At 45.4% G+C, this 71863-nt stretch overlaps 4 protein-coding genes across 4 annotated transcripts; 2 read left to right on the top strand and 2 right to left on the bottom strand.

Annotated features, from left to right (window-relative positions):
• Positions 1-24700: 24700 nt before the first annotated feature.
• PtA15_2A901 (uncharacterized protein) lies at positions 24701-26083 on the top strand (the record flags this gene model as incomplete). The annotated part of the gene is made up of 2 exons (XM_053166970.1): positions 24701-24809; positions 24912-26083. 2 exons carry the CDS (start codon positions 24701-24703, stop codon positions 26081-26083), a joined length of 1281 nt encoding a protein of 426 aa, XP_053018139.1.
• Positions 26084-28783: 2700 nt separating this feature from the next.
• Positions 28784-30876, top strand: PtA15_2A900 (uncharacterized protein; the record flags this gene model as incomplete). Its single annotated transcript, XM_053166969.1, has 10 exons — positions 28784-29122; positions 29208-29276; positions 29339-29453; positions 29535-29788; positions 29873-30106; positions 30178-30198; positions 30273-30349; positions 30423-30587; positions 30671-30738; positions 30806-30876. 10 exons carry the CDS (start codon positions 28784-28786, stop codon positions 30874-30876), a joined length of 1413 nt encoding a protein of 470 aa, XP_053018138.1.
• Positions 30877-45258: 14382 nt separating this feature from the next.
• PtA15_2A899 (uncharacterized protein) lies at positions 45259-48490 on the bottom strand (the record flags this gene model as incomplete). The annotated part of the gene is made up of 9 exons (XM_053166966.1): positions 45259-45307; positions 45371-45840; positions 45933-46010; positions 46099-46490; positions 46570-47005; positions 47096-47661; positions 47760-48087; positions 48209-48338; positions 48483-48490. The coding sequence occupies 9 exons, from the start codon at positions 48488-48490 to the stop codon at positions 45259-45261; spliced, it is 2457 nt and encodes an 818-aa protein (XP_053018137.1).
• Positions 48491-48581: 91 nt separating this feature from the next.
• On the bottom strand, positions 48582-49145 carry PtA15_2A898 (uncharacterized protein; the record flags this gene model as incomplete). The annotated part of the gene is made up of 3 exons (XM_053166965.1): positions 48582-48619; positions 48819-49008; positions 49083-49145. 3 exons carry the CDS (start codon positions 49143-49145, stop codon positions 48582-48584), a joined length of 291 nt encoding a protein of 96 aa, XP_053018136.1.
• Positions 49146-71863: the final 22718 nt, after the last annotated feature.

The raw sequence follows: 71863 nt of genomic DNA, 5'->3' as shown, positions 1-71863 counted from the left end.
TTATGCGGCATCTCATATCAAACAATTTTACCCTTGTGGGCGGCCTTTGGATCAAGTTATTAATGATGAACAAGATCCTGAGCTCAGCAGTCAAGATGAAGAAAACTTACATTCTTCTGATGGAGAGGATTTGGATGCTTCTGATTGAGCATGATCTCCTGGGCATGAGACTAAACTGTTCAACCTCAAATACTAACCTCAAGAAACTGCTAATAAAACCTTTCTTTCACTTTCTTTTCTATCAACTTTCTTCTCTTAGAAATCTTTACCAAGTCAAAATATTGCTAAATCTGGAAAAATCATGAAAATCAGAAATCATTATAAACTCATCAAAAAAAAAAAAAAAAAAAGAAAAAAAAAACATCAAAGACTCACTTCAAAAATCAACATAAAACACCCTACTTAGAATCTTAAAGCTTAGTAGTTTCAATCTTATAAGTTGGGGGAGGTGCTCTCACTTCTCTCATCCTTGAATCTTTTTCCCTTATTTTCTCTCATCTATGTTATTCTCCTAGTTCACTCTTTGGCTCTCTCTGCTTCTCTCTCTCAAAGGATCTCAACTCGCACTATGCATATAGGTTGGGGACAACCATTTTTAAGTTGAGGGAGGGTTTGGAGTAGATTACTAGGACTAACAATGTTCACTAGAGCAGGATGGCCAACAAAAAAAGCTACATAAATAATTTTTTAGGTTTTAGACTCGTATCTCCAAATTTTTTGATTTTTTTTGTTGTTATCTATCAATTTTTTTTTCTGTTTTATAATTTTCTTACCCCTATGAGATGACCATCACCAAAGGAGGCGGCATCTGAAGACAGAACGAAGTCATTAGCTTAAGGACCACGGAAGCCAAAGAACAAAGAAAAAGAAACACAAACTTAGAAAGGAACACGACGCATGGCAGCGCAGTAACAACAAGAGGCGAATTGGAAGAGTTGGACACGGCTGTCTCTCTCCAAAGCGTTGGCCGCCGGGTATTGAGTGAAGTGACCGACCATGGCGGAGGCGAGTTCTTGATAGAAGACAGTGTAAGCTTGCGGGGCGAATCGGTACTGATCGTATTGGCCGAAGTCGGGGCGGCGGTCGAGTAAAGCCTCAACTTGATGAGGGGCAAGGCGATGGTAGTCGTCCACGTCATAGAACCCAAAGGGAATCGGGGAGGGTACTTGAGTTCCGGTACAAACTTGAGGCTCCACCCAACTGTTGTCATCAGAAGTCCCCGATCCATTGGGCTCATTGGGAACCCGATTCACATATGGGTGACCAGGATCAACCTGGGGAGTGCTGGCTCTAGCGGCTGGAGGAGGAGTGAGAGTTGGGTTGATCATGGCTCGATTGGAGATTAAAAACTATGTAACATGATTAGTTTCAAACTTTAACGAAAGGGTTCACACTACCAAGATGGATGAATTTGTGATGTTGTATATTGATCAATATAGCGTATATTGATCAATTTATATTGATCAATTTTTATTTATTTATTTTTATTCCTGTTGATACCTTTGTCTGTGTTCCATGTCTCCTTAATACTCTTCTATAATCTCTCTCCTCCCCCCTGTGTTAGCTTCAAGCCACAGGAATCTTTTTTTTTTTGCCTGATAAAATTCATGAATTTTTACATACACCATTCAATTCTTCCTGAAAATGCAAGTTTTAGGATTAATCCAGGGTAGCTGAGGGGTCTCAAATGTTTTTTATTTTTTTTTACATCAACAATTGATGTTATCAGAAGTCTCCAAATCTACTTTTTTTCAAAAAAGGAAAAACATTGACCCCTGACCTCTCTCATGATACCATCCTGCACTCATTCTTAACTTGGTTGGTTGAACTTCTTGAAGATATTGCATAGCATATCTGGAGTACTACATGCATACTAGAAGGCCTGTTTGAAATTAGTTTACCATGGTTTAGCATATTTTTGTCAGGTTCTTTTTTTATCTACTTTTGTTATCAACCACAGATTGATGAGGAATATTTCCTCAGAAAATTTCATTGTGGTATTTTTCTGCATATACAACCCAGAAATAATATATTTGGGGTCACATCCATTATGCAGCAGCTATAATCTGATCAGTTGCCAAATAGCACAACTTTGGTTGTTTCTTGGTGTTTCTGCGACTATATCTCATCCCAGCCTGGAAGTTTTTCCTTAATATTGGTACCAAAATGTTGACAAGCACACAAATTTTCATAATGTACCTCTGCTGACCACAAAACCCCCAATTGTAGCACCTACAGTCTGGTCAGTTTCCAAATAGCACTACTTTGGTTGTTTCTTGGTGTTTCTGCGACTATATCTCATCCCAGCCTGGGAATTTTTCCAAAATATTGGTAACAAAATGTTGACAAGCACACAAAGTTTCATAATGTACCTTTGCTGACCACAAAAAACCCAAGTGAAGCACCTACAGTCTGATCAGTTTCCAAATATCAGAACTTGGTAGCTTCTTGGTTTTTCTGCCACTATATCTCATCCCAGCGTGGGAATTCTTCTGCCATATGGTTACCTAAATGTTGCCAAGCGGCCAAAATTTCATTCTGTACCTTTACTGACCAAAAAACCCCCAAAAGTAGCAGCTACAGTCTGATCAGTTTCCAAATATCACTACTTTGGCAGTTTCTGGGTGTTTCTGCCACTAAATCTCATCCCAGCGTGGGTATTCTTCTGCCATATGGTTACCAAAATGTTTACAAGCCCCCAAAGTTTCATTATGTACCTTTGCTGACCACAAATCCCCCAAATGTAGCAGCTACGGTCTGATCAGTTTCCAAATATCACTACTTTGGTAGGTTCTGGGTGTTTCTGCCACTATATCTCATCCCAGCGTGGGTATTCTTCTGCCATATGGTTACCAAAATGTTGAAAAGCCCCCAAAGTTTCATTATGTACCTTTACTGACCACAAAACACCCAAAAGTAGCAGCTACAGTCTGATCAGTTTCCAAATATCACTACTTTGGCAGTTTCTGGGTGTTTCTGCCACTGTATCTCATCCCAGCGTGGGAATTCTTCTGCCATAGGTTACCAAAATGTTTAAAAGCGTCCAAAATTTCATCACGTACCTTTGTTTACCACAAAACCTCCAAATGAAGAAGCTACAGTCTGATCAGTTTCCAAATATCACTACTTTGGTAGTTTCTGGGTGTTTCTGCCACTGTATCTCATCCCACCGTGGGTATTCCTCTGCCATTGGTTACCAAAATGTTTACAAGCCCCCAAAGTTTCATTATGTACCTTTGCTGACCACAAAACCCCCAAATGTAGCAGCTACAGTCTGATCAGTTTCCAAATACCACTACTTTGGCAGTTTCTGGGTGTTTCTGCCACTTTATCTCATCCCAGCGTGGGAATTCTTCTGCCATATGGTTACCAAAATGTTGACAAGCAGCCAAAATTTCATTATGTACCTTTGTTCACCACAAAACCCCCAAATGTAGCAACTACAGTCTGATCAGTTTCCAAATATCACTACTTTGGTAGTTTCTGGGTGTTTCTGCCACTGTAATTCCTCTGCCATTGGTTACCAAAATGTTTATAAGCCCCCAAAGTTTCATTATGTACCTTTGCTGAACACAAAACCCCCAAAAGTAGCAGCTACAGTCTGATCAGTTTCCAGATATCACTACTTTGGCAGTTTCTGGGTGTTTCTGCCACTATATCTCATCCCACCGTGGGTATTCCTCTGCCATTGGTTACCAAAATGTTTACCAGCCCCCAAAGTTTCATCATTTACCTTTGCTGACCACAAAACCCCCAAATGTAGCAGCTACAGTCTGATCAGTTTCCAAATATCACTACTTTGGCAGTTTCTGGGTGTTTCTGCCACTGTATCTCATCCCGGCGTGGGTATTCCTCTGCCATTGGTTACCAAAATGTTTACAAGCCCCCAAAGTTTCATTATGTACCTTTGCTGACCACAAAACCCCCAAATGTAGCAGCTACAGTCTGATCAGTTTCCAAATACCACTACTTTGGTAGTTTCTGCGTGTTTCTGCCACTGTATCTCATCCCAGCGTGGGTATTCTTCTGCAATATGGTTACCAAAATGTTTACAATCTGTCAGCCTTAGAGATACATCAAGTATCCAAAAGACTGCAATAACTCAGTAAATAATAATTATTATTAAATTATTATTGCAGAATCAGATTCCTCATCATAAATTAAGGGGGGTCACCCACTTGAAGTACCCCCTTATTCCTATTCCTTCCTGTACTAAATGTATAAATAAGAATTGGCCACAGAAAGCGCCCAAAAATAGTGTTATATACAAAAAATTAGTAAAACAATTAAAGTACATAAAATTAAACTGTTGTACAATAATCAGTAATATTACTCGTGTAAAAATACCCCGTGAAAGTATTACGTAGACTTCTACTGAAGCTCTTTCACATGACAATTGGTTATAAACATGTCATGTGACAGAGTCAGGGAAATTAGTCTATTTTAATACAATTAAAATACCCACAGCCAAGCCCTTTTCATGGCTACAGCCCTGGATACTCCCATAGGGAGAAAAGGACTCAGTGTTTACGCCCACCGAAGTCCCCTCTATAAATAGAGGCCTATTTGGCCCTCAGGAAAAGATCCCCCAGACCATTCACCGCCCATAAACTGTAAGTTGCCGTGAATATTCTCCTCTGCTACATTTGTAGCCACTTTTCCTTATAAACCATACCCAGCACGTAAAATCCACTGGATTAAACCCTTTAAATCATCAAAAATCCCTTATTAGTATATTTAAAGCTTTATCCTTATAAGTAGTTGCAGTAAGACCACCGCCTCTGACAAGCAGCCAATCAGTTTAAGCGCTTACCACCTACTTTTCTACGCCAAATTTATTCCCTGTAATTGATAATTATATATTATTAAATACATAATAAATCTTCCTCTTTTCAAAGAGTGTTTAAAACCCTTGTAGTGGCCAAATTACCACGTAACAAGTTTAGTAATTTACATTACTAGTGTTTACATCAGCACAGTTATAGTGCTAGGGCCCAAAACCCTTATTTTGACGGGTTTTTTTGCCCTAAGCTTCATAAACAGAGCTGTCACAATCGGCCGAAATTCATTGTGTACCTTTGCTGACCACAAAACCCCCAAATGTAGCAGCTACAGTCTGATCAGCTTCCAAATATCACTACTTTGGTAGTTTCTGGGTTTTTCTGCCACTGTATCTCATTCCAGAGTGGGTATTCTTCTGCCATATGGTTACCAAAATGTTTACAAGCCCCCAAAGTTTCATTATGTACCTTTGCTGACCACAAAACCCCCAAATGTAGCAGCTACAGTCTGATCAGTTTCCAAATATCACCACTTCAGTAGTTTCTGGGTTTTTCTGCCTTTTTATCTCATCCCAGTGTGGGTATTCCTCTGCCATATGGTTACAAAAATGTTTACAAGCCCCCAAAGTTTCATTATGTACCTTTGTTGACCACAAAACCCCCAAATGTAGCAGCTACAGTCTGATCAGTTTCCAAATATCACCACTTCAGTAGTTTCTGGGTGTTTCTTCCACTGTATCTCATCCCATTGTGGGTATTCCTCTGCCATATGGTTACCAAAATGTTTACAAGCCCCCAAAGTTTCACTATGTACCTTTGCTGACCACAAACCCCCCAAATGTAGCAGCTACAGTCTGATCAGTTATGGTTACCAAATTGTTTACAAGCCCTCAAAGTTTCATTAAGTACCTTTACTAACAATCTGGCAGAAGAATTCCCACACTGGGAGGAGATACAGCGGCAGAAACACCCAGAAACTGCCAAAGTAGTGATATTTGGAAACTGATCAGACTGTAGCTGCTACTTTTGGGGGTTTTGTGGTCAGTAAAGGTATATAATGGAATTTCTGCCGCTTGTAAACATTTTGGTAACCATATTGCAGAAGAATACCCACGCTGGGATGAGATACAGTGGCAGAAACACCCAGAAACTGCCAAAGTAGTGATATTTGGACACTGATCAGACTGTAGCTGCTACATCTGGGGGTTTTGTGGTCAGCAAAGGTACATAATGAAACCTTGAGGGCTGGTAAACATTTTGGTAACCATATTGCAGAAGAATACCCACGGTGGGATGAGATATAGTGGCAGAAACACCCAGAAACTGCCAAAGTAGTGATATTTGAAAACTGATCAGACTGTAGCTGCTACATTTGGGGGTTTTGTGGTGAACAAAGGTACATAATGAAATCTTCGAAGCTTGTAAACATTTTGGTAACCATATGGCAGAAGAATTCTCACGCTGGGATGAGATACAGTGGCAGAAAAACCCAGAAACTACCAAAGTAGTGATATTTGGAAGCCGATCAGACTGTAGCTGCTATATTTGGGGGTTTTGTGGTCAGCAAAGGTACATAATGAAACTTTGGGTGCTTTTAATCATATTGGTAACCCTATGGCAGAAGAATACCCACGCTGGGATGAGATATAGTGGCAGAAACACCTAGAAACTGCCAAAGTAGTGATATTTGGAAAATGATCAGACTGTAGCTGCTACATTTGGGGGTTTTGTGGTGAGAAAAGGTACATAATGAAACTTTGGCCGCTTTTAAACATTTTGGTAACCATATGGCAGAAGAATACCCACGCTGGGATGAGATATAGTGGCAGAAACACCTAGAAACTGCCAAAGTAGTGATATTTGGAAAATGATCAGACTGTAGCTGCTACATTTGGTGGTTTTGTGGTGAGAAAAGGTACATAATGAAACTTTGGCCGCTTTTAAACATTTTGGTAACCATATGGCAGAAGAATTCCCACGCTGGGATGAGATATAGTGACAGAAACACCCAGAAACTACCAAAGTAGTGATATTTGGAAACTGATCAGACTGTAGCTGCTAAATTTGGGGGTTTTGTGGTCAGTAAAGGTACACAATGAAACTTTGGAGGCTTGTGAATATTTTTGTTACAATATGACAGAAGAATTCCCACGCTGGGATGAGATATAGTGGCAGAAAAACCAAGAAGCTACCAAAGTAGTGATATTTGGAAACTGATCAGACTGTAGGTGCTACATTTGGGGGTTTTGTGGTCAGCAAAGGTACATTATGAAACTTTGTGTGCTTGTCAACATTTTGGTACCAATATTAAGGAAAAATTCCCAGGCTGGGATGAGATATAGTCGCAGAAACAGCAAGAAACAACCAAAGTAGTGCTATTTGGCAACTGATCAGATTATAGCTGCTGCATAATGGATGTGACCCCAAATATAATATTTCTGGGTTTTATACGCAGAAACATTTCCCAATGAAATTTTCTGAGGAAATATTCCTCATCAATCTGTGGTTGATAACAAAAGTAGATAAAAAAAAGAACCTGACAAAAGTATGCTAAACCATGGTAAATTAATTTCAAAAAGGCCTTCTATGCATGTAGTACTTCAAGTATGATATGCAATATCTTCAGGAAGTTCAATCAACCAAGTTAAGAATGAGTGCAGGATGGTATCATGAGAGAGGTCAGGGGTCAATGTTTTTCCTCTTTTGAAAAAAAGTAGATTTGGAGACTTCTGATAACATCAATTGTTGATGTAAAAAAAAGAAAAAAAAATTGAGACCCCTCAGCTACCCTGGATTAATCCTAAAACTTGCATTTTCAGGAAGAATTGAATGGTGTATGTAGAAATTCATGAATTTTATTTCATCAGGCAAAAAAAAAAAAATTCCTGTGGCTTGAAGCCAACACAGGGGGAAGGAGAGAGATTATAGAAGAGTATTAAGGGACATGGAACACAGACAAAGGTATCAACAGGAATAAAAAAAAAAATTGATCAATATAAATTGATCAATATACGCTATATTGATCAATATACGACATCGCAAATTCATCCATCTTGGTAGTGTCAGTAAAGAAGGAAAAAAAAGGAACGTACGGGACCGGTGTGGACCTACTTAAGGGTGAGAATAGAGCTTGGAAGGGAAATGGATAGCAACACTAGTACTAATGTAAGCTATGCAAGGGTGCTGATGAGGCTGCCTTCCTGACTAATGCTGAGGGGATGAGAGTAACACTAAGAAAAAGAAGAAAAAGGTGTGGCTGATTTCTGCTTGATCTTAGGAGCTAGTACTATGAGCTTTAACTACTGACTACTGAGGGTAAGAGAGTTGGAGGAGTGATGAGAGTGGGGAATGCAATGGCAAGGTTTAATGGCAAGGGGTTGATGAGAATGGGCACTTATAATTTCTGTATCTAAAATTATCTATAAATTCTGCATAAGGTACAAGTGAGGGGGGAAAGACAGTTCTTATATGAAGGAAGGATGAGCACAGACAATAAGGAGTTCTGGCTATGAGAACAAAGGTTGTACAAATGAGGAAGAGTGATGTGAACATAGTAACAGTATGTAATGATGAGCAATGCTGAAAGGGGAATGCTGGTTATGGGAATAAAAGAATGTACTAATGGGGAAGAGTGATGAGAACATAGTAACTACTTGTAATGATGAGCACTACTGAAAGAGGTAAGCACAGATCCAATGATGTAATGTGTACAATAGGCATAGTACATAATGAGAAATGTATGTAAAGGGTTTAGTATGTGAGAATAAATATGTAAAAGGGATTTACTGTAATGATTCAAGTAGGTTACTAATGAAATGAGTATTGTAACTAATGAATAATGTAGGTTGTCTGTAAGTCTTATATCCTTATATAACTACTGAACCATTGAAGATAAGGGGGTACTATGTATGAGTGACTATAGGTGAAATTTGGTGTAGAATCTGAATATGCAATAATAATGAAGTATTTGTGAAGGGTTATGGGGAAAATGGGAAATGTAATGATGAATGTATGTAAAGAAAAGCAATAAAATACTACTTATGGTTTGGAATGGAGCACCACATCCTCCCCCAACGTATTGTCTGTCCGCAGGCAATGCACCAAAGAGAAGAGTGATCCAGAAAGAGTTGAAGAATGTTGAGTCCAAGAGTCCAAAGTTCCAAAGTCCAGTGTTCTTCCTCCAAAAGGTGAAATCCAAAGTCCTGAGTAGTAATCCAAATCCAAAGTCCAGTGTCCAAAGCCAATAGATTCCAAGTATAATCCAAGTCCAGTATATCTGAGTCCAAGGTATCCAAGTCCAATCCAAATTCCAATAGTCCTATGTATCCAGAGTATCCATAGTCCAGTATCCAATCCAAAGAGTCCAGTATCCAAAAGAAGGTCCAATTATCAATGAGGGGTGAATGTTTAAGAAGATCTAACTCTGCTGAAGGCAATATCCTTGAGACAGACACATATTAGACTAATTTCCACTCTGAAGAATACAATAATTTTCCTGCCTAACTGAGGCCAATGGAAGAATGCAATGATTGATGATGAATGATGGGGTTGATAATTGTAGTTTCTGAAGGTTGTGAATGATTTGGGGTTGAATGGCTGAATTTCTGAGTATCTGAGTATATAATGTAGATTTCTGTGAAGAGAATTTGAAGTCCAGGGAGGCTGATAAGCTGTCCAAAGAATATTCTTGCTCAAGTTGGGTGGCTTCTGAGCTGCAATGTGTTGGAAGAAATTGATTATAATGGTGAATGAATGAAAGGTTGGTTTGTTGGCTGAAGAATACCTAGAATACAGGGTGAAGATGATGACGGAGGAATGATTGATGTTCAGGAATTAATGAATTATGATTTTCCAGAAAGAATGATTTAGGATGATGATGATGATGGAGGAATTGAATGAATGACTGGATTATTGGATTTCTTCCTGGAGGAGTCAATTGAGTTGGGGTTCAAAATGAATGATTCATGGCAGGGAATAATGATGGGTGCTTAGATTCCTTTCATGGAGGAGTGAATTCTTGATGGATGAATGAATGATTATTTTTCAGAAAGAATGATTTAGGATGATGATGATGATGGAGGAATTGAATGAATGACTGGATTATTGGATTTCTTCATTTTGTCCAGACGGGGAATGGAACATGTGTTCATTGTGTGTAATGTCGAAAGAGGGGTCCTGTTGTCTGAGCGGGGGCTCCAAGCGGGAAACGCGCATGCGGAACGTCAACAAAAAGAAAAGGAAATGGTCGACCCGTATCTTCGGAACGGCTCGATGAATTTTCTTGAAACCAAGCTCATTCGAAAGAGCCGATTCTCCAGATTAAAATGGGATATACTGATTATTTTTAAGGGTTGATTTTCGGTTGTGTAGGGCCGATTAAAGATCCAAGCGAAATCCGCGGGCGCGCATAGTAGTAACACCGCGTAAATATAAGGTAATATGTTTTCGGTATAACTTGGATTTCCGTCGATGAAAAGTTCTGATTCCGGGCTCATTCGAAAGGCAAGAAGGAGGAGATGAATGGACAATCGAGCAATATTAAAGATTAATTCGGCCGATGGGCCGCCGTGGACGCTAAATGAAAGCCGTAAATGAGGCCGCGTAAATCCTAAAAAACTTCGAGCGCTTATAATTCCAAAACCGCTCGATAGAATCGGCTAAAACCAAATTCAGACGAAAGCCAGGATCGGAAAGGTGAAACTGAAAAGGTGTAATATGTATTTTGAGGTCGGCCGAATCGTTATTGAAACACTCCAAAGTTTCATTACAATTTCCGCAGTTTCCACCGCAAAGAAGTTGAAATCCAAGGGCTACATGATGAAATAAACCGAAGGTACCGCCGAGGGACTGCCCAAATGAACTCCTGCGTCTGAAAAGGGTGTTTAGATGAAATGATCGCGGTATTTACGCGCCAGGAGATATCGGAAAAGGGTAGATTAAACTGGGTCGAACACCAGAGTCAAAAATTAAAAGAATGAAAGAGAATCCGCGCCAAACGTCTTCGAAAGGTGAAGGCGTCCATGACGTCATAAAATGAAGAAGAATGAGTATCTATAAGGCCCCAGGTCGTCGGCCAACGGAAAAGTTCCGTTATCGCATTCGATATCCGTAATGTTTGCCTCCAGCGCCACTTCCATGCCCTCATCGCCGAAAGGTATCATTGAAAACTCGATAGATTCTTCGTCCAATACGTCCATATCATCTTCGCAGCTTGACGAAGAGGCCGTCATTAGACCTTCCTACGAAATACCCTTTTCTATTTGCAGAGCGCACTCATTTGTCGACAACATTCACGCGTACAACGCCGGTATGAGAGATTCTTTTAAACCTGAAGAAGTCGATGCCTTGCGCCACTATATCCAACAAGGACTCCTCGCCTTCGCTCGTGAGGACCTCGACAACCCGGTTGCCACACGAAATGCACGCCTTAAATTGTATAGCCGGTTCCACGACGCTTTTACACATGTATGTCGAATGGATTCCGTATGTATATGAATAAGAATTTGAAAAGAAAGAAGATTGATTATAATACTGATATTTTTCCCTGTTTCTATTTTGATTTTTAGATGGATACTCATTCCATAATAGATGCCATGATAGAGGAAACTGAGGAGAGGAATGCCCTGGAATTATTAAGGATGAGGGACCAAGTGGAAGAGGAGGAAGATGGTTGGAGAGTAGAAGCAGAAATGGAGAGGATAAGAGCTGAGGGTAAGTTCTAATATATTCTATTTTTTTATTTTATTTTTTATTCTTTATTGAAGACTTTTACTAATGTTATGCTTTAATTTTCTTTTTATGTCTTTTGATTGTTATTATTTTTTTTTTAGATAAGGAGAAGGGAAAAGAGAAGGAGAAGGAGAAGGAGAAGTGAAATGGAAGAGGGTGATGTAGTGATAAAAGAAGAAGAGGTGAGCTTTTGATTTTATAATTAGTTATTTTATTTGAGAGTGTTTGAAAATGATTTTTATTGATTTTATTTCTGATTTGTTTATAGATTTGATTTTATTTTGTTTTTATGTTATTGTGTAAGAAGATGAGAAAGAGAAAAGAGAAGAGAAATGAATTGATTATTCCTTATTTATTGTTTTCACCTGGAGTGGTATTCCTTGACATGAGTTGCAGCAAACCTTCTGGCCAATTCTGTGCCATCCAATTCTTCCAAGATGTAAGATCCTCCTGGGTTTTGAGCTTTGATTCTGTAAGGACCATTCCATTTATTTTCAAAGAGCTTGCCAAATTGAGAGTCCAGAGATTTGTTATACACTACTACTAATTGACCTTTCTTTAGTGGCTGCCTTGATGTTTTCTTTTTGTTCCAATAATCCACAGAGTTTTTCCTGGAATCCATGAGCTGCTGGTGTGCTTGCTGCAAGATGGTATCCCTGTTTTCAAGCTGCTGAGTCCTAGCCAATAAAAGATCCTGAGTTGATTCTACCTTTGACCAATCCACTCCAAAGAAGGTTTCCAATTCTAAATCAATGGGTAAGATGGGGGGCTGTCCAAGAACTAGCTCATAAGGTGAGTAACCAGTTGATCTCTTGGTGGAAATTCTGTCTGCAAATAAAACTAAAGGTAAATAATTCCTCCACTTCTTGCCTTCTTTTCCACAGAGCTTGACCAAGGTATCCTTAATTGCCTGATGTCCTCTTTCTACCATACCATTTGCTTCAGGATAATAAGGGGTGGTGACTTTGATTTTGATTCCAGATTCCAGAAGGGATTTTTGAAATTGTTGTCCAAATTCAGAGCCTCCATCCACTGTGACTGACCAAGGGGCTCCATATCTGTAGATCCAGTTGTCCAAGAACCACTGAGAGATTTTCTTTGCCTGAATCTTTTCTAGTCCAACTGCCTCTACCCATCCAGAAAGGTCATCTCTTGCAATTACCAGGTACTTCCATTTGCCAGCTTTGATGTGAACTGTATCCAAACTGACTCTTCCAAAGATGGTTGCTGCTCCTGTAGGTTTCTTGGGTTCCATTGGCAATTTTGAACTCCTCTTCTGGCAAGCTTCACAAGACTGGACCCACTTGGTAACACCTCTCTTGAGACCTGGCCACCAAAATCTGAGTTTAATTCTTCTGTAGGTTTCAGCAATACCTCTGTGGCCTAAGGATTCATGAAGGGAATTGAGGATGGATTTCTGAGCTGAAGGAGAGGTGACTACTATCTGGGAGAATGGTTTGTTGATCCTGTGCAAGACTCCATTGGAAAGGAAAAAGTTGGCTGATTTGTGCAAAATTTGCTTGAATTCCAGGCTGCTGCATCCTGGAGGTTTGTTCATGGTTGAAAGGTATTCCTGGAGATGCTTCCAAATTCCTTGCTGCAAGTTACTTACCCCCTCCCCCAACTGAGCTGATGTCCCCAGAAGCAGGCCAAAAGAAGAATGTTTAGTTCCAAATCCAGGGTGAGGTTTGATCCAGGTTTCATCTTCATCAAAACTAGGACAATCATCTTCATCAGAATCAGGGGGTCTTCTTGAAAGTCCATCAGGTAAGGTGAAAGTTTTTCCAGGAGTGTGAACAAGGTCATAGGAGAATAACTGAATAAATCCAATCCATCTGTTCATAGGGGCATTGGGAAGTGAAGGGTTGTTGATCATTCCAATAAGGCACTGGGCATCCACTCTGAGTTGAAAATGTTGACTCCACAGTTTGGTTTGAAGTTTCTTGAGGATCTTGGCAACACCACAGAGTTCTAATTTGGATTGTGAGTACTTTGATTCCCTGGGTGAAAAGACTACTGACTCATATAACACAGGCCTATCCAATCCATCAGAATCCTGTTGATTAAGAACAGCACCTGCAGCAATAACACTGGAGTCCACTGAGAGTTTGATTAAGCCAGCATCAGGTCTATAGTCCAATTTCTTTAGGGTGATATCAGTTCCAACAATCCTTTTAAGGTCCTCAAAGGCATCCTGGCAATCTTCAGTCCAATCCCAAGAGGAGTCCTTCCTGGTGAGTCTTCTGAGTGGAGCAGTAATGGTTGAGTAATTTTTAATGAACATTCTAACATATACACAGATACCTAGGAATCCTCTGACATCTGAAGGAGTGGTGGGAGTTGGCCAGGTTTCAATTTTGTTGAGCTTCTTGATGGATATCCTTCTGCCTTCCTTACAAACCACATGGCCAACCAGATCCAGAGCAGGTACACAGCAAGCAAATTCCTTCCCAGAGATGGTGAGTCCAGCTTCTTCAATCCTGAAAAGAATCCTTTCCAGAGTAATGGCATATTCATAGATAAATCTTCTGATCTGGGGGTTGTCCTTTAGAGTTTCTTCATTGTAGTCAGAGGTTGGTCCCTTTATACCTCCATCATCCACAAAGATTCCCATATGTTGAGGTAATTCATCCTGGAGTATCCACATCATTTGGGCCTGGTAAACTGCAACTGAATTGGTGGCTCCTTGGGGTAATCTGGTAAGTTGAAATCTTCCAAGGGGTGTTTCAAAGGTGGTCAAAGGTCTGGATTCTGGAGCTAATTCTCTTTCATCATATCCTCCCATAATATCACCTAGTCCATAGCAAGCCCTTCCAGTGAATGATTCAATGAGTTCCTCTGTCTTTGGTGGTAGTCCAGCGTCCTTAATGGTGACTTTGTTGAGTTTCTGAAGGTCATGTACAATTCTGAGCTTACCATCCTGCTTCTTTACACAAAATATAGGGCTGGAATAACTGGAAAAGGATTGTTCATAGAGGCCAGTGCTGAGTCTTTCTCTTACCAATTCTATAACCTGGTCTTTGATGGGTGCAGGGATTGGAATTGGTTTCTGTTGCCAAGGTTCATGGGGAATGACTGGAATGATATAAGGCTGTCCATAGGTGTGTTTAAGAAGGCCTCTTTCTGTTTCTACAAAAGCCAAAGCACCTTGTCTAATCACAATTACCCATACCAGCAGGAGATATTCTTGAGGAGAAAGCCATCCAGGAGGTCCAAAATTGATGAGGTCCAGCCTTTCTCGAGTAATCTTGGAGGTAGGAGTGAATGGTGGAGGAAAAGGGCTTAAAGGAGTGAGGTAAGGATCTCTTGAGAGTGGTGGCCTTGACAATGGGGGATTGAGAGATAATGGCATTGGTTGGTTTACTGGTTTTATTTTTTTTAGAGTTGATTTATACTTTGCTGAATGAGTGACTACAGTTTGTTGCTTTTGGTTGTTTTCCAGGGTTGCAGTTGTAAGGGAAGGGAACTGAAAACCTGGTCTCAATCTAAAAAATTTACCAGTCCAGAATTGGAAGGTATGCTGGTTTCCCACTTCTGATTACTGGGGAGTATGATTGGAACCAAAAAAGTCTGACCAGCTGAATCCATGATTGAAAGTGCTTCTCCTCTGGCTCCATTGTAGTTGATGTTAGCTGAGACATCCATCAAGAAAGGCTTTCCAATAATCATCTGAACTGGTCCTTTGGCTACCCAGAAATGAACTGTCCTGACTACTTTCCCAATGGTTACCTCCACATCTTCAGCAATTCCAGGTATATCAGTAAGGTGGCCTCCAATTCCTTTGAGCTTCATAGATTTAGCAGTGAGTACCAATCCAAGTTTATGTGCAAGAGTTTCAGGAATAATGTTGACCATAGAGCCAGTATCCAAGAGTGCTTGATGTTTCTCTCCTCCAATAGTGATGGTGATGTATCCAAGGGGGCAGGAGTAGTGAGTAGTGGGTTGCTCCTGTGCTGGTTCTTCTCCATCCTCCATGTCTGTGAAGTTTGCTGATTTGACACCATCCAATGGGACCCTTCTGTTGGTTATCTTCTTCCTAATACAGTCAGTAACTCCTGGTGATATAGCAAAGATTTCTCCAAAGGCCAACTCCATCTTTCCTGCAGTCAACATCCTACTAGCCACCTCCTCTTCAATTCCTGGGTACTCCTTGGCCAAAGTCTTTTCCAAATAGGTTTTCTTAACTGGTTTGTCCTTAGGTGCAGTGGTTGAATCCTTGTCCTTATCCTGGAATCTGACCTGAGGGGAGCCTTTTGAAGTAGGGGATTTGGAAGCACTAGGAGTAGGGGGCTGTGTCATGTGAAGTAAGTCCTCTGTATCCATGTCCATTAGGTCCTGTTTCTCCTTCCTGATCCTTTTGTCTGCCTTGGCTGATTCCTCTTCATCCTGATCCTTAGAGTTGTTTCTAGTCCTCTTTCCAAGGTCTGCTTCATAACTATGGGTTTGATAATAGACTGGGTCCTCCTCTAGTTGGCCAAAAGAAGATGTGAGCTTAGTTTTAGAGTACTCTTCCACTGGGGTTCTGATTGGTCTGCTTGGAATCCAGGGAATAACTGATTTGTCTGGGAGTCTTTAATCTCTTCCATCCTTGATAACAGCACCACTAGACATGTCCTGGGCAAGTTGAGAGCAGCTGTTGGTTCCATGGGTTTCCTGATGACAATAATAGCATTTGAATGGCCAGGTCCTAGCAGGTTTGTCCATGTGGGGAGGTAGTCCTTTGCCAGCAGTAAGGGATGCAAGTTGTTTGGTAAGGAGTTCCACTTGTTTGTCCAGAGAAATAGAAGCAGTAGGAGCAGTTCCCTGAGTAGCAGGTGTGGGTTTGGAGGTCCTAGGTGAGTTGTCCAAAGTGAATTTCTCTTCTGCCCTTCATTCAGTCCTTCTGTTGACCACTGATCTTGAGTAAACTTCCTGGTGAATGTAGGTAAGAAGAGTTTCAGTGTCTGGCAAGATATCACCTCCATCCTTTGAGGCTAGCATTTGATTGTCCCTCATCAAGCTCCTAGTAACTCTTTGATCCAGATCCTTGTGAAGAGTTTCCAAAAGAAGGTGTCTGAATTCCTCCAGGCTGGTACTGTACCCCATTCTTACCAAGTAGTGAGTGATGGTTTCAAACTTGTTTCTGAATGTGTTGAAGGTTTCCAAGGTGGTGATTCCTCCATCCTGGGCAGATTTGTAGACTAGTTTCCTGAGATCCTCCCTGGTATATCTGACCAATGGCTGAGAAGTTCCAAACCTGGTGAGTAGCTGTTTCTTCAGGGTTTCCCAATCCAAGTTTTCATGGCCTGACATGTCTTCCACTTCATCCTTAAGGTCCAACCCTTTGATAAAATCAATGATTTGTCCAGCCAGTTCCTTAGAGTTAGCACCATCATCTCTTCCAGCACTTTCATACCTTCTAATGAACTTCTCCACAGGCATGTTGGTTCCATCAAAGAAGAGCTCTTTGTCCATGGGTTTGATCTTTACTCCTCTGCTGACAGGATCCTCATACCTAGGCATAGCTGGTTCCCTATTTAAAAAGTGAGTGTTGGACCTGGTAGAGTGTGTTGAGTCATCCCTTTGGCGCTGGAACCTGGGAAAGCGGGGTGGTGGTGCATTTAAATCTTCTGAATCTTCTGAAAGCTGATTGGTATCTCTATATCCTGTGTATCTAGGGATACTGGAAGTCTGAGGTCCAGGTGGAGGTCTGTAAGAACTGGAGTTGACTTGTGGAGTAGAAGAACCCTGGGGATCTGGAGCATTGGAAGAAGGTTGATAACCTGGACCATTGGGAGGAACCTGAGTCTGACCAGTGTTGGAAGTGGTGGAGTCCTGAACTGCAGCATTACTGGATGGATCCACTGGAGGGTAAAGACTGGGAGCAACATTGGTGTTGGGAGATCCTTGGGCAGACATGATTGAAGCAGATAAGTTGACTCTAGATCTGAAGGGTGTTGAAGGTTGATAGTGGAGATGCTGATAGTGTTACTGTTGGTTGAAGTTGATTCTAAAAGCAGGGAGTTGATTTGTAAAGAAAGGAGTATGAGGAGTGTAGGTGAAGTAGTATGTAGCTGATGGTAAGAGTGTTACTAGAGCTGAAGATATCTGAAGTATAGAAAGGCCACTGTTGGGACACCACTTGTGGAACTACTCAAGGGGGAGAATAGAGCTTGGAAGGGAAATGGATAGCAACACTAGTACTAATGTAAGCTATGCAAGGGTGCTGATGAGGCTGCCTTCCTGACTAATGCTGAGGGGATGAGAGTAACACTAAGAAAAAGAAGAAAAAGGTGTGGCTGATTTCTGCTTGATCTTAGGAGCTAGTACTATGAGCTTTAACTACTGACTACTGAGGGTAAGAGAGTTGGAGGAGTGATGAGAGTGGGGAATGCAATGGCAAGGTTTAATGGCAAGGGGTTGATGAGAATGGGCACTTATAATTTCTGTATCTAAAATTATCTATAAATTCTGCATAAGGTACAAGTGAGGGGGGAAAGACAGTTCTTATATGAAGGAAGGATGAGCACAGACAATAAGGAGTTCTGGCTATGAGAACAAAGGTTGTACAAATGAGGAAGAGTGATGTGAACATAGTAACAGTATGTAATGATGAGCAATGCTGAAAGGGGAATGCTGGTTATGGGAATAAAAGAATGTACTAATGGGGAAGAGTGATGAGAACATAGTAACTACTTGTAATGATGAGCACTACTGAAAGAGGTAAGCACAGATCCAATGATGTAATGTGTACAATAGGCATAGTACATAATGAGAAATGTATGTAAAGGGTTTAGTATGTGAGAATAAATATGTAAAAGGGATTTACTGTAATGATTCAAGTAGGTTACTAATGAAATGAGTATTGTAACTAATGAAGAATGTAGGTTGTCTGTAAGTCTTATATCCTTATATAACTACTGAACCATTGAAGATAAGGGGGTACTATGTATGAGTGACTATAGGTGAAATTTGGCGTAGAATCTGAATATGCAATAATAATGAAGTATTTGTGAAGGGTTATGGGGAAAATGGGAAATGTAATGATGAATGTATGTAAAGAAAAGCAATAAAATACTACTTATGGTTTGGAATGGAGCACCACACCGGTACGGGCGCGAGTGCCGCCAGTTGCACGACCACGGCCTCGACCACGACCATTTCCGCGGCCACAACCACGGCCATGAACGCGCCCAAAGGCACGAGCTTGGGCACAACCACCTCGTCTAGAGCGGAGAGGAGGCGCACAATATATGGCAACCTCCGCGCCGCGGATGGCGGTTTGAACTTCAGAAGTTGGGGGAGAGATGCTTCTCCCAAAGATCTCGCGCTCAAGCTGACGGATAGAGCGGCCCACAGGGGCAGGTACAGGCTGAGCAATGGCCTTGTCAAGGTCCATTCCGGGAGCGGAACTTGGAGGGGCAATAGGTGAAGCATTGGTGAGCGGAGGAATCAGAACTAATGGAGATGGCAGTCGGGTCTTCCATAATCTACTTGGATAGAAACAAAATAAAACAGGAGGAAGTTTAGTAACTTGGTCTCGACTACACTAAGGAAACAACCCACAGGAGGTATAACGATGTGGGCAGAAAGACTTCGGAGGCGGGAAACACGAGATGGGATAGCAAATGGATACGGTGTTGGAGGACAAGGGGGCCAAGACATATGAAAATGGCTGAGGAGAAGCGGTGATTTGCGGCCAGATTGGGTACTTATACCTGTATTCAAAAGCTGGGAAGAACGTTCCAGAAAATAGACCCACCCCAAGGTCTCATTGCTGGCCAATAGCAGGCCATGGTTTGAAGGCCACCACCGGGAAGAGAAGGGAATAGAGCGGGAGTCGAGAGGCTTCAGTTCTGACCAATAACTGAGCACGGTTGGGGGGCTGAATCCTTCACGGTACCAGGCGGAAGGCCCACGCATCACGAAATGACCTAAAAAAGATCACGAAGAACAATAAGAAGTCAGCTGGTCAGCAAAGTAAGATTAAAAGGAAAGAACTTACTCGGACGACTGGCTACCCACTGGAAGATCCGATTGAACCTGACAGAAGATTGGAAGACAAATGTGAAATCGATATTGAGCGGCGAGGATGTAACTGGCCGGGCATATGTATATGTATACTCGTTCTGGTTGGATGAAACTACAAAGACCGGAACGGACAAGCGCGGACAGCGCGGCGCGCAGGCGAAGCGGCCGCAGTTCAGGACACACAAAAACTCACCTTTTTGGGCAAGCAACGAGTCCCCGGCGGGGGGGCTCTACCCTCGGACGACACTCGAAAAAGTCGCAGCTGCGGTTGTGACACTTACACCCCCCCTGCGACCTAGGACAACACCCGCGCGCCACGACAAACATACCTTTCCAAGCGGGGCACAAATCACCACGCACCACCCAAAAAGAATACACTCTCACTAGAAAAACACATAAAATACAAACTCAAAAATAACAAACTAGAAGATAGCAGTACCCCTTTCACAATCAATAACAGGAGGATACTAGGCTACAAAGAGACCAAAAATATCCTACATAATTAATACACATCATCAAAACAACCTATAAATCTATTAAAAACAGTCAAAAATAAACACTAAATAAACAAACAAAACAAATACAAATACAAATAATCAACATATTTTTTTTTCTTTTCTTTTCATATCTTTTTCTTCATCTATCAACCCATCAAACCTACAAACTCAAACACAGACATCAAAAAATTTCAACAGAACTCAACATCAAAATAAATCAAACATATTGTGTTTTGAAAAAAGCTTGGACACTTTTCCAAAATCAGTTCTGCACCGGAAAGTCCAAAAGCTACACTTATGGGGTCTGGGAGGCACTGGTAGCTGGATATGAGTAGAATCTGTGAGTGAACCCCATTTTTGGCGTACATCAAGTGAAGTTGGTGTTTTTGTGATGGAGGGGGGGATTAACCAAATGTCCAAGAATTATTCAAAACACAATAAGTAAACCTCACAATGAAATTTTCTGGGGACAGACAATAAGTTGGGGGAGGATGTGGTATGCTTTATGGTATCACATATACCAAAATCAAAATTTTCTGCTTTTTCTTTCTTATTTCTATTAGTTTTACTCTTAATCTCCCTTTTCCTCTTATCAATCACTTAATATTCCTCCCGATTCAGTTTCTAGGGACAAATTCACCCCTAGTTTTGCCTTACAGAACACTCATAAGGGCACTCACTCTGAAGTTACATACTCTTACACACTCACAATACCCCTTACAACCTCAAAACAGTTACACAATCCACATTTACAACACTTAGTTACACACACGGTTACATACATAGCTTCATACATATTTACACATAGCTGCATCATCACTTACATACATACAGTGTACACATGCAGGCACTCATGCAGGTGCTAGCTGCATGTGATAGCTGCATGTGATAGCTGCATGCACTAAGCTGCATGCGCTAGTGGATTTTCGTTGCATAACAACAGGAGGTGACCTGGTTACAGCATGACTACACTAATATACAGTCCTGACCAATCACATCTCCTGATTCAGCCTGCATGTTATACCCCATAATCACCTGTACAGTCCTGACCAATCACATCCATCCATTCAGCATATGTACTAGCCAAAAACCCTCATGTACCTAGCTAAAATATCTCATGTGGAGCTCCTCTGGAGCTAAAATCCCTCACTGTTGTCTATAAAAGGAGGCTCTCCTCCCCTGTTGTAACTTCCCCCCAGCAGACTACCTGCACTCAGTTTCCCCTATAACAAAGTACACAACTGCTCACTCCACAATATATTAGTCACCCTATATTTTGGTTTTACACACATTACAAAACACTTACACACAAAATAACAACTCTACACAACACTCACATTACATAACACAAACCTCTGAGGGGTCCTCTTTGACCAACTATCATCTGGTTGAAGTCCAGACTCCTCACTCATAACACATTTTAGCAACTTCATTGCACCCACTTTATAACAACAGTTATCTTTTGATAACACTCCACTATCACTACATTAAACCTGTCAATCTGAGATTGGTGGGCTTGTTTTAGTGTCTAGTGAACCAGGAAAGGCAGAGGTTTCCTCATACATCCCTTTCCGCACTCAGCAAAAGGTTCTCAGGAACACTTTTGAGCTTTACAACATGTAAACATGAAAGGGTCATGAACACATGATGAAAGGGGTATGTACACATTGTGAAAGGGATACATGCACATGAAAGGGATATACACACATGAAAGGGGTATGTGCACATAAAGGGCTATGTACACATTATGAAAGGGGTGAATGCATACAAAAGGGTGCACATGAAAGGGGTATATGCACAGGAAAGGGGTATGTGCACATGAAAGGGGAATTTGCACAGGTATCAACTCCTGCACTTAGTTTTTTGTACCTTAGACTCACTCTTGCATAAATTAGACAATGTGCATGGAATCAACCAGTGCTTGCTTCTTGCATGAGGCACAGCTTGCCTTGAGCTCTTGCATCTCAACTGCAGGCAGTTTCTAGAGTTTTTCTTGCAGTGAAAGGATTTCACAATCACTTTTGAGTCTTACACCAAGTAATGAATTTTACAATATAACTGGCTGGCCCAAACACACATAAATGAGGTGTTATACCCCAAGCACCCCCGGTTATAAGTCGCGCAATCTATAACCAAAATTGGGGAGTCCAAACGGGGCCTAAGGAATAAGAGAAAATATCTTGTGAAATGATTGGTGTGTGACTGTTTTTGTGATATATAGTCATGTAACAGATAATAAATAAAAGAGCAGAATAAGAGAAATATTATAATGTAATAAAGATGGGACCCAGGATAACTTGACCTGTAGATTCTGATTCTGCTACAACAATGAGTGATTTTCTACATATGTGGGCTTGAAATACTATTTATGGGTTAGAGTGATCTCACCACACTGGGCAAGTGATGAAGAGGTGCGGAAGGATGGGGAAAAAGTCCTTCCATGCCTGCTGGCTCAGGTATACAAGCTGACTTGTGACATGAGAAAAACAAGCTGTGACCTGTGTAAAGCAGATAATAGTGTTGCAATGGATCTATGCCAGAGAAGACAGATTGTGGAAAGGAAGAGTTCATTGCAGGCAAAAAGAAAGAAAAGAAGAAAAACACTAACCTAGGCCAGAGAGGACAGATCATGGAAAGGATGAAGAAGAGAGTTTCCGTGTCTGACTCCCTGACCTAGTCTACATACAAGGATGAGTGTCACAGGCTGTGACATGAGAGAAGAGAACAGACAGGATGGGAAGCAGAAGAAAATGGAAAGAAAAGGAAAAGGAAACACACAACCTCAACAAATAGAAAAAGAAAGAAAGGAAACCGTAGATGACCTCAACATCACTTGCCATCAAGTGATCATTGTTTTTTCTTGGTGCAGGTTTGACTCTATTTTGCCCCTCCCATTTCCACCACAATCCTCCCATAGTGTACCAGGAATGCAATGGGAAATTGGGACCTTCCACCCTCAAATCAACTCATCAGTTTGATATGATTTCTGGGATTCATCATGGATGTGCAGGTTCGATATTGGACTGCTGAGATTTTCAGCATTTAGGTTTTGTGCAAATCTTCGGATATCATTGGACATTAACTTAAATAAGTTCTTTGCCATCATACTTATGATTCATCATTCGAAACTGCTGCAATTGCTCGGACGGTCCGATCAGCAGATGTAGATTGTTCGACGAGTTCTGCAATGTGTTTAGGTCCGGATTGCGGCATTCGTCGGGGAGGCTCTGTCCGACAACTGCTCAGACATTAAGACGTAACTAAACACAGTGTTTTACAGCTTCTCGGAGATGCCTGGATGTGTCGCATAGCCCGAAGCCTTCGCAGTCATTTGCGACTTGAATGATGACATTTGTCGTGGCGCAAGTAGCGAGAAAGGGTCGGCGGCCACATGCTCGCCTTTGGGGTTGACCATGTGTGCCCGATCCGCTCGCCCCCAAAGCCCAATCCACACAACATCAGCTGCACGCATCTTGCTGTCGCAACCAAGCCGCTCGGAGACGTTAACGGTCAGGATCAGGCACACAACACACTGGCCCGAGAGCTGCGAAACATCTATGTAAGGCAACCCCAGCTTGGCGCCCATATAAATCTGGACAGCTCCTGGGCAAACCTGTACAGGAGAGCATCAACAAACACAAGTATATAAATACATTTCATATATACATCACATTTTAGGTGCTCATTTGAACTTTGTGCTTGTTTCGTAGCTACCGGGTGATGGGCATGGCTTGTTTTGACTACATATCTATTTATGTACCGTCATTCGAGCTCATTCCACTCTTATTCTAATTTCTGACTGCTATGGGGGCGATGACTCACAGCATGGCAGCATAAAAAAAAAGACTACGTCAAATGCATAAACACGATGTTTGAACAGCGATCTAAGCGCTCTGCGAATTGTAGGCCGTGGTGTCAATTCTCAGCGCAGGATACAGCAGTGATTAGGCGAGGATGGACGAGGGTGGTGGCTGTTGCAGCCAGGGTCATGACCGTCGTTTTAAGGCTGGAGATAGTTTTCTAAAGAAGAATAGTGCATACATATTAGATCCTATTAGATCATATACGCCTCTGGTTTATCTGGTCAATCCAGTATCACTCCGCCGGATGACCACGTAACAAGTATTGTAGCTTGATATTGAACCTGCCAAGCAAAAGCTTTCATCCCTGAGCTTGAATCGGACCACTCGGAAACATATCAGCATAAAACGTCCATGACACGCTAGCCCCCCACTCAGTCTCCATCAGTCTCCTTTTCCTCGGCCAGCATTACAATACTTCCCGTCACTTTCCCTCGGACCTCGACTGGCGAACCATTGATACATAGCTGCTTTCAGCCGCGCCTGTCAGTGTTGTCGCTTCCGATCCTCCTGCAGAGCAAACGTCTTCCATAGTTCTAACTTCTAGTTCAAACGGCACAGTCAGCTGAGAAGCTGGTCTCAACAGGGCAGCATCAAATTCAGGAAATCCAGGTGCTCGAGCGTACTTATCTCCAAGCACGCGCGTCTTTTTATATCCAAGCAAACTGCCCGTCACTATTATGACCTTGGATTATTAAATCCACCAACCTCTCAGCACCATATCCGGAACCACTCATCTGCCCATCCCCATCCTGACAATTTATTCCGCCACCTCCAGCTCTCCCTCTCGTAAACAGCTTTCTCCAATAACCCGAATCCCATCATGAGATCCCCCATCCAAGAAGCTGGCTCCCTTTGCGAATATCACTGGCTATTCTCAGACGAACTGCCGGAAGAATCCCTCCCCGTTTTCTACCCCAGAGTGCTTAACTGTCAGTTCTCTTTCTAGGCGCGTGATGCTAAGACCCCACGTCAAGAATAACTGATCTTTCATTCCCTCCGCTATGATTGTTTCATCCACTGCTGCTTGAAAGTTGGGCAATCAAGCACCCACTCTTCACAGGGGTCGCCATATCAACCTCGGCCAAGGTTCAGACGAGAACAGTCACACGAGCAGGACAGTCCGGTTTTCGTCCCGAGAAACTGTCCGCCCTGCTATTTCAATGAAGATGAGACTGCTGCCAAGCACTCAGCAGATTCCATTGCCAGCCCATGTCTGCTGCAACCCTCAGAGGCCCCTGGCGTCCCGCTCGAATCATGCCACGGAGATGTCTCGGCCTGTCTGAAGAGACAGGCCGAGACATCTCAGGAATATGATAGCCATACGCGAAAGTATATGCGATTATCAGAAACTCGCCCTAACAATATCACCGAGTCCAATAATTCCGACGCGTCAGCAGACTTCACGCCAAGTACGGCGTCGCCTTCATTCCAGTTCTCCGGTCCACTGAGCGGCCCAAGTTATTCGAGCTTTGATCATCTCCTGGAAATGCAAAGATTACGTGCTCAACTTGCGATTAGCGAGGCGAGGAATGCACAAGCCCTGGTTGAGTTAGCAGACTCGAGGAACTGCATCGATTTCTTATTGAACGAGGTGCGAAGGGTGATTGCATCAGGCGGACCAGATCGCCAAATTCCGGAAAAAGTCCAGCGGATCATGAGGAACACCGAAACTCGCGTCCCGCTCTTTACTCGAGCTTCGCCCGTGATCACCCATCCGACCGTCCCGTCGTCTTCTCATCATCTTGTGTCACCTGTGCTCCCTGATCCGGCCTGGAATGAGCACCTCGATCCAAGGAATCCGTACTCGTACTACTTCTCTGAACATTCGATGGTCGGTGCCTCTACGCAACTTGAGCTGGCTCCAGTGGCGCTCCCGACCTCTTCGCAGTTGGCACCGCTCCCAAGCTTTCAAAGCTTTGAATCGATTGTACGGAGCGGCGAAGAGAGCTCGACCAGTTACGCCGAAATGTCCCGGTTGGCGTCCGAGGACTACATCCCAAGCCAACCAACATCCTCTCTAAGACAGCCCCCTCAAAATTCTCAGCCCACTGGAGGCCGATTGGTAACTGATTGGAGTCACGCCCGTCTGGATTCTTACCTCAGTCTCTATTACTCAGAGCCTCTACCTTCGAACGATACACTTCAGGAAGACCGCGGGAACATGAGCTCCCAACACTATCAGTTGCGATCTATTGGCAACTGAGGTGATTGTATCTTCTGTTATATCTTCACGTTCGTTTTTCGTGCTTCTTTTTTTTGAATAGTTTACAAGGGTCTGTAGTTTAGGGACAATAGAGTGTATTAGTTTTAAGTTAAAGTAGCCAGTCCATTAAATTAATGCCCTAGTAAACGTAAAATGACTTTCCGGTATCCATCACTCCATACGTATGCCAGTCGCTTTCACCGGTCATTTGTTTGTGGAGTCATGCGCTCAGATTGATTACCTGGTTGACGTCAATCACCAGCGATTCGAGTGGAAAGAAAATGTGTCCATATAACGTCCAAGTACTCTCAAAACATGCCCGAGAGAATAGTCTCCATCGATACGAAAGCCTCGCGCTTGGCACAACAATCGGAGTTCCCGTACATGAGGCTCTTCTCAACGAGTACTGTACTCCATGCGACACAGTGCAGCCACCTTGTTCAACATCAAGCCAATATAGTTTCAATTCGTCGCGAGCGAACTTATGCTTTATCATTAGCTGTCGCCGCCAGAAGCAGGATTAAGTCCCATTCGTGCAATTCATCCTGGCGTCCTCGTCTACGGGTGCTACATACTTGAAACAGTAGCTCAGTAAACTCGAGGTAGAACTGTTATCTTGCTTGGATACTGCCAAGAGGTGAGAGCATCTCCACCGCGGGTGCTAAACCGAGTTGCTAAACTGAATATAGCACCCCAACCCACTTTTGCAACGCCACCGCGGGTGCCAAACACAGATCAAATCTGCCAGCTTGCCTCTCGGGAGCTATCGTGTTCGCAAATTTGGAAACAGGATAGCACCCCACCTCCGCAAGTATCACAAATTTTCTGTGTGATTCTTTGTCCACGTTTTACCCCTCTCCCCCAATACCAAATCCACCAAAAACTGAAATCAAGTCCAACTCTACCACATCCACTCTCATCCACTCCAACTACAGGCTTCATCAACAATCAAAATGGCTCCATTGGTCCCAGGAACTCTCCCACTTGACCCACTTCTTCAAGACAAGGGAATCAGGCACACCTTCTATTGACCGTGGTGTAGCATAGCGCAAACACACTCTTGTTTAGCGTAGCGTTAGCGCAATCACGCACACCTGCGCTAAAGCTATGCAAACAGGGTGCAAAGCTATTTTAGCTTTTAGTGTAGTGTTAGCGCAGATAAGTGCAATTGCGCTAATGCTAAACTAAAAAGTAGCGCATTTGCGCTGCGCTAAGCTAAACCACGGTCAATAGAAGGTGTGCCTGATGTGTAATACCTCCTTGGAGCTTATAATGTTTTCTAGAGAGTGTATTCTTATAGCAGAGAAAAATTGGGGCTGTCTGGAGCGCTGTAGATAAGGTTTTGGGGGTTTGCCTCAGTAGGAAATCCGCCAAATCCGCCCCCTGGCTACACAGGGTCTCCCTGAGGAGTACTAATGCCGTGAAGCTCACAATATTCTCTAAAGAGTGTATTTAGATTGCTGTAAAAGTTTTAGGGTGTTTGGGTACAACAGTGACAAGATATAAATTCTTTTGTATATTCCGTCATTTTTTGTTAAATTAATGTATCAACTCCCATTCTTGAGAGGGGAATTAATTAATCAACCCCCAAAATGCTTTCGGGGCCGCGCAAGGTCCCAACAACCCAGGGGGGACGTCCCAAGACGGTCCGCGTGACGTAAACAACTTTTGGGAGTCGATTTATTAATTCTTGGGAGTTGATTTTTCAACTCCCTTTTTGTGAAATTAAAATTCCGACTCCCATTCTGGATAGCGGAATTAATTTTCCGACTCCCAAAATCCGCGCGGGTCAAAATTTGGTCCCGCAGAACCGGAGTGGACGTTGTGAGACAGTCACCGCGACGTAAACACGTTTTGGAAGTTGATAAATTAATTTATGGGAGTCGATTTTTCAACTCCCTTTGTTTTTTACTTTTTTCTATTTCATAATCATTCTTTGGAACTTATTTTCCACCCCTGTAGCCAATCTCATGACTTAAGGCTGTGGCCTGAGCTTCTGCATTCAATGTGGTGCCAAAAACATTAGGGGGGTTCACAATTGAAATTTACAAAACTTTGGGACACATTTTAAGGTGTTTATGAACATTTTTTAAAAAAATTGATAAGTTGCATCAAGCAATCTGTATCACCTGCTACTGTGCATTTTTCAAAAATTTTAAAATTTTGTTCATAAAGGCCTTAAATTTGCCTCCAAAGTTTAGTAAAATTCAATAGTGAACCCCCCTATTAGATGAACCATACATCATGTGTACACAGCTTGGCACTCGCTGAAACGGCCCTCGACAAGGAGAAACCTCCTTTGCCTCTCCGAGAATTCGCAACTTCTTCTTGCTTTTCAGACTTCGTGTTTCGTAACTAGTATGCAGAGCACACCCTGTAACGTGCCGGAGGGTCATATTCGGGTTCGGAATTCAGGGCGAGTCCATTGACACAAGTCTTGGAGCCATATGTTTCATTTGGTATATGAGGATAACTCATCACACGCTTCACTTGGGATTGAGTAAAAAGACCACTCTGACCTTGCCCGTCTCCCCCCTTGCGGCACTCTGGCAGCTTCAAACCAAATCCACAGCTGAAAGCTGATATTTTATTGTTCATTCATTCGTTATTCGCCTCCGTTCCTTCACATAATAAGATCGACATCTCGTCCACCCCACCTAAACATCACCGTCTCACCAACGTGAGATAACTAATTAAGTGATGCGCGATCGCATGGCTCGAATTCCCCTGCTAGTCGCCCTGGCGAACAGTGCTATCGGCTCAGCACAGTCATCGCCAGGCCTACCAACTCCTAACACTCCCATTATTTCGAACACCACCACCTCTACCAATTCCACCAATTCCACGAATAACCCCGAACCTTTGCCGATAACCACAGTCTCTCTGATGAATAGTGGTCAAATTCCACTCCCCGCACCCGCCTCTCTCAACTGGACAGATCCTTGTGCAATCCTTCCCTTGGAGGCTTCTACTTGGAGTCGCCTTAACCTTGATCAATATCTCGTCAACTATCCGGGAGGACAGAATTACACTCTGACTGTGAGTTGCCATTTGAAACCGAAAATAGATCCTGCTTTGATTATCGCCTGCCCACCTTCAATCGTAATGAATCCCGTAATTCTAGGATTACGCTCTTTCTGTGAGTGTTCAAAACTGGGTTTGTGGCATAGGAGAAACGTGTGATGCACAACAGGTTAGTGGAGTAGTCATCAGTCAGCCTCACACGTTTCTAACTTAACCACCATTTATCTTCAGCCATGCAATCCCATCCCAGGGCCCCAATGGGAAGTGCTTTATGCGGTACAAAATTGGAATTTGGTCCAAAATACACTTTACAATGCCATAGGGATGGCAGTATCTATGACACAATGTGAAGTTCTGCCCCGCTTGAATAATTATTAAGTCCTTACCAAAAATAGTCTACGAAAACTCATACATTCTCTCCACCTAGCGATCACCTCCGCCCTTGTAACGGATTTGTACCATCCTGCTAAGCGTAGTCCTCTCTGGAAGTGGAACGATATATTTTCAATTGCCGGCGGAATCGCCGCTCTGATTGCTTCTGTCGTAATGGTATATCCCGGGACTCTACTCGCCATTGGTATCTGGTACAGTATCAATGCCATCATTGCTACTGGCGAAGGTGCCGTAGGAATCATGCTGCTTGACAAAGACAAGAAAGATGAACCAGACCCTTTCCAACGAGTTAGTATTACCATTGCCACTCACGTGGCCAGATCGCGCGAGCAAGAAATTGATCTTTTTATAAATGGGACGCTTCATATTTAGTGGTCCGAATTTGCTTGGTACCTAGGGAAATGGCAAAGTCTTGCACAGGGTACCCTCAGCAACCGAACCACAGACATCATCAACGCAGGAATTAGCACTCCACAGGGTATTTCTGGAGTGCTCAAAAATGGAACCTACTTCAGACGCATTGAGGCTCGTCAATTCCAGCAAGTCGAGTCGGAGATTAAGTTCACTGCCACTGCCCGAATCTTGAATGCAATTATTCGGGACTACGTGAGTCAAACTTCCCACATTACGTCTACTTTGCACCATTGCTCAAACTGCCGACTTTGCTTCGTTTTCAGGGAGGTTTTGTCACCGTAGGAGTAAATTTCCTCACTTTGCCACGAACAAATTTGCACATCGTTCCAGGCATTTCTTACTGACGTCTTGCTTTCAGGAGGGATGCAAAGGGAAAGGACCAAATGGTGCTTGGAGCGACCCGGATTCGATTTCGTTCTGTTACCCTAATAAAACGTAGGCGGTCGCATTCTTTCTCCTGGTTGAACTGAAGCTAAAATTCTTCACTTTATTCGCCTGTTAACCAAAGAATGATGAACGTTATTCGACAGAAACATGACCATTCCGTTAACACATGGTATCATGGTTCTGTGATCAACTCATCCTACGGATTCACTGCAGAATACCTGACCACTCAGTCATGGAACTGTCAGAAGAAGTATGGAAAGCCCGAGTTCAACCCCTATAATGAGACGTTCGTGACCATCCAGTCGCTTGCATCCCTGAATTATCCTGAAGCTCCGGAAACTAATCAGTCATTGTGAATCCCAATTACAGGGCTGTACCCACCGACCGGAACGCTGACTGCATTATAAACCTACCTGTATGCGATACTCGAATTCCAGGTAAGCTGCACATACCCATCCTGTTTTGAATAAAAGCAATTGTTAAAATTTGCTTGGACTCCTACAGCCATTCGCAAGGCTATCAAAAAACACGGAACCGTCAAGGCATGCAGAGAAGTTGGAAAACTTCCGATCTAGGTGGATCTCCAAGATGATTTTTTTGACCCATGAACAAAGGCAGCGGCACCCACAGCGCAATACAAGTCAATAGATCGTTAATATCTTGGATAAATATTCATCAATCACCTTCCTAGAGCCTTGTGTTACTTATTTTACTTTGCTCATCTCCTTCAATTTCCTTGCACACAGAGTATTGTGGAATCCCACTTTCTTTTCTTATCACTCTTTTCAAGTTTAGTTTGCTCCCGGGTAGTGGTAGTACAATATGCACATTATATTGAAAATCACCATAAAAATTGGAAGGTTTCACCAAAATACAACCATCCCAAGCTACTTCCATACTCCCAAATGAGTATTCCTAGCCCAACTGAGCCAATCAAATGGAATGACTTATTTCATAATTTTTTCCTGAGATGTTGGGGCTTTGGTGGCTTTTTATGCCCCTTTCACAGAACACAAACTATCCAGCCTCTGCTGAAGCCCTCAAGGGTCATGATAGCTGAGGCTTCAGCTTTCTATATTCATATTGAGGATTGGAAACTACAAGAAAAACTCTAGAAATGCCAGCATGACATGTGGCATACCCCAGTGTAACTGCTGTTAGGAGTGTTGCTTATGCATAGTAGCTGATTTCTCTCTTCTTGCATAACTTGTGTTACCAGCAACCTAGTCCACAGAAGTCCTGATTTGTAACCTGATGATTGTTTGAGAAGTCTCTTTTTTTCTTCTCTTGGTTCTCTAACAAATCATTATTGTTTCACCTCAACTCATGTCCTCATTGCTCACATCTTGACACTCTTCTTTAAGTCTGTTTCTTTCTTTTTCATTGCTTTGGTTGAAATAACTGGTGAGTACTGAGCTGGAGAGAAGACAACTGGGGGAGGAGAGAGCTCCTTTTATAGAAAAATGTGAGAGATTTCAGCCCACTGGGTTAGGTTTTCAGCTAGTCTAGACAGGAATATGAGGTATTTAAGCTGGTGGCAGTAGGTACAAATGATGTCATAATATGTCAGGGGTACATAAATGATGTCAGAAGGCTGCAGTGATGCCACATGAAGATGGCATAAAGTGACAGTCACTGCCAAGGGGGTTGTGTTGGTGAAAACTAGTGTTCTTGGCACCACCTTTCCAAAAGGGGAAGGCCTAGGGGCGCCTGCTGAGCGCACAAAGGATGGCGCCTTTGGCTAGCGCACCACCTATTTTTTGTGAGAATTCCAGCTTAGGCAAACAGGAACAATCTCATAAATTGAGAGAGGACCCGGGAGATAGGAAAGCTGCAGAACCAGGTAAGCAAAAGCAAACCTTTTGCGCAGTCTGTAAACATCACCCCGGAGGTTGTCCGGTAAACCTAGGGTGATCCACTCAGCCAGTTGGAGGTCAGTGACTGCCGGCTTGGCAGAGTCAAATTTGATCATTTGCTGCAGCGTACGGGCGAAAGAATCAAACTGACTGAAGGACTTGATGTTGCCCATGCAGAGTTTCTGAATCTTTCCTTGTAGGTTTGCGCGCCAGCAGATTGGGAGAGCGGTGGTGAAGAGGGCTGTTTTGAAGGTCCAGGTCGTGCTGAGGTGTTTGGACACCTCATTGGAGTAAAATGAGAGGAGGTTGGTCTCTTTGATGAGGGTCCCAGTGATTTGAATCTTGTCATTGTCCTTTGTCACAGCTTTTGTGGAAAAGAAGATTTCAAGACCCGTGATCCAAGTGAGGAACAGCTCAGTTTCATGGTATGGCCCAGTGAAGACTGGGCCATCAGAGGTGCAAAAGTGTTAGTTGGGTCAGGGCTTGGGGTGGGCTGTGGGATCTGATGGAAGACCGGATGAGGGCCTCCTTGAGGCGAGAAAATCTCTCAGAATTGGTCTGGGCCATCTGCGGCACTTTGAATCGCCCGTGCTCTGGCGTCTGCGGCAGGTTGTGCTTTGAGGCTAGCTTGTTGTATCTGCAAGTTCATTTGGTGCATTTTAGCGAGCATGCTTGGGCCGTCCAGAGTCGAGGCAGGCTTAGGGGGTTCCATTGTGGGGATGGTAGTGCTTTGCGTGTTAGCCGGGGCAGCCAAGCTGGCAGGGGTGGGGGAGGGTTGTCGTGTGTACATGGTTGGCGTCACGGTGACTTGTTTGTCAGTTGGAGGCAGGACTGGTGGGGTTGATGCTGCTGGGTTGAAGAGGCCTGGTGGTGGGGGAGGGGGGCGAATCAAGGTAGGTGGGATGACCGGCCACGCATGTACAGAGGAGGGGTCTGGTGTGTCGTTAGAGAAAAGGGAGGTTGATGTGGTATTTTTGAACCCGATGGCAGGCGGGAGGGTTAGCCAGGAGGAAAGGGAGGCAGGGAAGGAGGTAGTTGTTGGGGGCTCAATATTGATGCCTGGGGTGCCGGTGGGTATCAAGGGGTCTTTGTGTGATGACCCGGGAATCAGGGGACCGGTAGGCGCTGCGGAAATAAGGGCTTGGTCCTTGGCTGCTTGTCTTGCAATCCGTTTGGCTTTGTTGGCTGCGCGGATTGCGGCTTCCGTGTCTATGGGTGGCAGGAGTTGATCTGAGGACACCGTTTGCCGTGTGGACATGTGTTGTGTTGTTTGGATTGGTTAGGGCAAGCAGGGTTCAGGCGTGGGACTTTCTGGGGGAATCTGGGCTGGGCTGGGGTCTGGCTAGGTCAGGACTTTGGAAGTCAGAAGGTCGCTTTAATGCTGCGACGGCCAATTGTTCTCTGAGTCCAGTATGGGGGTAGATTCAAGAAAAAAAAGGGTAAGCGCTGTGGTAGATGGAAAAGTGGAAAAATAAAAAGTTTTTTCTATGCCACATAATTACTCATAATAGGCCTCAAGATACCATCAAATGGACCCCAGAAATGGATTTTACGGCCAATTTCACCCCTAGTCACCACTGGAAGCACCCCTGGACCCCCTCTAGTGTGGAAGTTACACCTCATGGACACCTATCACACGGCCAGCCCCAGTAACCCAGCTGTCACCTGCTTCAACCCAAGTTTCACAGTAGTACACTTATACATATCATAGGAAACAAACATATATCTCCCCGTCAGGCTACGCTCATTAAATATTAACTACATACACTCCTTTATATACATAGTATGACATCATTTACACTGTTTCTGCAGCCTCAGACTTTGTGTATACTAATTCCCCCTGTATGAAAGCTCATGCAGTCTACTGTCACCTCATGCATGCGTTAGAATGTTATTTTGTATATTCTGACATCATGTATGCACCCCTGGCATATTTAGAATGTTCTGTGGTATATTCTGACACCATTCATGCACCCCTACGGGGTTATGACATCATTTGTATCTACTCCTACCAGCTAAAATCCCTCACCCTGTTGTCTAGATTAGCTGAAACCCTAACCCACAAGCCCCTTTGGGGCTCCACTTTTGTCTATAAAAGGAGCTCTCTCCACCCCCAGTGGTCTGCTCCCCAGTCCCTCACCCAGAACTCACAAGTCACCCAACACTCATCCACACTCAAATCCTAAAACCCTTATAACAATAAATCAACCCTTATAACAACAATTCAACCCTTATAACAAAGTAATTAAAACACTTACACGTTGCCAGTCAAACAGATTTCATCTGGAACAGACCAGACCTATCACTTAATAAAACTTGCCAAGCTGAGCTTGGTGGGTCTTGTTGACTGATAACAGAAGGGCAGAGCTTTCAACTCCATCATACCCTTCACCATTCGGCAAAAGGGTTTCATTACCACTTTTGAGTCTTACAGCGCTTGCTAGGGAGCGCTTCACTAGGCGAGGGTTGAGGGACAAGGGGTGGGGCGCAAGGGCAAGAGCAACTTCTAGAACCTCTGATTCTGTTATTGCAAGGAGTCAGGGGGGACTAGCTCAGGAGAGATGGCATACCAGTCTCTGCTGAGCTAGGAGGGGTGGGGGAGTGGCTGGACTAAGTGCGGGTCCGTTTGGGAACCTGTGATCCTTCTTGTGACACCCCCAAGGAGGGGGGGTTACAGGTATACAGATGACCGGCCGGCTCCGGTCATCAAGGTTTATGCCTTGATGATTGGTTGGCTCTACCTCAATGACCAGTCAGCTGGCCGGTCATCAAGGTTTATGTATACCTCAATGACTGTTCAGATGGTCATTGAGGTACCTTTATACAACCTCAATGACCATTCAGCTGGCCGGTCATTGAGATGTATGTCTAGATGACCGGTTGGCTCCGGTCATCAAGGCACCTGTACACCTCAATGACCCGCTGGCTCCAGTCATTGAGGTGTATGCCTTGATGACCGGTCCGCCCCATAAGCACCCTGAATGATATGCAGCTAGGGGGTCCGGAGGCTGTGCAAGTTCTGCGGGAAAACCACTGGGCATGGCTGCGGAGAAAACCACACCCATTTGCGGGTGGTGATAGGCTAATCACTCCATACCCCTTTCTACCATTTTGCATATATATTGACGCAATTCATTCAATTAACCACATGATTTTTTTTTTTTGTCAATTTTTCTCAAGTTTTAATAAATGATTTTTTTGATTTTTTTTTTCATGACATATGTAGTCTCTTCCTGATGTTTGAAGAGGTTTATAACATCAGAAAAGTTTTTTTTTCTTTGTCTATAGTGATGCCGTCAGGCTGACACATGACCGGGGTCAGGCCAATGGCGGAGTCCTGCCAGTTTTTGACTGCGGCCCACCTGATCCGGCAGGATTACAATAATCAGGCTATGCCCAATGGGTGGTTGACCATTGTGGAACTATTAAAAGATCAGGAAAGAGCTGTTAGGGGAAATAGTCAACTACACTACTAATGATGTAGAAGAAGCTACAGGTGCTGGTGAGGCTGCCCTCTTGACTAATGCTGATGGAGAGAGGGTTACACTCAGAAAAAGAAAAGGGCGTGGCTGATGATTCTCTTTGACTTAGATGGCTTTAACACTATTGAGTTTGAGGTGTATTAATCCTACTGAGTGAGAGAGAAGAAGTGAGAAGGGGAAAAGCAGAAGCTCTTGGGGAGTCACTCTGTGATGTGTAATGAGATATATGCTGGGGGATATATTTCTGAGGGGTGAAATTTTATCTAAGTGAGGTGTGTAAAGGTACTACTGAGTGTATGTGGGGGAAGGTGCATACAAAGTGTAGAAGCTGAAAGTGCATGATGGGGATACAACATCTAGAGGGGTGTTTATGTATGTGAGAAGTACTACAGGGGGGTGATACATGATGAGCACATAGTAACAATATCTGAAGATGAGCAGTAATGATGAAGGTGCCATGACCAAGGAGTGTACATGAAAGATAACTATGTAGAAGATGAAATAATGATGAGCATTTGATAATAACTACAAGAGCTATGAAGGAATGTACTGCTGATTCACATGAAGGATAAAATGAGTAATGAAGTTATGTAAGATCTGCAGTCCTATGTAGCTATGATACTAATCAATGATGTATGTAATAATGCTAAGGATATGTATGAAGAAAATACCTGCCAATAACTGCTGATCCATTTGGAAATCCTAGGTGAAATGAGTGGGTGACTAGGGGTAAGATGGGGTGTAGAATCTGAATATGGAGTAATAATGAGGAATTTATGAAGGGTTTAGGTGATATGAGGGTGATAGTATGAACAGGGACAGGGTTACCACACCGTGGCGCAGGCCAGGTCAAGCCGAGAGGCGGCCACCCAAAAATTTTGACCCATGGTGTAGCTTTCCGTGGATTAGGAGCTTGGATTCCTAGCCCCCAAAAATACCGGTTTGCCAAGTTTTTTTTCCACCCGGTTTATCCAAGTTGAGAATCCTCAATTGGCTAAAACGCGTCCCACAGCATCATGATTATCCAGCCATCACTACCCTGAGCACCAATCAACCACCCCATCATCCAGGCCGTCTGATGTTGATGTGAGTAGTGTTGTGTGTATGTATTTATGTACATATTTATGTATTTACGTATTGTGCTGGGTGGTTGGTGGAGCAGGGCAGACAGACACAGAATCCAAGGCAATAAAAATAGGGGGGAGCCGTTTTTCCAAACTGAGGAAAATGGCCCGTTTTCCGCAGATTACAATGGTGTCAAATAAGCGCTATGGTACTCCGAATTCTGGGTCGCTCGGATTTCATGGGTGCTTACCAGGAGCAGAGCGAGAGGTGGGTCTAGTCCAAGACACATAAACTCAAGAGGCGCCACTCCGCGCAAAAGCGTGGTAAGGGAACTGGAGAGCAAGGCAAATTGCGCTCAAACAAAGAGAGCTGCTGCGCTCCGCAGTCGGGTTTGCAGCAACCAGATTCTCAAATCTAGCTGATCCTGGTGCAACTGGTACCGGCTAGCCGCATCTGCCCCATTGGCCCTGGCAACGTTGGGTAGTTACGTTACCAATAACGGTAATGTAACGGTTCTTAAGCCGTTATTGTTACAGTTACTTGTAACGGTGGTGCACTACGTTATTGCGCCATTGTTTGGACAATTTATTTCTGTTTGTTACCTTATCCAGGCCCGCAGCGCAGCAGATAACGAGCTGACTGCAGCGCCAAAATGGCCCTGGAGGGCTTGTTATTGCGTTATCCAAGCAATAACGTAGCATAACAGCGTTGGAAAAAGACCTGTTACGCTATCCATATGCCACGCAGACGGCCTGTTACTCGTAATGTAACGGGGTGCAGTGGATAACGCATGTAGTTACGTTACGAGAAAAGCGCAAATAACGCAACGTAACGTAACTACCCACCGCTGGCCCTGGGACCTTAGAGCATTTGCATCCGTGGCTAGATTAGCCTGGGCTAACTAGCTTGGATTAGGATTGGAACAAGCTAATCCAATTGGCAATCCACATGGGTGGGGATAAGTGGGTCCAAGGCTGTTGGAGGTGATGATTTCAGGTGCCTATATGTTATGTGTTTGGCACCTAAACACATAAAGTTCATACTGAAAAGCATGATGCATATTCATTTTGGGATTAGTCCCAGGATTAGTGGGGTCTACATTTAGACCCCACTACACTACAAACATTTATTATTTTGCCCAAAAAAGAAATAAAAGTCAACATGAAAAAAATGAAACCAGAATTTCACTCAGGGGAACAAACTGAGCATGCTGAGCCAAAAAAATAAAATGTCCCAAACTGAGCAAAAATCATTGGACAATGTTTTGGGATGGTTTTTTTTCACGGGCCTGGCGGGCCTGGAGCGGGCTTGAGCGGGCCTTGAGCAGGCCTGAGACGGGCCTACCCCAAAAGCACATTGGATCAGTATTAAAGGAGTTTTGCCTTGCCCTGGGAGCTTCTGGGGCTTTTGATGGGCCCAAAATCTCAACATGGGCTTTTGGTGGTCTAGAAGTATCAACTTGGGCCACTGAATAGCCCACGGGCCTTTGAATTCCCAGAAAGCCCACCATGAACCCCCACGTAGCTAATGGGCTCTTGGTAGCCCATGAAGATCTCCATGGGCCAACAGATATCCTCATGGGATTTTGGTGGCCCATGAAGATCTCCATGGGCCAACAGATATCCTCATGGGCTTTTGGTGGTCCAAAACACTCCCCATGGGCTTTTTGTGGTCCAGAAAGGAGGCAAAAAGCCCATGGGATCCCATGATGGAAGTATCTGTTGGCCCATAGGGATCTTCATGGGCAACCAAGAGCCCAATAGCTATGTGGGGGATCATGGTGGGCTTTTTGGGAATTCAAAGGCCCATGGGCTATTCAGTGGCCCGGGTTGATATTTCTAGACCACCAAAAGCCCATGTTGAGATTTTGGGCCCATCAAAAGACCCAGCAGCTCCCAGGGCAAGGCAAAACACCTTTCATACTGACCCAATGTGCTTTTGGGGCAGGCCCGTCTCAGGCCCGCCCAAGGCCCGCTCCAGGCCCGCCAGGCCCGTGAAAAAAAAACCATCCCAAAACATTGTCCAATGATTTTTGCTCAGTTTGTGACATTTTTTCTCTTTGGCTCAGCATGCTCAGTTTGTTCCCCTGAGTGAAATTTTGGTTTTATTTTTTTCATGTTGACTTTTATTTTTTTTTTGGGCAAAATAATAAATGTTTGTAGTGCTAGCTCCAAATGGAGCTCCGGGTTAAGTTGATCCCTGGTTGATCCAACCCGATGCGGGTGCGGGGTCGAACTAAGTGCCCTAATCCGGGCTAAGAGCATCTCCAGCAGAGCCTGGATTGCGCGAGTTTTGAGATCAAATGGCAGGTCACTCAACATTTTGGGGGTCCAGCAGACCCCCTATACGACCTTGGATTGATCCAAATCCATCCCATCCCTGACCGCGGCCGGCTACTACCCCCATCCAATAGCCGCCCTGGACACGGGCTGCTATACACCACACATCACCTACCCACCACTCCTTGCCACCGCGTCAAGAGAATGATTGATCCAAATCTTCAAGATCTCGCTCCTAGACTCTCTCCCAGAACACCCTCTCCACCACCTCAAGAACAGCAACCTACCAAACCAAAGAAAGCCAATGCACCTGTGAAAAAAAAAAAACAAGGTCCAAGAAATCAGCTGCTACACCTGCTAGGACAGCTACAATGGCTCCACCAGATACCACTGCCACAGCCCCTACGACTGCTGATACTTCTAGAGTTGCTACGACCGCTGTTAAATCTGGAACAACAGGAGAGAACAACAACACAAAAAAATAGAAGGAGAAACGTACCAAGAATCCACATTGGCAAATGGAAGAAGATAAAATTCTATGTATCTCCTGGCTCAACACAAGAAAAGATGCAGATATCAGAACAGGTCAGAAATCATCCGGCTTTTGGGAACAAATCCACCGCTGTTTCCTTGACATGATGCAAGAACATGTCAAGGAACACAAGAACAAGAAGAACTTCACTCCGTTTCCATTGCGTCTCCAAGGTGCCCTCAAAAGCCAATGGAGTCTTATCCTCCATTGAGTTAACAAGTACTGTGGATTTTTCTTGCAAGTTGAACGCCGACTTGGAAGTGGCAAGACCCGCAATGAAATAGTGAGTTGGGTTTTTTGGTCTTCCTTTCTGATGATGTTGTTTCTAATTTTTTTGTTTGTTTCAATCTCAGGCCGTTGAAGCTAAATAGATGTTTAAAGCTGATTTGGGCTTTGCATTCACCCTTGATCACTTCTGGCTCATCCTTCATCATTTGCCGAAGTGGCAAGACACAATGGACAAACTCACTGTGCAATCAAAGAAAGAAAAACAACCCCCAAGTTCTCTTCCAGCCTCCGAGGTTACTAGCAGCAAAGGAGATGGCAACCACGAAGAAGATGAGATTGAATTTGCGTCTCTTGGATCTTTGCGACCTGAAGTACGTAAAGCTGCCAAAAAAAAGAAAATACAAACAAGGCAAGGCTCTTGAGGCACAAAAAGAACTCATCAAGATTTTGCGAGAAAAGGCAGCTGCTATGCAAACCATTTCAGATGATGTAATTATGTCTGAAGTTCTAACAAACATGGGTCCAATTTCTCATGCTTTCTACACTGCTAAAAAAGAAGAGATTGCCAAACTTAATGGATTGATTCCCTCCGGCTCCACCTCTTAGTCCTATACTTTGTTTAGTCTTGTCTCTTAGTTTATTCTGTTCACGATTTGCTGTTCTTTGATTATCAAACAGATGAATTTCCGAGAAATTGAATGAAATCATTGCACAGATACCAATTGTGTGTGTTCATTGATATTGAGAGAGAGATAACACAGAGAGGTTTGTTGTGTGTTACTGGGAGATTGACACATATATTTCTTGGAGATCAAGGAAATGGTGAGTAACTCAAGCTTGAGAGGTAAAGAAAATATAAATGAATACAAAAGAGGCAGAGATCAGGAATTTTCATCAGTCTCATCAGAACTGTCTGAGCTTAAATCTATTGGAACATCTCTGAGTGCCCTTCTCAATCGGACTCGCTTCTCATGCAAAGTCCATTGAAGCTTGATTAGGTTGTTTTTCAGTTTATTGTGTGTTGATTGGTTCCATATTGCTTGATATCGCTGGAGGAAGTAATTAAAGTCGGATTTGCTGCTTTCAGTGGCAGTTGGCTTGGCGTAATTACTTGGCTGTTCATACAGTTGATTGTCTTTGTCAGGAGTACCTCTTTCATCTTCAACAATCATGTTGTGAAAAATTATGCAAGTCTTCATGATGTAGCTGAGATCCTTGTGCTTCCAAAGTTGGCCAGGCTCTTTGACAATTGCCCAGCAAGCCTGCAAGATCCCAAACACCCATTCAACATATTTTTGATAAGCTTCTTCATGTTTTGCAAAGTTTTTCTCCTTCTTCACCCTTGGGAAGCTGATTGTTTGCATCAAATTTGCTCATTTGGGGTAGATTCCGTCCGATAAATAGTAGCCCATCAAGTAGTTGTTTGAGCCTATTTTCAAATGGACCTCCGGACCAACTCCGTCTTGAAGGTTTTGGAATAGAGGTGATTGATCAAGAACATTCACATTGGTTTAAGTCCCAGGCAAGCCAAAAAAAGCATGCCAGATCCACGTATTGTAGGACGCAACAGCTTCAAGTATGATTGTAGGTTCTTTTTCTTTTCCGCTATATTGACCCGCATGCGCTGTTGGACAGTTTTTCCAGGACCAATGCATACAGTCTAGCGAGCCTAGCATTCCAGGAAAGCCTTGCTTCTTGGCAACATGGAGTAGGCGCGAAAGGTCCTCTTGGTTCGGACTCCTTAGATATTCTCCCAAAAAGACATTTACTACCGCTTGACAGAATTGCTTCAGACTTTCAAGCGATGTTGATTCACCTATACAATAAAAAGATGAGATTTGTTAAAAAAACACAACAAAACATACTTGAATAGAATGAATTCTAAAATACTCATCAAGTGAGTCTGCACTACAGCCATAAGCAAGCCTCCTCAGAGCGCAGGATATCTTTTGACATGGGGACAGCCCAAGCTTCCCAGCGGTGTTCCGCTTCTGGACAAAATGGTTATTGTGTGCCTCAACCGCGTTGAGAATTTGGACAAACAAGCTTCTGTGCATTCTGAATTGTCGACAAAACATCTTCTCCAAATATGACGAGTTTTTTGGAAAAGTAATCCTTGCGTAGCTGGATTTCACCTTGAAGGTGTTTGCAATTGAATGTTCTTTGGCCAACAGTTGATCCTCCTCCCCTTTGAGGTTCCTCGCAATTGTTTAAAACGATCCCCTTGAACGCATGATAGGCAATAAAATCATTGTTGTTGTCCATGAAGTTGAGTAATTCAACCAAATTCATCCTGGAGATATTGGGTTGTATTGCAGTCTTGCTGTTTTGCAGGGCAAGGAAGCTGTCCACCCCCGGTGTGATCACCAGTCCGCTGTGGAGCTGTTGTGAAACAGTTGAGAAAGGTTTGTGAAAGGTGGTCCCGGCCAGCTATAGCTTGCGGGTCCCATCCCCGCTCTGCTGGAGATGCTCTAACTTAGCGCCCGGTGCGGATGGTCTTAGAATCTGCAAACTTTGGCAATCACAACTCAAACCAGAAAGGAGGAATTTTTGGCCCCACCCACCCACCCAGTTAGGGGTCCCACCCGCCCTCGGGCTCAGACCTTTGTGCTGGAGGATCTCACAAGAGGTTGTGACACACTACCTACTGGGGTAGTAGAAGCATACCTCCTTGCAGGACCCTGGAAACCCCCTATAGAGGTGGGTAACCAAAATGTATGAATTTTTTGGCCAAAACCAAAAAGAGTACTCACCAAATATGTATGAATGGCCTTTTTTTGGCAGGAGGGTACACACGGAAAATGTACTTTTTTTCTCATGGGGTTGGGGGGTTGGTAACAAAGATTGTATGAAAGCTCAGGGTTGAGCAGAAAAGCACCCCGGTACCCCCCCCCCCCCTCGGCAGCGGGCCAAGGCCAGCCAACAATTTGTTTTTTTCAACTGCCCGCCAGCAAGGATGAGGGGTTCTAGGGGGTTTGAGAGCCCACAACTAGTAGCCGGCTTAATCCTGTTTAATCTAGATTCTACTTGAATACACAGAAATTCAAGCTAATTCTAAAAAAGGTAGAAACATGTCCCGGCTCACCAGAGCAAATCAGAGCTCATCTAAGTTTAATTCATCTTTGTAAAAATGTTGGTCAATACTATTGTTCCAGATCTGTTTGACAAATTCTTCTCAATCTCTCTATCAGATTCACAGATACCTCGCGGTGTAAGACTCAAAAATAGTAATGAAACCCTTTTGCTGAATTTCAAAGGGTATGATGGAGTTGCAAGCTCTGCCCTTCTGTTTATCAGTCAACAAGACCCACCAAGCTCAGCTTGGCAAGTTTTATTAAGTGATAGGTCTGGTCTGTTCCAGATGAAATCTGTTTGACTGGCAACGTGTAAGTGTTTTAATTACTTTGTTATAAGGGTTGAATTGTTGTTATAAGGGTTGATTTATTGTTATAAGGGTTTTAGGATTTGAGTGTGGATGAGTGTTGGGTGAGGGACTGGGGAGCAGACCACTGGGGGTGGAGAGAGCTCCTTTTATAGACAAAAGTGGAGCCCCAAAGGGGCTTGTGGGTTAGGGTTTCAGCTAATCTAGACAACAGGGTGAGGGATTTTAGCTGGTGAGAGTAGATACAAATGATGTCATGACCCCCCAAGGGTGCATGGATGGTGTCAGAATATACCACAAAACATTCTAAATATGCCAGGGGTGCATACATGATGTCAGAATATACAACAGAACATTCTAACTCATGCATAAGGTGACAGTAGACTGCATGAGCTGTCATACAGGGGTAATTAGTGTTTACACAAAGTCTGAGGCTGCAGAAACAGTGTAAATGATGTCATACTATGTATATAAAGGAGTGTATTTAGCTAATATGTAATGAGTGTAGCTTGACAGGAAGATTTATGTTTGTATCATGTGATATGTATAAGTGTACTACTGTGAAACTTGGGTTGAGGCAGGTGACAGCTGGGTTACTGGGGCTGGCCGTGTGATAGGTGTCCATGAGGTGTAACTTCCACACTAGAGGGGGCCCAGGGGTGCTTCCAGTAGTGACTAGGGGTGAAATTGGCCGTAGAATCCATTTCTGGGGTCCATTTGGTGGTATCTTGAGGCCGAGTAATTGTGTGGCATTGAAAAAAGGTTTTTTTTTCCACTTTTCTGTCTACCACAGCAGAACATAAAATGACTTAATCTTTTGGCAGTTTAGCTCTCTTCCAATAATCCCTGAAGATGAAGAAGATGAGGGAATGTGGTATGTTGTGAATAAAAGCATGGATGTGGTCTTTGGTGTTGAAAACTGCAAATAAAATCTCAGGCGTGTAAAGTTTGGCATTGAAGTTGTGCTTGAGTACTTGAAGAAAGCTTATGGTCACCCCTCTTGGAATGCGGACGAGCTCCCAATTGATCTTTTGTGGTTTTTAATCTATTTGTTTTTCATTTTTTTTGACTTAAAATGCTCCAGCTGCCTATAAGATGCTATGCAGTGAAAAGAACGGCAAGCTGGCTGCGCAAGAAGGCCCGCTGTGGGGTTTCTGGGCCAAAAAAAAGTGTACTCACCAAATTTGTATGGATTTTTGGGCAGAGCCCTGAGGCGATGCACGAAACCGGTATGAATGCCTTGTGAAAATGTATGAATTTTTGCCAAATCTTGGATTTTTGGTTACCCACCTCTATAGGGGGTTTCCAGGGTCCTCTCCTCGCTCTTTCTACTTCCAAAACCTGCCCCGCGATACACTCCGCAGAGTAGTAATCAAGAGGGGGAGAAGAGAAAGAGGAGAAGGAGATCCTCTCCCCTCACCCCATACTTGAGTGGCTCGGGGAGCTACAATGGTAGCTGCCAGGCCACCCTAGGCAATAAGAAGGAAAGGCAGATAACCTTTCAGTATTGTCGAATGAGTAAAAAGACAAAGGGCCAAGGAGCTATCCGTGGCCCACCTATGCGCCTATCACGTGGCAGCAGATTGGACAGAAAGTTCGGAATCCCGGGTGAGATCCTTGGAATCCGCGGGCTATGGTACAGGCCCAAAAAATTGGTGGCCGGATGCGTGTCCCTGTAGGGCTTCCGTAGGAAGACGATCCTCCCGCGCGAATGGAGGTGTATGTTTATCGGCATACATAACGCGTTTGATTTCATGAGACTCGAGCGTAAACTTAGGGAGAACAGAAATGTAGGAGATGGAAGAAACAGTTTTGTGTGAAGACATCCAAGGAGACCAAGGTACTAGAACTTTAACATCAAAGAGAGTGAAAAGACGATAGAATGCTGATCTCCATGCCAGGTTTTTCCCTACTAACGCCCCCTGCCATATTTATCGTCAAGAAGGTTGGTGTGGTTTTTTTAAAGACAAACTTGGTGATCATTTATTAGGTTAAACACATTAAGCTAGTATAGGCTATAGCTTTTCAGATGGCTCGACTCAAAATTGGAATTTCTTGCAAAAAGTGATAAATATATTACGTTTCAAATCAAGCGGGTGGATCATTGATTCTCTTCGAAATCCTTGCAGTAAATCAATCCGAGGGTGGAATCTCAACTGCCTCGGGCGCATCAGGCGGACTCCTAAAAATGGAGAGATGTTTCAGCCAATATTACCTCAAAACTCGAATGGTTTTCTGTGCTGACCTAGTAACAATTACATCGCCTTGGCTGGTGAATTTAGCCCCATTCGACGAAGCTTTCAATCCAGAAGCCTGCAGTTGCCTGACGCCGTCCTCCCCAATCTTCAGGAGTTCATCATCAGCAATCCACAGCACACCCACATTTTTCCATTGAGCGGGATGGTCGAAGTGGTGCTCCAGCTCTTCAGGTGTTTCGATCGCTTTGAGATCCTTCTCAACAATTGGCTCGTCCGACTTGTGGCTGGATCCTTCCTCGTTCTCTGCCCCCAAAGCTTGACCGGCCAACGAAACCGGCAGGTAATCAATCAATGGGAAGTAGTCTTTATTGATCATGCTCTGGAAGAACATGGTGATGAAGACTAGGACGATCATCAATGCCCCATGAATGACTCCAGATTGCTTTTTTGACGCGTCTTGTGCCAGAAAGAATAATGCCGCGAGGAAGACTTCACCGATGTAAAGTCCTATAAACATCTATTCCGTTTCGAATTTAGGAAGGAAGAGCGAAGCGAACGTCGTCAGGCGAGGACACCAAATTTCTCAAATGTTGTTCGTAACCAACATACCTGTCTTATTGCCAATGGGAAGAATTTTCCTCCAGTCTCACTTGAGCTGGGAAGATCCATCACAAAGATGAACAGATACTATCAGCGAGAGAATGATACTTATCAGTAAGAAGGGCAGCATCACTCTGATAAAGGAATCTGGAATTCAAGTCGGGGGGTCGCTGACTTTGTACACAAACCAGAATAGTGCGAACCCAACGAGCGCAAATCCATTAAGTATCGGACTGACGATAGAATAACTGATCGCAATAACGGCCAGTAAGGTCATGTTTGGGAAAAGCGTGCCCCATTGAACGGACGACATTCCACAACGGGTTGTGTAGACCGATCGGGGGGTGGAAGTGAGGAATTTGAGCTTGAGATTGTAGACTACCACCCCGGCGATCTGCAGCAGACTACCCGCAGCACCCGCAAAACAAGTGGTGACAAAATAGGTGAGGAAGAAGTTGGATGCTTTGGGAAGTTGTTGGGCAAGAATCGTGGCCGCTGAGGTGGGCTGCTGTGTGATCGCAGGAATTGCGGCGACCAATCCGGACGAGAGTGTGACGATCAAAAATCCTGGTGAGAGTATCAAAAGGACGAGTTAGCCATCGATATCTGAGGATGGACCTGGAGAAACTGCTTAGTGCTGACTGACCATGTATAACGAGGAAAGTGAAGTAGCGACTCATCAGGCTAAGCTCTACATGAGAATTGAGCGGGATACCCTGAAACTTCGCGAGTAATCGAAGGAAGATTGGCAGAAGGATGAAGAGCACTGCTAGCATAACTGGTGGTAGGACACCCTGAATGATACCAGGGACTGGTGGAGGGAGTTTGCACAGCCAGGCCATCCAAAACACCTTGGCGCAAAGACTACTGACGTTCGAAATCAGGCCGACAAATGCCACGGGAAGGGCCCAAAAGACTATGAGGGCGATGGTGATTGCCCAGGAGATGAGTGCACGAATGCGTTGCTGGAGGGGGTCCATGCTGAGGTTCGACCAAATCACATCCTCTGCTGCCACATCCAGCCATTTGCCGTGCATTTGAAGAGGGGTGTGATGAGCCAAAGATTGCGCAAATAGATGGGCCTGCAAGATGAACAATCAAACTGCATGAGCTAATATTTGTGCGAACGTATTCGACTGGGCAACTCCAGTTGACAAATAGAAATTGCTCACCGCGATGATGTTGTTAAACTCGACAAATGCAGCATTTACTGGTTTGTAGTCCTCCATATTCGTGCGGCGATTGCTGAGTTCCTTGGATGTCTCCAAGACTTCCTCGGATGCCCAATCGATTGAATCAACTTTTTTACCAACCAGGCCGAGGAATCCTAACTTGTGAGTCGGTCGCTTTGAGCGCGGGATGTGTTTGGACCACTCATGTCCGTCTTCCATGACTTCAGGCACTGCTTTCGAGTTTTTCTGGTTTTTTTGATGTGCCTTATGGGCAGTGCTGATCAGGCTGGCATAAGCTCCTTCCAACTTAGAAAACGCATTCTGTTGACGCTCGTAAATGTCCGGAAGGTCTTTGATATCGCGCGCGATCCAGACCTGACGGGCACCGCCTGGCAAGTGCGCGGTAAATCGGCGAAGGGCATCGGAATCCAAGAGGTCTTTCGGGATACCGGTAAGAAGCACAGTGCGAGATTGTTGGCGAGAACGATAGCCGTCCGAAGTCAGAAACGTCTGTCGCTTGCCAATGAAGCTTTGAATCTCCACTTTGAGAAGATAGAGCACATAGACTGCATCGACAGGTGAATCCGATCAGAAGTGCATGAAACAAGTTTCACTCAGTTTTACTGTGCTTAACGAAATGACGAAACGGTGAAAGATGACATACATGTAAAAACATAAGCGAGGACCAAGGGCGCAGTAAGTCGAATTTGAGCGTCGAGACCAATATTTCCAAATGTGAACTGGTCGAGACCAGTCTTGGCGCCACCGGAATTAACTGAATAAACTGGCAGGAGGATAGCCCAGGACAAGACGAAAATGGGTGTAAAGATGTTCAGGAGTAGTCTCAGGAAACGCAAGAAGCAGTAAGCATCGAGGCCATTGTGGTGGATGATTTGCTCCTCATCGGCCATGATGATTTGGGGGATCCATGATACCCATCCGGGTGAGAGTGGTTCGGATCTTTTCGTAGGAGTTGGCAGATAGCTTCGCGGCTAAGGGATGATAAAAGTGGACGCATGAAATGTGAACGGGGAGTCGGTCAGTGTTACAGAAGGTTACAGATGAACATGGGCATGAAAAACTCTACAATGTGAGAGATCTGTGAATCCATACCTGATAAACTTTTCGGAAGTAACGCCGGAGAATTATGAATCCAACAATCTCAGCCCCTGCGATAAGTGAGTTGAGCACCAGGGCACTGAGAAAGGTCTGGTTAGAGGACGATTGTGCTTCCTCGACGGAGCTTTTAGGTAATAAGATAGCGTTAACGAGAGATGAATCGTCGCGAGTTGGCAGATTAAAATTGTGGGAAAGGGTCAGCTTTTCCGTTCAACGTGAGGACCTCTGAGAATGTAAAGACAAAGGAGTATAAAAGAAAGGTACTAACGCCGACATGATAGCAGTCTGAGTATCAGATCAGTCCAAATATGTCGTGGTGCGGATTGGACGGCGGGGCGCTGCGAAGAGCCTTCGGGCGGGCCGTCTATCAAGTAGAGTGCACACTGGTGAATGAATGAAAATTTTCTGCGGAAAGTCAGGAAAGAGTGGGTCGCTGGTCAGAAGTCGCTGGATGAATGCAAATACGAATATGAAAATGTGTATTTATTGTATCGAAAATACGTGTTCAGATGTCGAGGGCATATATCATTATGTATGCTGCCGGCTTTAATTGGAGGGAAGCGTGCACCTGAGATGGTACGAAGGTGAAGGAATGTGTACGCACGATTCAGCTGGCAGGGCAAGGTGAGATTCACTGGTGAACTTGAGAAAGACTGTTGTTCTAGACTGCTAATAGAACAGGGCAATGACCCCTGCAGTTGCTTGGGATTGCGCGGGTCAAAACAGGGGAATGGGTCGATGTCTGTGTGGATTCTGGAACTGGGATGCAGATGTTCGGATGTTCCTGGCTCAGGCTGGATGAGAATTACATGATAGATTTCAGATAGCCGATTACAGCTCCAAGTCAGCAGAAGCCTTGATCACTGACTGAACTGAATTCTCGAATGGAAGAGCATGCACGAGCTCCGCCGTGATTGGGTCGATGGTACATAGATATTTCTATCGAGGTTCCTTTCTTGAATGTCTTGCATGAATCGAGCAACAATATCCAAAAACGAGTGCCAGCTTCAAACTTCTGTGAGTTTCTCTGCTGCTCAAATCGACATCGACGCGATCGTTTGTACTTTTCCGGTTGAACGCGTCATCCTTGCCAATGCGACTGAACCCTGGATCTGCAAATGAGAATATATGTTAAATATGAAATTCGATGGAATCCATCGCCAAGCTCACTAACTCCCCAACATCCAGTCTCCAGTCTGACACCGCGGAGCTAGTGCGTTATCTTCTAGAGAAGAAGCTGATATCCAAGTCAAGACAACATCGAAGAGACACTGAAAATGGTTGCCATCACTCTCCTGTTTCCTCGAGTCAATGCCCAGATCAAGGTTGCTGAATTCGGCTTGTTTCATAAGTGCTCAGTTGACGCACTTCAAGACAACTTGAGGCCAGACTCATGACTCTTACAAATCAGACTCCCCTTCAAGGTCCGAGGGCCTCCCAGTGGCAGAAGTGATCTGGAGCCCCAACAGATAGATTTTGCTGCGAAAATACACTGTTTGGGCCAGATGTGACGGGAAGCCATCCAATTTTCAGGAGAGCACTTGTGCTGCTACTGAGCTCTCTTCAACATACCTGTTTGCACAATGTGTTACTAGGGCTATTGCCTCACAACTGATGAGTTTCTTCAAGTTTACCTAGCTGGAGATGTCTATGAAATTCAATATAAATGGATGACTTCCCATCAATCTGGGAACCCCTTCCAGACCCAGATCTGAGCCAAATTTTGCAGGGAAATCTAGGCTTTGGGACTCTAGGAGGCTCCCAGATTGCAAAGGGAAGTCCTCCAATCAGGAGTTATGCATACAAGTTGGAGCTTGGCATCCAGCCAAGTCTGGCTTTATGTATCAGCTCCATGTGAAGTTTGTTGCCTTCACTTCATTCCCTCAGAATTGTTTAGAAATCACTGGAAGAAGAATCTGTGTTCTTCTCCATCCACCCGGAAATCAGTCACTTAAGTCTACCAGCAATTGACTGTTTGCCCTTGTTTATCCTGAAGGTGATTGAATTTATGATCCCTACTCCTCATCTGCCCAAGAAAAGTCCTGCTCAGCACCAAGTAATCTCATTTGATCAGGAATCAGCAGCTGGGTTTTCAACTTTTCTTGAGAAATGTTTTGAAAGAAATGTAGTCTTTTGCCAGGAGGACCCTTATGATGGGAGGCAGCATTGATAGGACCCCGGCAAGCCCCTACTAGACACCCTTACGTAAATTGTTTCAAAATGACTTTTTTGGCAAAAATGATACTTATGTAAACCTGTGAAACTTGTTTCAAATGGACAGTTCTGGGATTTTTTTCTTCTGGGACATACTGACGTACCCTGTTTCAATCTGGTCTTCCCTTCCAAGGGAAAAAATGACATACTTACGTGTTTTGTTTCAATTTGTTTTTGTGCTTAAAGGTGAAAACATAGTGTGCATACATATTAGTTCCTCCCAGTTCTCTCCTGCTCCCATGTTACATTATAAGGGTTGAGGAAGGTCTGAAAGGCTTCTAAAAGTGATTTTTCATTGATTTTAATCAATACATCAGCAATGATAACCAGAACATCAATTTTGGACTTTTCTTATCCAAAACCCCCACAAATGGCTGCAGATGTTACTTACGTAACTTGTTTCAATCCACTATGCCAAAATTTGCAAAATTGAACATACTGACGTAGTTGGTTTCAAACAGTTGGTTCTCTCCAAAAAATCAAAACTACAGCCGTTTCAAAATGGCAAATTCCCGGGGTATCAAGTAAGGGTGTCTAGTAGGGGCTTGCTGGGGGCCTATTGACATTGATCCACTGACCATTCCCTATAAGGTGGCCAGACTCTTGCCTATGGCCCTCATTAGAGAGTTGTAAAGAACACAAAGTATGCATTGGGCTGACACATCCAGATTTCTCCCTATCAGGTGATGTGTCAGCCAGCTGGCTGCAGGGAGGTAGCACTGTGAGAGGAGGAAGAAAGACTGTTAAGGTCTAGCTGCCAAATCTTCACTATGTAGGCTCCTTGCTGCACACTTGATACCCTTAACCAAATTCTCCAATTGTGGGCTGCTGCTCTGGTGGATGACTTCCCATCACATCTTGGCAGCAAACTTAGCTAATGTCAGAAACCAAAAATGTAAGTTGTGCACTACACTGACAGGAATCAAACCCGCAACCTCAAACTTCATGAGTGATGCTTTTACTGACTAAGCTAAGTGTGCTGTTGCTGGAGTGCTCATTTCACTGTTTGGTTACCAAAGTTACCCTTGTATGGCATGGGATCAAGTCTTATATGTCCTTGTATGGCATGTGATCAAGTCTTGTATGTTGTTGCAATGCTTGTTGTGTTACCAGGATCAAGATTTATTTTCTTTGGGTTACATGCTGCATAAGAGCAAATTCTAAATATAACAGCTAATAGCAACTCCACCACAGGAGCTTTCCACAGTGCTAAATCTTTGCCATGTTTGGCTCCTGAGCTGATGTGGCTTGCTGTGGCATCCACTGCACAGGAGGCATCCTGAGAGCTAAACTTGGCTTTCACCAAGCCCCCAGTGCCCCTACTCAAGGTAGTGGCTGGGTGCTTGGGGTTTTCAGATGTCACCAAAAATTGAGGTGTCACAGAATCTACTGGGGAGCGCAGGTGTTGCTATTTTTGGCACCACCTGAGCTCCTGAGAGCATCAGCATTGGTGGCTAAGTTAGTATGGACTAACTAGCTCAGATCAGGCTTGGGATAAGCTAATCCAATTGGCCGACTGCATGGGTGGGGATTAGCGGGTCCAAGGCTGTTGGAGGTTATGTGTTTAGGTGCCTGTATGTTATGTGTTTGGCACCTAAACACATAGAGTCCATGCTTATGAGATTGTTGAATATTCATTGTGTGCTTAGTCCAAGGACTAGTGGGGTCTACATGTAGACCCCACTAGCTCCAAACAGAGCTCTGGGTCAAGTTGATCCCAAGTTGATCTGAGCCAATGCGGATGCGGGGGTGGACTAAGTGCCCTAATACGGGCTAACTTAGTGCCAAATGTGGATGCTCTGAGGCCCCTAACACCCCGGATAGTGACCTGGGTGGCCCTCAATTTTGTTCTTGTGGGAGCTAATGTCAGATAACACTGCAGGATATCACCTGCTGTGGTGTTCAGACCGGTACACACCGCAGAATGCATGGTTTATCACAAACTGTGAGACACCAACCAGGTAAGTCCAACTGGATTCCCTTTTTCCTCTCTCCTTTCTCCAGTGTAAGTATCTCATAGATCCCAGCAAGACTCTGCTCTGCTAGGCCCCACTTCCCCAAGAGGTATGGCTACTCCTCCCACATCAACAATTGAGTGGAGACAGACTTTGGTCTACTGTTTATATACTCAGTGTGTTTCCAGCACTAGTCCATTTGATAATCAGTATCTTTTCATTCAGAGTACGGTCACTTTACACTGTGAAAAAAACTTGAGAAAATGGTGTCAGTTGACCTGCAGTTACATTGGTATTACTTTGATTTGAACCTGGTTTTTTCCTTGTTCATTCTGTGAGTCCTCCAGATTAGCTCAGCGTGGCCTGGTGCTAAGCCACATCAGTGAGAGTAGCTCAGTTTTAATTAGGGATCATGTCCCCCCAGGCTTCCTCAGCTGGGCAAACTTATCAAAGTCCCTCCAAGGGGTGCCCAAAGGGCCCTCCGCATGAGGGACTTACACCTAAGCGGTGAAAGCTGGGGTGGCAGGAACAGAAAATCTGCCTCAATGCCAGGTCTTTATTTTTGAATCAGTTTTAAACCCCCACCTCAAAGGTTTCCTGCATGGTGTGTTGGATCAAATGATACCTAAGAAGCATGGCTTCATTCCTATCCTTTCCCCATTCCTTCAGCCCTACATTCTTACTTGTCCGGGTGCTTCAAAGGCAAAAATGATTGAGGAATGCACTGGAAACCTGAGAGACCATAAACTCACACGCTCACTGACAGTTGAATGAGTTCAATGTACAAAGCAAGATTAGCTAAGAAAACTGACCATAATGTGTCACCAATCTGTCTAACCTTGAAGGTAAAAAAAGGATTCAAGCCCAACCAAGGGCACTTTATAGAATTACTCAACCCTCCACCTAAGAAGGGAGTTGAATGATTTACTGCTCCAATTACAGGTTGAAGAAATTGGATAATAAATTTTTTGAAAATGTGGTCCTCTCCGCAACATGGAGATCTTTCATTTGGTCAAAAAAAAAGGAAAGAATTTGCTAAGTTGAGGGAGGGACTGGCAGATTACTGAAAATTTTGGGAATTTGGCAAAAAATCAAGTTCCTCCTGTGCCAACTAGGGATGGCTATTGGGCGGGCTCAGGCTGCCCGCGGGCCGGCCCAGGAGGACCCGGCAGTTAGCTGGACGGGTTGGGCTGGGCTAGGTTCTCTAAAAAGTGAGCCTGCCCTGAATCCGTTTAACAATTGGGCCACCCATGGGCGGCCTGCAGGCCGCCGTTGGGCCCCAGCTAAATTTTGGAATCATGAAAAAATGAAAATTTTGAGGGTTGTTCATTTAATTTAATACCTTTGTAAAGGGTTTGCTTGACTGAGATCTTTGGTTGTATCAGCTGGAACCAGAATGTCGGTTTCGTCACGGGTACTGGTAAACTCCATGTGGTCAAGACCAATGGTTGTCAGGCGTGGTGGTGGTCACTGGTGGTTGGGTGGTGGTGGGTGTGGATTTGTGGCAGCCTGAGCCTGCCCTCCTGCCTTGGCCCTGGCCCCTCGCCCATGATCCCCACGCTTGGGATGGCCCGGGGGATGAAAGGGGCCTGCCCAATGGGCACCCATTGGGCTACCCAAGCCTGCCTAACTAGGCACCCGGGTCTCTTGGGCCGGGCCAACTTCACAAATTCTCCCAATAGGGCGGCCCAAACCCAACCCAAACCTGGGCGGGCTTGGGCGGCCCGTTGGCTAGCCCGCCCAATAGCCATCTCTAGTGCCAACATTCACCGCTTGCGGTCAAGTCCCTCCTGCAGAGGTTGCGCTGCGGGCAACCTAGGGATGGCTATCGGGCAGGCTAGCTGACGGGCCGCCCGAGCCTGCCCGGGTATGGGTCGGGTTTGGGCCGCCCTATTGGGAGAATTTGTGAAGTTGGCCCGACCCGAGTCAATAATCCCACTTTCTTAAATCCACAGAATTCTAGATCTGTAGATCTAAGTTTTGGGGTGTTTTTTTCTCACAAAAAGGGGCAAAACTTGCCCCTTAATCTCACTTGGCACATTGAATATCCCCGAAGACCCGAAGGCCCTATGGATGACCCTCCAGCTGTGCCGGAGCAACGAGCAAAAGTGGGCCGGTTGGTCAGCTGTCCAGGGAGGGCCTAACCAAGCAGCTAGGGGGCTCCCAGGGAGGGGGCGGACAAAACCAAATCCCCTGCGGATCAATGGTCCCACTTCCCTCCCCTTATATACCCACCAGCACCACCGCACCACACCTCTTGCCACACCATGCCTTGCCAACCCGTAACTGCGACAGGGACGCTACTGATACCACGCCCGCCCATTGCCCTGGCAAAACACCACCCAAGACCGCCCCACGCCACGCCTTGCTTGGTGCCCGGCGCGAGGGCCAAGCCCTACCTCCGCCCGGGCTCGTCCACTCCCTTCGCCGGACACACCTCGCGCGAGTTCTTCCGGCACGAGCCTGCCCAGTTTCCGGCAGGGGGGTATGAGCAGATCGACTGGTCTGCGGGAGGAGGGGCAGTCTCCCTGCAGAAATCAGCAGGCGCGTATGGCGGGGGGACGGTGTATGGCTCGGCGTATGGCGGGAGCGCAACGCTGGACTGCCAGCCGCTGGTCTATCCGCCCAGCCACTCGTCCTTCAAACCCTACCACAGCTTCGCCAGTCTGGTGGAACCAACCCCTGCGTACCCGCTGCTGGCCAAGCAGCAGCCCGCCCTGGGTGAGCTCCGGAGCTTCTCGATGCCGCCGGCTGAGCAGCAAGCCTACCAGCATGCGACCAACTTCGCGCCGTCCGCCGCGGGTGCCAGCCGAGCGGCCAGCCAGCAGCACCAGATGGCAGCCCAGTTAGCAAACAAAGCGCTACTGCTTGCCCCCCGCCAAGCTCGCCCGGGAGCCCTCCGGCGTCCGTCGCCGCAAGACCATGTGCAGGGTTGGCCAGGCCCGCCACGCCGCCAAGCCCCAAGCAATTGTCTCAAATAATAACGCAGAAATACTCTCAGGCTGTATGGTCTTGCAAGACTTACTATTTTCCAAGTGATAAAGATACTTTGATATGGTCTCTGACATTTTGTGTTGATCTGTCTCTGAAGTTTTGTGTGGATTTCTGTAATCCAAAACATGAATTCAATTCAGATGAGAAGTGTGGTTTAAATTATCTTAAAAGAATCATACTTTGCAATTAATGAAAGTTCAGAAATCCAGTATTGTTGGCTGAGGCAACACTCTTGACATAAAAATTTAAAGTGTGATTTTGGAGGCTGCAATTGTTTGGGATGAATCCTTGAACTGAAGGCATTTAATTTTCTCAGGGTACCAGCCTTTTATTGAGGAAACTGTTTGGGGTAGGTTTTCATGTGAAGTTGTTTCCCCTGCAGCGGCGTAGCCACCTTGACCTCTAGTTATTTAATTAACAGTTGGTTTTCTTTCAATTCTGAATGGATGATAATTATTTTCATGATTTTTGATGATTTTTGATATCATTTGTGTTGCGTAGAAATGAGTAGAAAAATCCGGGTGTGAATGCAGAAAAGGGGGTATAAAAAAGGGGCAGGCTTTAGGCACGCCAAAGATTTACTAGATGCACACCAAAAAAGGCGTGAACCTCCGACCACTCCAATATTTTTGGAGTGGGAGGTGGTTCACTCCAAAACCAGACCTTTTTTGGAGTGCACATCCCTGCACTCCATGCTGGTTGGGAGTGAACAACCGGGCACTCCCTTTTTGTTACTATTCTCCACGGCCGGCGGAGGCCGGCCATCAAACAAAGGCACTTCCCTTGATGGCCGGTCTGCGGCCATTGAGGTCAGTACATATTTACCGCCACACATATACAAGGCTCTCGATGACTGGGACCGACCAGTCATCGAGGGGACACAAGCCTCTCAATGACCGGGACCGAACGGTCATCGAGAAGACACAACCCTCACGATGACCGGTTGGTCCCGGTCATTGAGAGGACACAATCCTCCCGATGACCGGGACCAGACAGCCATTGAGAGGACTCAACCCTCTCGATGACCGGCCGGTCCCGGTCATTGAGAGGACAACCCTCCCGATGAGCGGGACCAAACGGTCATCGAAAGGACTCAACTCTCTCGATGACCATTCGGTCTTGGGCATCGAGAGGGCTGTGTCCTCTCGATAACCAGTCCGTCCCGGTCATTGAGAGGACACAACCCTCCCGATGACCGGGACCAAACGGTCATTGAGAGGACTCAGCCCTCTCGATGACCGGTCGGTCTGGTTGGTCCCGGTCATCGGGAGATTGAGAGGACAACCCTCTCGATGACCTGGACCGACTGGTCATCGAGAGGACACAGCCCTCTCGATGCCCAAGACCGAATGGTCATCGAGAGAGTTGAGTCCTTTCGATGACCGTTTGGTCCCGCTCATCGGGAGGGTTGTCCTCTCAATGACCGGGACCGGCCGGTCATCGAGAGGGTTGAGTCCTCTCAATGGCTGTCTGGTCCCGGTCATCGGGAGGATTGTGTCCTCTCAATGACCGGGACCGACCGGTCATCGTGAGGGTTGTGTCTTCTCGATGACCGTTCGGTCCCGGTCATTGAGAGGCTTGTGTCCCCTCGATGACTGGTCGGTCCCAGTCATCGAGAGCCTTGTATATGTGTGGCGGTAAATATGTACTGACCTCAATGGCCGCAGACCGGCCATCAAGGGAAGTGCCTTTGTTTGATGGCCGGCCTCCGCCGGCCGTGGAGAATAGTAACAAAAAGGGAGTGCCCGGTTGTTCACTCCCAACCAGCATGGAGTGCAGGGATGTGCACTCCAAAAAAGGTCTGGTTTTGGAGTGAACCACCTCCCACTCCAAAAATATTGGAGTGGTCGGAGGTTCACGCCTTTTTTGGTGTGCATCTAGTAAATCTTTGGCGTGCCTAAAGCCTGCCCCTATAAAAAAAGGGAGTTGAAAAATTGACTCCCAAGAATTAATAAATCGACTCCCAAAAGTTGTTTACGTCGCGCGGACCGTCTCGGGACGTCCCCCCTGGGTCTTCGGGACCTCGCGCAGCCCCAAATAATTTTGGGAGTCGATTAATTAATTCCCCTCTTGAGAATGGGAGTTGATATATTAATTTAGTAAAAAATGACGGAATATACAAAATTTTTTATATCTTGCCACTGTTGTACCCAAACACCCTAAAAATTTACAGCAATCTAAATATACTCTTTATAGAATATTGTGAGCTTCACGGCATTAGCCCTCCTCAGGCAGACCCTGTGTAGCCGGGGGGCGGATTTGGTGGATTTCCTGCTAAGGCAAACCCCTGAAACCTTATCTACGGTGCTCCAAATGGCCCCAAATTTTTTCTGCTATAAGAATAAACTGTTTAAAACATATGTTAATCTTCACCTCATTAGCCCTCCTCAGGCAGACCCTGTGTAGCCGGGGGCGGATTTGGCGGATTTCCTACTAAGGCAAACCCCCAAAACCTTATCTACGGTGCTCCAAATGGCCCCAAATTTTTTCTGCTATAAGAATACACTCTCTAGAAGACATTATAAGCTCCAATTAGGTATTACACATCAGGCACACCTTCTATCAACCGTGGTGCAGTGTAGCGCAGCGCAAACGCAGTATTTTTTAGTGTAGCGTTAGCGCAATCACTGATGAGCTAAACGGAGGTCTGGGAGCAGCGGACACGAGGCGAGCCGGACGGAGTGGTTGTGGAAGGATTGGTTCATTACACAATAGATCAGAAACAGGAGAAAGAGAAGAAAGAAGAGAGAAGAGAAAAACAATCAAGACTGTACCTGGGAGCAGCGGACACGAGGCGAGCCGGACGGAGTGGTTGTGGAAGGATGAGGAAAGGATCCTTCCACGTCCGCTGATCCCAGGTGTACAAGGTGAGATGTGAAAGCTGTGTGACATGTGAGGAAAAGTGGAATGAAATGTATGTAGCAGAAGTGAAACATGAAACAAATGTGACTACCTCAACACCCCCCCTTGCTGCATACATGAGTGCCATAATCAGAGAAATAGAGAGAGTAAATATGGAAATTGAGGGGAAAAAGGGAAAGGAAGAGAAAGAAATAGAGAGAATGATAGGAGTTGGGGCTGGGAATGGGAAGAAGGAAGGGAAGGAGAGTGAAAGGAGTGTAGAAGATTTGAGAGGGGAAGAAGAATTGAAAGATTTGAGGGGTAGGGTAAAGTGAGACTGATCATCCATCGACAATGCCAAACATGGTGCGATGTTTTTCCAGTGCTACGCGGGGCAGAGGCTTTGTTAACATATCTGCCAACATGTCCTTGGTTGAGACGTGCAGGAGTGTTATTTCGCCATCTTGAAGACATTCTCTGATGAAATGGTAGCGCGCATGAATGTGTTTTGTTCTTGCGTGATGTTCCGGATTCCTTGCAAGAGCTTCGGCGCCCTCATTGTCGACGTGAAGGGGAATCGCGGTGTCCGGTCGTAGATGTAGCTCGCTGAGAAGGTGTCGGAGCCACAGGCCCTCTTTACAGGAATCAGAGAGGGCCTTGTACTCCGCTTCGGTGCTAGACAAAGAAACAGTAGCTTGTTTTCTGGATTTCCATGAGATGGCTCCATCACCGATGCGGTACGTGTAGGCGGAAGTGGATCGACGATCGTCGCGATCTTCGGCCCAGTCAGAATCCGAAAAGCCTGAGCATTCGAGTTGACCACCCAGGCGAAGTTTGAGGTTCTTAGTTGAGGCTAGATAATTCAGGATTCGCAGACCTGCAAACCAATGGGCAGAAGAGGGATCTTTCAGATGCTGGGAGAGGCGGTTGACGGCAAAGGAGATGTCTGGTCGTGTGCACTGCGAGACCCACAGCAGTGAGCCAATAAGTTGATTGTACGGGCCCGGTGATGGGGGATCAGATGGTTTCCGACGGCTTAAGTTTTTGAAGTTGCAATCAGTTGGAGTCGGTACTGATATATGTTGGCCGTCCAGAAAGCGTTGACAGATTTCCGTGATGTAGTGTGACTGATTGAGAAAAACGTGTCGTGTAGCCAGATTGCGAGTGATCTTGATGGAGAGAAAGTGGTTTAAATCTTCATCGGCACCAATTTTGAAGCGTTTTCCAATGGAGGCTATGAGAGAGTCAACAAATGACGGCTCGCCGACAATGGCTAGGTCATCGACATGAGTGGTTAGAGCGCCAACCAGCGAGCCTCGGATAGTTTTGAAGTACAGAGTTGGATCATACTTCGAGTTAGACAGACCAAGGTCAATGAGGGCCTTGTGTAGTTCAATGTTCCATTGTCGTGGGGATTGCTTGAGTCCGTAGAGTGATCGGTTCACTTCACAGACCCAATCCGGATGCTGAGAGTCTTCGAAGCCGGGGGGCTGTTCCATGTAGATTGGTTGGTCCAGGTGTCCATTTAGGAAAGCTGTCTTGAAGTCTACTTGACGGCCTTTCCATTGTCGACATGCCAGGAGACTGAGGATTAGGCGGAGAGATTCGAGTCGAAGGGTTGGCGAGAAAACTTCGTCATAGTCAAGACCCTGTACTTGGGTGTATCCCATTGCAACGAGGCGAGCCTTGAGTTTTTGGATGGTTCGGTCGGGTCGGCGTTTCACTTTGAAAACCCACTTAGATTTGATAATTTTTCGCTTGTCCGGTCTTGGCACCAGGCGCCAAGTCTGCATGCCAAGGAGGGATGCAAACTCGTCTTCGGCAGCTTTGAGCCAGCGATGTTTGTTAGGTGATTTGAGGAGTTGACGCCAGGTCTTTGGCGTGTCGATGTCGTTTTCTATTGAGGCATTTTTCGACCACGTGCCGTAGCGATCTGGAGCTTTGCGCTCACGGCCAGAACGTCGCCTAGGGGGTGGAGATTGGGGCAGGAGTGGTGGTGAGGGAGGCTTGGGGGGTGACGACGAGCGTTTGGGAGGTGGGGAGTGGGGAGGAGAGGGAGTTGGGAGTCGAGGAGAGGCGGAGGCAGGTACTGGCGCTGTAGGTGAGGAAGATGGGAGGCTGTGGGGAGGTAGACGGTCAGATGCGGGAAGAAGAGGCGGTAGAGAAATGATAGAGATATCCGGCGAAGGATGCTCAACTGGAGAGATGTCCGAGTCTGAGCTGATGGGCATGGGATCACGAGGAGCGTTGCCTGGGGCATGAATTGAGGCAGTCAAGCGGCGATCAAAGCGGGGACGGAGAGGAATGTCTAGTGGAGGAAGATCCGGAGTGTTAACTTCTTTGGTGGGTTTCTTGGGGGAATGCGGCTCGGGATTCGAAGGTATGTTTGGATTTGCGCATTGATTTGGTGATGGGTTGTCAGATGGATGGGACGCCGTTGCCGGAGGTGCAGGAGGAGAAGAGATCGATTTTGGCCATGAGACCTCGACTGGTAGAGGTTCCGGGGGGGAGCGAAGTGCGGCACCGTATGGAAAGATGGAGTCATCGAATATAACGTCCCGTGACTTGACAACAGAGCGTTTTTCCAGGTCCCAGAGCCGAAAGCCATTGCCGTCAGATAAATACGAAAGTAGTAAGGACGCACGGCCCTTGAGATCAAGCTTTTTCCGTTCGGCTTCAGGAACTTTGTACCAAGACAGACAACCAAATGGATGGAGAGATTTAAAGTCAATAGCATTTACCCCTAGGATTGAGGTGGGGGAACGAAAACCTTGCGGTGTGTTGCAGGGGATTGAGTTGTAGGAAAAGAGTGAGTGACGAAGAGCGTCGACCCAGAAGGACTTCGGAAGTCTTGCCTGAATTAAAGATGAGCGAACAAGGTTGCTGATTGTCCTGTTTGTTCGCTCTGCCACACCGTTTAATTCTGGAGAGTGAGGGGGACCGGGTTCATGTTTGATGCCAGCACTGGCAAGATATACCTCAAAAGCCTTTGACATATACTCCCCTCCGTTGTCGGTTCTCAGCGAAAGAATCTTGTTCTTGCCGTCTCTCTCAAAAGAAGCGTGGAATAATTTGAAACAGGCAAACGACTCGCTTTTGAATTTCATGGGAAAGACGGAGAGAAATTTTGAACAATCATCTATGAAGGTAATGAAATATTTGTACCCTTCACGTGAGACTACCTCGTAGGAACCGACATCAGAGTGAATTACTTCCCCAGGAGCTGTTGAGCGATGTGAGGACCGAGATTTGAAAGACTTCCGGTGCATTTTGGCCTGGACGCAGGTCGGACATTGCTGAACCGCGATCTCGTTCATTTCAGAGGGATGGATGTTGTGCTGTTTTAGAACTGATTTTAACGGTTTGAGACCGATGTGCGAGAATCGGAGATGATAGCCGAAAAGAGAATTGTCAACTTGACTGGGGGAATGGGTAAATGTGGAAGATGAGCTCACAGGCTCAGGGGCGAGGTAGAAGAGGTTTCCTCGTCTGTATCCCCTTCCCGCCATGGTACCGTTGAGTTTGAGGTCAGAGGACTTGTAGAAGTCGCACGATGACTTGGTGAAGATGACCGTGAAGCCTGCGTCACAGATTCCAGCCACTGAGAGAAGGGGTTCATGGAGAGAAGGAACCACCAGAGTCTTTAGGGTCGGGCCGCCTTCGATGGGGAGTCTCGCCAGACCTTTGTGAGTGGCTTCAACGACTGAGTGGTCCGCAAGGCGAACAGGAGTGTGATCGCTGCGGAGGCTGGTGAGAGCGGTGGCATCTGGCGTCATGGAAAGCGAACAGCCAGAGTCAATATTGGCATCTCCGCAGGTCGGCGAGTCAAAGCTGGCGGAGAGAGAGGCAACCGCGTTGCCTGCAGACACCTCTAGTTCGGATCCGGAGTAGTCCGACTCCTCATTCTCCGCAGGATCTTGAGAGGACCTGCCGAGAGTAGCCGCTGAGGTCTTTCCCGCCCTAGCTGCTGGTTTGGCTTGGCTACCTTGACGCTTATCGGAGTCACCTTGGTTCGCTCGAGAGCGTTGGTTTGCTTTGTGCTCGTCCAAGATGCGTCGAGAATTGTAGCAGTTGTTCAAGTCGTGGCCGTCCACGTTGCAGAAGTTACAGTGACGAGAGTTGTCACGAGGAGGTCGGTTGGGGCGACTACGGGGTTTAGACGAAGAGTGTTGGTTGGAGGCCTTTGGCTTGGCCGAGGAGGTCGACACGGGTGCCTCTGCGTCGTGAGTCTTTCGACGGAGGTATTCGCTTTTTAGAGCCACAGCGACCTGTTCAGCAGTGACCTGAGGCTGATTCATGAGGGAAGAGACGCAGCTCATCCAGTCTGCGGGGAGGGAGTTGATCAGGGCAGTGGCGTGAATCTCATTCACGGTGAGTGGTTTGCCGGGGGTGACGAGAGAGTCAAGGCGTTCGGCTACTTTTGCCACCTCGTCAATGTGAGCCAACATATCATCGCTTTCCATTTTCGAGGTAGAGATCATCCGTAACCAGTACATACGCCCGCCAGCGGAGCTGTCGCAGTGGACTGAACGGAGAGCCTCCCAGGTTTTGGCGGCGTCCCCTCGGTGAAGCCTGGTGTAGCGGAAGTTGGGTGGCTCGACAACTTGGGAGATAAGAGTGCAGATGGCTTTGCTGTCGCTCTCCCAGTTCAAAGGACGTTTTGCCGGAGGAATTTCCTTGAGGGCGTAGTCGACCTTGTAGAATTCGAGAAGACTGAGCATTTGATACTCCCAGTCGGGCCAGTTTGATCGAGAGTCGGGGGCCTTCAGCGGGATAATTTTCGCGCTGAGCAGTTTGCTTGGAGTGCTGTCTCCGGCCAGGCTGGCCGCGAGGTTCAGACCCGGATCGTTTTTGGAAGTCGAGGCGTCCGTCATAGCGAGATTGGGTGGATTGAGTAGAGTGATCCTTCGAGAATTGACAACCTAACTTGTCCAGTAAAACCGGTATTTAACGTGCTTGGTAGCTGGTGTTTAGCGCGGGCTCATAACCTGATGAGCTAAACGGAGGTCTGGGAGCAGCGGACACGAGGCGAGCCGGACGGAGTGGTTGTGGAAGGATTGGTTCATTACACAATAGATCAGAAACAGGAGAAAGAGAAGAAAGAAGAGAGAAGAGAAAAACAATCAAGACTGTACCTGGGAGCAGCGGACACGAGGCGAGCCGGACGGAGTGGTTGTGGAAGGATGAGGAAAGGATCCTTCCACGTCCGCTGATCCCAGGTGTACAAGGTGAGATGTGAAAGCTGTGTGACATGTGAGGAAAAGTGGAATGAAATGTATGTAGCAGAAGTGAAACATGAAACAAATGTGACTACCTCAACAATCACACGCATCTGTGCTAAAGCTACGCGCACAGGTTTCAAAGATATTTTGGCTTTTAGTGTAGTGTTAGCGCAGATACGCGCGATTGCGCTAATGCTACGCTAAAAAATAGTGCGTTTGCACTGTGCTACGCTGCACCACAGTTGATAGAAGGTGTGCCTGATGTGTAATACCTCATTGGGGCTTATAATGTCTTCTAGAGCGTGTATTCTTATAGCAGAAAAAATTTGGGGCCATTTGGAGCACCATAGATAAGGTTTCGGGGGTTTGCCTTAGTAGGAAATCCGCCAAATCCGCCCCCCAGCTACACAGGGTCTCCCTGAGAAGTTCTAATGCCGTGAAGATTAACATATGTTCTAAACAGTTCATTCTTATAGCAGAAAAAAATTGGGGCTGTTTGGAGCACCGTAGATAAGGTTTCGGGGGTTTGCCTTAGTAGGAAATCCGCCAAATCCGCCCCCCGGCTACACAGGGTCTCCCTGAGGAGGGCTAATGACGTGAAGATTAAAATATGTTTTAAACAGTTTATTCTTATAGCAGAAAAAATTTGGGGCCATTTGGAGCACCGTAGATAAGGTTTTGGGGGTTTGCCTTAGTAGGAAAACTGCCAAATCCGCCCCCGGCTACACAGGGTCTCCCTGAGGAGGGCTAATGAGGTGAAGATTAAAATATGTTTTAAACATTTTATTCTTATAGTAGAAAAAATCTGGGGCTGTTTGGAGCACCGTAGATAAGGTTTTGGGGGTTTGCCTTAGTAGGAAATCCGCCAAATCCGCCCCCCGGCTACACAGGGTCTCCCTGAAGAGTACTAATGCCGTGAAGCTCACAATATTATCTAAAGAGTGTGTTTAGATTGCTGTAAATTTTTAGGGTGTTTGGGTACAACAGTGGCAAGATATAATTTTTTTTGTATATTCCGTCATTTTTTACTAAATTAATATATCAACTCCCATTCTCGAGAGGGGAATTAATTAATCGACTCCCAAAATTCTTTTGGGGCCGCGCGAGGTCCCAAAGACCCAGGGGGGACGTCCCAAGACGGTCTGTGCAACGTAAACGACTTTTGTGAGTCGATTTATTAATTCTTGGGAGTCAATTTTTCAACTCCCTAAAAAAACCGGGTGCAAATGTGGAAAAAGCGGGTATTTTTAGTAACCCCCTAACAATATGATATTCCAGCTAAGTGATACTACTGTTACAAGTGGTTTGAAAGACCTGCCCCTCTATTATACAACACATAATTCTGACAAAAAAATCATTTTATTGTTGTGGCATGAATTTATGATGGAGAAAACTTGTATGTAGTAGTCTCTATCAGACCTGGATCAGTTTTTATCAAGTAAAAGATGCTTATACAAACTCCATATGGCAAGATGTAGAATATAATCAAGTATTCATCTTTTTTGTTGGGTTTTATGGCTTTAGCAGTGAGAAGTGTTGGTGGAGTGTGAGATGAGATTTCTATGTTGATTTCTGATGACCACTGAGCTGGAGTGTCTTGGTGATCACTGATGATGGTGAAATGATGACTGTTGACCACTGAGCTGGGGTGCCTGGATGATGATGGAAAAATGGTGGGAGGAGGGCCTCCTTATATATTCTTTTCTGAGTTATTTTTGCTGGTTAGGGCTGCACTCAAGGCATTTCTGCTGGTGGTGACCCTGTGGATTGCACTGCCTTCTGCAAGGGATGCATAACTTGAAATGATGTTCCGCATGATAATGTGCTCTTTGTACTTTTTAAAGCAAGGGACACCTAGGTTGGTTGCACTGCCAAGTGGAGGCTTTCTGACCGCATGCATTTATGTAAGGTCCGCACAAATATGTTGAGTTGTTGAGTGGAGGCCTAGTTGCTGCAGTTACCAATGTGCAGGTTGCGTGAGGTGATCTGTAGCTAATAGTGGAGGACCGCCTGCCTATTAAATCTAACTATGCTCTTATATATACCAGAGGCCAAGGCGGCTTCGCCACAGCACCTTTAGTGGTTCAAATTAATTTCCCTAGCAAGAATCACCATCAAAAAATCTTAAAAACAGCTTGGAATCCAACATTAAAAAGATTTGAAACCATTTTTGTGAAATTTTGGCAAAATTTTTGGCTTGCCACCCATTCCTATCTCCATCCTGTACGCTGGATGCTTGAACTTTGCCAGAAATTTGAATCATTTTTCAGCATAGCAGTTTTTTTATAAAGAGTGCTAACTAATATCATTGTCCCTCTTATTTTCAGCCAGCTGCTAGACAAATAAAATAACATAAAAACACATAAAAGTTTGAGTGTAAAAGGAAAAGAAGCACAAGCATAAAAAGCAGTCTGAAAAGGAGCCAGAGCATAACCAGTAGTCTGAAAGGGAGCACAAGCATAACAAGTAGTCTGTTAAATGTGTTTACAAAAAGCCCAGGCATAAATTAAAAGACTAAAGTTTGAATATATAAAAGACCTTGCAACTGTCACTTGCAATACTTCAAAGAATCTTGGGACTGAGTTATGCTGACCTTGCCGCAGCTAGTTGCAATAAGTAGAGGAATCTGGGACTACACACGTGCACAAAGTAGCGCTGACTTTGCTGCAGCCAGGGTTAGCATCTGTTATGTCAAGTCTGGCCAAAGGGTGGGTGGTGTGAGTGGCTTGAAGTCAGGGTTTGACCACCAGCAGAAAGTCAAAGGGGGAGCAACTCGTGAGGTTAGGCGCAGTCAAGGGTGTTGATAAATGCACACCCACACTTGAAAAAAGGGTGTGCGGCCAAACACTCCCTTGAAACAAGGTGTGCGGCCAAACACATCCACTTTTGGGCGTGTTTTGGCATTTATGTACACACCATTATTTGGCAACCCTTGCCAAGCGGGTGTGGAAGGTTGCACACTCTTGTTTTGGGTGTGCAGCTTGGCTGAAAAGGGTGTGTGGGGCTGCACGCCTTCTTCCCTCCTCTCACTGGTCAAAGAAGAGGGCCCTTGTTCCTCTTCAACAAGTGAGAGTAGAGCCCTCCTCTCTTTCTGGCAAGATGCGAGAGGGAGTGAGGGCATTGCATCCTTCCCTTTTCAAGCGGGGAGGAGTGGAGATGCAGCTACTGTGCGCCTCCATTGTTTCCTCTCGGCGAGCAGGATACAGGTGTTATCCTCTTTGCCGAGAGGAAACCTCTTGGCAAGAAGGATACATATGTATCCTCATTGCCAGTAGGTTTCCCTTGGAAAGCCTAGATGGTGTGTCCTGACTCACCGGGAAAACCTCTCGGCGAGCCTGGATACAATCTAGGCTTGCCACGAGCTCCTCTTTGACCGGTGAGATGGGAGAGGGAGTGCAGGCCTTCCCTCCTGCCCTTTTCAAGCCTTGAGCAGGGGTGATATGGCTATAGCTTACGCCGGGAGGAATCCCCTTGTTTCCTCTCAGCAAGCAGGATACATACATATGTATCCTCGAAACCTCTTGTCGAGAAGGATACATATGTATCCTACCCTCCGGGAGGAAACCTCCTAGCAAGCCTGGATTATGTCCCTACGCGCCGGGCGGAAACCTCTCAGCGAGCCTGGATACATGCTATGCAGGCTCGTCGAGAGGTTTCCTCCAGACGAGTAGGATACATATATCCTGCTCGCGCCGAGAGGATTGAGGCTTGCACATTGTTTTATAGCAAGCCTTGCTATGTGCCGGTCGTCCAGAGGAGAATGAGTCCCCTCGATGACCGGCACAGACCGGTCATCGAGAGGAGACCTGATTCCCCTCGATGACCGGCACAGACCAGTCATCGAGAGGAGAGCTGATTCCCCTCGATGACCGGCACAGACCGGTCATCGAGAGGAGACATGATTCCCCTCGATGACCGGCACAGACCGGTCATCGAGGGGAGAACTGAGTCCTCTCGAGGCCCGGCGGAGACCGGTCATCGAGGGGAGACCTGAACCCTCTCGATGACCGGTACAGACCGGTCATCGAGAGGAGACCTCATTCCCCTCGATGACCGGCACAGACCGTTCATCGAGAGGAGACCTGATTCCCTTCGATGACCGGCACAGACCGGTCATCGAGAGTTGTGCATCCCCTCGGTGACCGGCACAGACCGGTCATGAGGAGGAGATCTGAGTCTCCTCGGTGACCGGTACAGACCGGTCATCGAGAGGTGTGAGTCCCCTCGATGACCGGCACGTACCGGTTATGGGGAGGAGATATGAGTTCCCCCGATGGCCGGTCAGAGCGGTCAGCGAGAGGGGTGACTCCCCTCCACAACCGGTACAGACCCTAACTTAACAAAGTCCCCCTATTTGAGGGGGGACGCTGTCCCGCAGGGACCCTCCGAAGGAGGGACTTACACCCAATGTCCAAGTTTGGGCTGACAGAATCAGAATTATGTCGTTTTTCAAACGTTTCTGGCTTCACCCTTTCCCATTGGGCAGCAAAGGTTTGGGGGAACAAAAGATTCCCAAGATCAAGGAGAATCTCTCCAAATTTTTCTGAATTTTTTGAGGCCTTCAGAATCCCTCAGAAAAGTTCACACTGTACAGAATCCAAAACTCATGATGTTACAAGGGACGTTGCACATCAAGAAGACAGGTTGGGGATAGGTGGGTATAGTGCATGGATAAAGAAGACTTTGGTCATCATGGAAATCCAAACAATAATGAAATTTGGACAGGAAATGGATGGGTGAGAGCAGTTTTAAAAAAGTCCCCACCAAAAAACCAAATGCTGTCAGCCTGTAAGTCTGTTTAGCGCATAAGTCCCTCCCTCCGGTTGGCGCAATGCAACCAGTGTTTTACCACTCCACCTGTAGGAGGGTGAGACTTAGTTAAGTTAGGTACAGACCGGTTGTCAAGAGACGTGTAGACCGCAAAGGAGGCCAAAGTCTGGGTGTACATACTCCTCGAAGCCAACTCCCTTGGATTCAGAACACTTCTGAATTTGGATTCGGAACACTTCCAAATGACCCTGAGCGGTCATCCTGAGGAATACACCTCTCAAGCTGACCTGTATACACTCAAATGAGTGTGTACATACAGGACAGCATGTTGCCTGCCTAGGTGCAGGGCCCTGGCAACACAGTTGTGGTGTGCAAAGAATGTCAGGGCCCAGGGTGTTGTCAGCTTCTGTCATGTGGGAGCTTGGACCAATACTTAAAGGGCTGGGGGGAAGCTGTTTTCCCCCCCAGGGGATCTGGTTTTGTCCCACCCCCTCCCTGGAGCCCACTAATCACTTGATTAGGGCCTCCTTGATTAAATTTTTGACCGACCTTTTTTTGCCTGTTGCTCTGGCACAGGCTGAAGCCGAAGGGTCAATCCAAGGTGCCCTCCGGGGTGTTTGGGGATTAATTTCAACTTTTATGGGATTTTTGCTAAAGAGAACAGGCAAAAACTTTGATCTTGCCTTCCGTGTTTCCGTGATTTTAATAAACTTGGATATATACTTTTGCTATTTGGCTGACTTTCTACCTAGATATGGCCTGTACTAAACCTATAATTGTAAATACCTTCTAAAATAACAGAGATAGCTGGGTAGTTGAAGTGAGTGGCTAGGGTTAAATTTGTATTTAGAGTCTATTTCTGTAATAATATTCCAACATATGCAAGTATTTTAGGCTTTGAGTTGAGGTTTTGGCAGTTTTGTTGTGCGCAACTGATCTGGATCACCACAACATTGGATGATTCCAAACCATCTGAGTTGTCAGGGTCCATTGTTTTTGTTGGATTTTTTGATGCCATTTCTTTCTTCTGAGCTCCAAAGGGCTGGAGGATACTCTTGACAATCAAGTTAAGCACATGGGAAAAACAAATTACCCTCTGTGCCTTCCCTTGGAAGCAAGCCCACTCAAGCTTCTTGAGCTCATTTACCATCACTTGGTTGTTGGAGGCGTTGTTGGTGACTATCCCACATATCTGAAGTACATAAGATCAGCATTTGGAGGGTTCAAAAGCCAAAAATAAACAGATGAATGAAATCACACCTTTTGCTGAATCCCAAACTTCTTGACTACCAGACGGACCGTCTCAGCTAAGTACTCACCGGTGTGATTTTGGGAGAGACAAATGAAATCAAGAGGCATTGCCTCTAGTGTTGCTTTGGTATCTGTAGCTCCATGATGATCTAACCAGTAGATCACAATACCCAAGATTTCAAAACCATTGGGGGACTGCCACCCATCCACACCTTTAGCTTCACCCGTGAGATGGATTTCCAATATGATGAAGAAGATATTGGAAGCAAGGGTGATTCTATTGATGGACACAAATCAGATGCTCAATTGCTCAATCTAGACAAAATTGATAACACTAGTGATGAAGAGGATGATGATTGCTACACAAGTGATTGCTGTAGAATATCTCTAGCTAAAGTAAGCCGGGCCTCAACTTGGTTAGCTTGATTGAATGAATAAGCACTGAGACCTTATTTTTCAGTTTTGTGCAGTTGCTAAGAAGCTGAAGTACTCACCAAACTCAAAGGCAGAGTTCTGTGATATCTGCTGCAAATTGGGGTGTCCAACTCCTCATACCATTGAATGCAATGTATGTACCCAATGTAATTCTACTCTTGTGCAACTCAGGGGCATTATCAGATGCAATTCACTGCCAGCATATTTGGCTGGGTCAAAGTCATCCCAGCTTAACTGGGATGCACTCAACCAATTTAAACTTGGTTGATCTCAACCAATTCAATATAAAGCCAATGGGGGTACCTTGGATTTATATTTCATCAGTTGAGATCACCCAAGTTTAAATTGGTTGAGTGCATCCCAGTTTAACTGTGATAACCTCAACCCAGCCAATTATGCTGGCATTGAAAGGACACCATGTTAAGGCTGTGCCCCGGCGTTCAGGACGGGGCATGAGGGTCATCCCAAACCCCACACCCCAACTATGCCCCCGTTTACCCTGAAACCCCGGGGCATGCCCATTTTTTTTCCGCCACTGAAATGATGTGTGGTTATTGCAGCCAACTTCATTGGCAGTCACTATTTGCCCTTGGTCAATGACATCCTTTCAACCTTCCACACTGTTGCCCCCGGTGTGGTAGACGTAAAAGTGAAAAATCAAAAGTTCTTTCTCATACATATATTTACACACACTATGCCTCAAGATACCACCCAATGGACCTCAGAAATGGATTCTAAGGCCAATTTTACCCCTTTTCACCACTGGAAGCGTCACTGGAACCCCGCTGGGTTGGAAGTTGCACCCTCCACCAGGAAAAAAAAGTAGTCACTTGATGGCAAGTGACATGACACAGCTTTGTTTTCAGCTCCAACACTACTCCAATGCTGCTCCTCTCCACCAGCACATCTAGGGCTCACATGAAAGGTGTCAGGATCAAAGCACTCAATGTGAAAAAACCAGATTATGCTCAGCTTTGGCCCTGGCCCAGCTGATGCTCAGCTTTTACCCTGGCTCAGCTGATGCTCAGTTTTTTCCCTTGCCCAGCTGATGCTCAGCTTTGGAACCAGCCACCTGATGCTCATCTTTGGCCCTGGCACAGCTGATGCTCAGCCTTGGCCATGGCTCAGCTGATGCTCAGCTTTGGCCCTAGCCTAGCTGATTTTCAGCTCTGGTCCAGTCCAAGCTGATTCCCATCTTTTTCCCTGGTATGGCTCAGCTGATACTCAGCAAGCTGGGCATCAGCTGGCCAGCTGGCCCAGGAATGGGTCAAAGCTGAGCATCAACTGGGACAGGACTAGGAAAATGCTGAGCAAGGACTGGTAAAAAGCTGAGCATCAGCTGCGCAAGTACTAGTACAAAGCTGAGCATCACCTGGGCAAGGACTGGTCAAAAGGCTTTATTCCAATTCTGAGAGCAAGCTGTGTGAAAAAGCTGAGTATGTTCTGGGCAAAAAAGCTGAGTATGAGCTGGGCAAAAAAGCTGAGTATGAGCTGGGCAAAAAAGCTGAGTATGAGCTGGGTACCAAAGCTGAGTATCAGCTGGATAGAACTGAGGATCATTTGAGCTCATCAAAAACTGAATAGGACCTCCTTGGTAAATTTTGGAATGTGAGGAGATTGTTGGGAGATTGGGGTAGATAGTGGATAGATATTGGATAGATGGTGGGTAACTGGCTGGAGCTGGTGTGATGTCACTTGTCATCAACTGACTATTTTATTTTCCTGGTGCTCTTGGACCCTCATGGACACGGCCAGCCCCAGTCATCAACCTGTCACACCCCTCAAGTCACCTTTCCCAGGTATACACATACTCAGCCCCAGCCAAACACATAATCTTTTCTATCCCTCTTATCTCCACTGCATATGCAGGGGACCACCCCATTTCTTCTGTATTTGACATGTCAGTCTTCTGACCCCATTTCTGCACTCCTTGCATTAGTCTGACACCACTCATGCACCCCTTTGCA

The sequence above is a fragment of the Puccinia triticina genome, chromosome 2A, assembly GCF_026914185.1.
Source record: "Puccinia triticina chromosome 2A, complete sequence".
Classification (NCBI taxonomy): Eukaryota; Fungi; Basidiomycota; class Pucciniomycetes; order Pucciniales; family Pucciniaceae; genus Puccinia; species Puccinia triticina.
Note: the sequence above shows the minus strand (reverse complement) of the source record. Positions and strands in the feature narration are given on the sequence as shown.